Source organism: Letharia columbiana, assembly GCF_014066305.1.
Source record: "Letharia columbiana isolate WasteWater2 chromosome Unknown xfSc0000004_s0, whole genome shotgun sequence".
Lineage (NCBI taxonomy): Eukaryota > Fungi > Ascomycota > Lecanoromycetes > Lecanorales > Parmeliaceae > Letharia > Letharia columbiana.
The window spans coordinates 97373-169461 of NW_023501149.1; the positions used below are offsets into that span (position 1 = coordinate 97373).

Genomic DNA, 72089 nt, shown 5'->3' on the forward strand with positions numbered 1-72089 from the left:
TTTATTTATAATCTTAATAAAAGATTAATATAAGTTAATAAAGTTTCGAACTTTTCTATATATTATATATTATATAACTTTATTACTAAGTTATAAAATTTTATAAATTAATTTAAAAAATTTAATAAAATAATAATTACTATTAATTTTAAATTTCTATTTTATTTTAGAGAATTAATTATTTTAAATAGAATTAATATTATCGATAAATAGAGATAAATTTAAAATTTTAATTAATTTTTCTTTTAAATATCTAGATATATATTTCTTCTTAATTAAGAATAATTATAAGTCTTTTATAAACTATAGATTAGAATTATTAACTTTTCGCTATAAAAAGATTATATTCTTCTAAAAATCTTAAACTAGTTAATTTATCTTCTTAATTATTCTATTAATTTAAAATAAATTATTTATAACTAAATTCTTTTTTATTATAACGATATAATATTAAATAATAATCTTTTAAAAATTATCTCGCTTTTAATAAATTTTATTTAATATAATTATAAATTTATTAAGTTAATACTTAATCTAATATTATAATTATAAATTATTAATAATATTTTAAAGCGTATTTATTAAATTAAATTCGTTGACTATATTATTTAATAGAATTAATATTTATTAAAATTTAATTTACTTTAATAAGATTTTAATTTAATTTATTCTTTTAATATTAAACTTTATTATAAAAAGAAAAAAAAAGATTTAAAACAAAATAAAAAGAAATTTAAATATTTTAAAAGAATAGATATTAAGAATATTAGATATACTAGAGAGTAGTAGAGTTTCTAAAAAGTATATTAAAATTATTTAATATTAAGAATAAAAATTTCCACTATAAAGTTTAAAATAAGATTATTTCTTTATAAAGATTTAATATATTTATTTCTTAATTATTTAAGATATTAAGAAGATTATAAATACTTTAAATAGTAGCTTTTCGAGTATACTTACTTCATCTAAAGAGTTTCTTATTTTATAAAGAAGTTATATATAAAAAAGTTTCGAAGAATAATATCTTTAATTAGTTATAATTTAATCGTTTTTTATCTAATTAAGATCTTATTAAAACTTTAAATATTATAATATATAAAGTTATAAGTAATACTATTAATATATATTTTAAATATAAAAATATAAAATAATATTAGCTACTTCTTTTAATTCGCTAATTATATAAATAATCTAATATATTCTTTACTTTTTAACTACTATTTATTAATATCGTTTCGCTATCTTATTTAAGCTCTTTAAAATTAATTTATCTATTTAATAAACTTATTTAGAAATATAATAGCTTAATTTAATTTCTTACTAAAGCCTCTATTAGCGCGTTTCTTTAAATTCGTTTATTAATATAAATAAAATAAATAGATTAATCTTAGTTATAGTATTAGAATTAATATAAATATAATATTAATATAGATATAGATATATTAAATAAGATAATTAAGATATCTAATTATATAGATAGAAAGAAGATATAATATAATAGAGAATATCTCCGTTAAGGCTCGCTAGCTATAGAACTAAGAGATATATTAAGAATACGCTTATAATAAGCTTAGCTCTTTAAGATTCCACGTTATATATTCTCTATAATTCTATATTAAATTATTACTTAAAAAGCGAAGAATACTATTATAATTATATAGAGAATACTAGAAAGAATACTATAAAGAATATTACGGAGAAATTAAGTAATAATAAGACTATTATCATTAAGAATACGACTTAGCTCTTTAAGCTTCTATATTATATACTCTCTACGATTTTATATTAAATTATTACTTAGTAAGCGAAGAATATTACTATAATTTAATTTATTATCTCTACTATATTAAGAAGTAAGAGAAGAAATTATAATAAATAAATATAAAGAATACTACGAAGAATACTATAGAGAATACTTTAAAGAAATTAAGTAATAATAAGATTATTATTATTAAGAATACGACTTAACTCTTTAAGATTTCATATTATATACTCTCTATAATTCTATATTAAATTATTACTTAGTAAGCGAAGAATACTATTATAACTTAATTTATTATCTCTATTATATTAATATAATATATTACTATAAGTAAAGATCTATAAATTAAATTTATAATTATTTTTTTAATTAGGGCTATCGAGTAAATAGGTGAGCGAACTTTGATGAGCGGGCTATTCGGCTATCGAGCGAACTTTAGTGAGCGATATTTGAATTCCTTGCGCTTTAATAATTATAAGATTAAATTTCAAAATTTAAATTTTATCTAAAAGCCCGCATTTTATTCTATAACTAAAAAAAAAAATCTCAAAATTTCAATAACAAATAAAAAAGTTATTCTAAAATTAAATAATATATACTTATTTCTTAATTAGGGCTATCCAGCTACATTTTTTTAATAATTATAAATACTAATATATTTACTAGCGATAATTTAGTCGATCTAATTAAAGAGCGTAGTAACTCTAAATTTATAATTAATTATATATATAAATTCAAGGTTTTTAAGCTTAGCCCTATCTTATTCTTTTATATATACTAATAATAACGTTATAAGAGAAGAATCTACTACGATAATTATAATTAATTAAATCTTTATAGAAGAAATATTATAAGAGAAGAAACTATAATAAATAAATACGAAGAAGACTACGAAGAATATTATAAAGAATATTACGAAGAAATTAAGCGATAATAAAACTATTGTTATTAAAAATACGACTTAGCTCTTTAAGATTCCATATTATATACTCTCTATAATTCTATATTAAATTATTACTTAGTAAGCGAAGAATACTATTATAACTTAATCTATTATTTCTATTATATTAATATAATATATTACTATAATAACGTTATAAGAGAAGAATTTACTACGATAATTATAGTTAATTAAGTCTCTATAAAAGAAATATTAAACGATATATATTTAGACGAATTAAAATTATTCGATATCTATAGCTATTTTATTATTCGAAAGATTTCACTGCGGTAGAAGATATTATGGGATTCACACTACTAATTAATAGATTATCTTTATTTCTTTTCGATATTTTAATACTTCTTATTATAAGAATATAGCTATTTTTATTATTTATAAATACTTATTATAAATTAATTCTTTATACTCGATATATCTTTCTAATTAAATCTTAGCGCGTCTCTCTTCGCATATATATATCTATATATTATTTAGATTAAATTAATTTTATAATAGTAAAAGTAGATTAAAAACGTATAATAAGCGATTAGAGTTTAATTTAACTTAGAGCTAGGGCTAAAATTCGATTTAACTTAAAAAAATTCAACTTTATAAATTTAATTCATAAGCCTTTACTTAAATATATATAATATTTATAAATAAGAGCTTTTTTAAAATTAAAAAGCGTAATTATATATTTATAACTCGACGATTTAATAAATATTACTATTTAAATTACTACTAAAACTTTAAATATTTAAAATATTAATCTCTTATAATTTAAAGCGAATTTTATAATAATTAGATAAGCGAATTATATTAGCTTTTAAAGAGTATTAAGTTTATAAAACGTAATATTAATAAGAGTAATTTAAAGAAGTTTATTATTAATATAAATTATATTAATTAAATGTTAAAAATTCTATATTCTACTCTAATATCGCGAACTTTAAAAATAAAATTATTAATTAATATTTTTATAAGATAACATAGAAATTTATAATTCTAAAGAGATATTATTATAATTAAGATAATATAATATTAAGATATTAATATAATCTTTATTAAGCTTTAATTTAAATCTTAATAAGTATATATAAGAATGATTTGGCTATTACTAGATCATAGATTAAAAGAATCGAGAGTATCGCGCTTTATAGTCGATACGCCCTATTTGACTCTATAAGAGCTTACTATACTCTTACTATAGACTATTAAAATAATTACGCCCTTATAACTATTCCCTCTCTTAAGACTATATTCTCGCGATTTTAAAAAGAATTAATTTAAAGGCTTTACTCTAATTAGCGATTTTCGTAAAGCCGACTTAAGGCGTAATACGCTATTTCTTAATTATTCGAAACTTCTTATCTTAGAGATCTCTATAAGATATAAGATATATTATAAAAATTCTTTCGAGGTATATACCTCGATACTTATATATCGAGATTACTTATCTTAGAGATTCTTATAAGATATAAGATATATTATAGAAATCCTTTTAAGATATATATCTCGATACTTATATATCGAGGTTCGATTATTAAATATTAGTCCTACTCGAATAAAAGCCTTAGAATACGAAATTATATCGCTTCTAAGAGTCGATACCCGATAAATCTAGAACTTTTTATTCTTCGAAAAATGTTTTTCGGCCTATATATAACGGGCTCGAATTCTTAGAAAATTAGCGGATATATCCTATAGTAGCTAGCCTTTCTAAGATTAATTAAATCTCAAAATTTCAGCGCGATATAGTTATAAGAATAATTCGACTATTATTAAGTTATAAGATTAAAAGAATTAGAGATATCGCGCTTTATAGTCGATACGCTTTATTTAATTCTATAAGAGTCTACTATACCCTTACTATAAACTATTAAGACGATTACGCCCTTATAACTAGTTATAAGAATAATTCGATTATTACTAGACTATAGACTAAAAGAATCGAGGGTATCGCGCTTTATAATTAATACGCTCTATTTGACTCTATAAGAGTCTACTATACTCTCGCTATAGATTATTAAGATAATTACGTCCTTATAACTATCCTTCTTCTTAAGACTATATTCTCGCAATTTTAAAAAGAATTAATTTAAAAGCTTTATTCTAATTAGCGATCTTTATAGAGTCGACTTAAGACGCAATATATCACCCTTACTCGATTATTTAAAACTTCTTATCTTAGAGATCTTTATAGAATATAAGATACGTTATAAAAACTCTTTCGAAGTATATATCTCGATATATATATACCGAGATTACTTATCTTAAAGATTTTTATAAAATATAAAATACGTTATAGAGACTCTTTTAAAGTATATATCTTAATACTTATATATCGAGGTTTAATTATCAAATACTAGCTCTATTTAAATAAAAGTCTTAGAATATAAAATCGTATTGCTTTTAAAAGCCGATACTCGATAAATCTAAAACTTTTACTCTCTAAAAAATATTTTTCGATTTATATATAATAGGTTTAAACTCTCGAAATTAGAAAATTAGCGAATATATCTTATAGTAGCTAGTCTTCTCGAGATTAGTTAAGTCTCGAAATTTTAACGCGATATAGTTATAAGAATAGTTCGACTATTACTAGGCTATAGGCTAAAAGAATCGAGAATATCGCGCTTTATGATTGATACGCCCTATTTAGCTCTATAAGAGTCTACTATACTCTCGCTATAGACTATTAAGATAATTACGCTCTTATATATATATAAAAATATTATAATAGAAAATTTAAGCGTATAAAAGAATAATTACTATATTAAAAGCTATATAGTTAATAGCGATCGTTATATAAAATTAATTAGTAGAAAAAGAGATTTATATTAACTAAGTATATTAGTATATATAATAGAATAAGATAGAACTAAGCTTAAAAATCTTAAATTTATATATATAGTTAATTATAAATTTAGAATTACTACGCTCTTTAATTAGATTAACTAAATTATCGCGAATAAATAAATTAGCGTTTATAATTATAAAAAGATAATCGAATAGCTCTAATAGAAAAATAAGTATATATTATTTAATTTTAGAATAACTTTTTTATTTTCCATTAAGATTCTATATTTTATTCTTTAAATTATAAAATGAAATATTAACTTTTAGATAAAAAAAGGAATTTTTAAATTTAGTATTATATAATTATTAAATCGTAAGAACTTTAAATATCGCTTATTAAATATCGCTTATTTAAGTTCGCTCAATAGCCGAATAGCCCTAATTAAAAAATAGAAATATATTATTTAATTTTAGAATAACTCTTTTATTTTCTATTAAAATTTTAGAATTATCTTTTTAAATTATAGAATAAAATATAAGCTTTTAAAAAAAAGAATCTAAATTTAATCTTATAATTATTAAAGCGTAAGGAATTCAAATATCGCTTATTAAAGTTCGCTTATTAAAGATCGCTTACCTATTTACTCGATAGCTCTAATTTAAAAAAAAACTATAAATTTAATTTATAGGCCTTTACTCGTAGGATATTAAAAAGATATCGAGATATTATTATAAATAAAGATTTTTTAACGAAGTAATAATTCTATAGACGTAATTTTTTAAGATAAGATAGCTATTATATATAGCTTTAATTTTAACTACTTTAGAAGATAATAGCTATGTAATTTATAAAGTGATGTTAAAGAAAGAGAGTGAAGTAAATAGTCGTAAAATAGCGTCTCGCTTAAATCCGTTACTTATTTTAATTACTTCGAGTACTTAATCGAATATATAGTTTTAAAAACTCTTTAATCTAGCTTATTAATATACTTTTATTTAATAATAACTTTTATTTAATTTTAGCGAATTATTATTTCTATAAGAGTTATAATATTTTTAAATTAAATTTAAAAGATAATCTTATAAGAGTTTAAGAGTTTATAAACTCTAAAACTTTAAAAACTTTAAAAAAATCTAGTTTAAATATTATTATATTTAGAAAACTATCTCTCTAATATAACTATACGACTATACTAGTTATATAATAACTTTACTTAATAAAAGAATTTAATCTCTTTTATTAATATAATATATTAAAAAAAAATTAATTTATTTCTTTAAAGTTTAACTCTATTATATATTATTAAGTTATCTATATTAATACTTCGTTATAGAACGACTTATTAAGTTATAGAATTAAAATTAAATATTTAATTTAATATATTTTAATTATAGCTAAGAGTATTATAAATTTCATTTATAAATTTATATTTATTAAATATTAAAAAAGAATAAAATAAAGCTAAGTTAACTTTAATTTTTTTTTCTATATATATAGCTTAAAATAGATTTTAAATTATTACGCGCTTTAATAAAACTCGCTAACTTAACTCGCTAGCGCTTTTATCGCTTTCTTATTAAAATTTTACTTTAATAAAATTAATATTTATTATTCTTTAAAAATATCTATAATACTTTCTAAATCTATAAAGATATCTTTAAATTCTATTATAATAAAGCTAAAAGTATAATAAATCTCGTTCTTATTATAGATAATTATATCGTTTAAAAGTATATACTCGAGATTAAGATCTATTATAGTAGTATAATTTATATTCATAAAATTATTTATAATTATAATAACGATAGCTATCTTCGATTAATTTAAAGTATATTATTTATAAGCTATTAAGCTAACTAACTTATAAGAAATTTAATAATATTTATTTATAATATACTCTATTATAGTATCTAGCCTCGTATTTCTAGAATATAAGATTAATACTTTTATAGAATTTCTTATTTTATAAAAGTTATAATAAAATTTATAACGTAAATAAAGATATCGCTTTCTTTTTCGAGAAAAGTTAAGAATTCGAGCTTAAATAAATAATTACGATTATTAGAGAGCGTGTTATAATAGCTAATTAAGATATTTATTATAAATTTGAATAATAATATAAATATAGACTTTATTTTTATAAATCGCTTAATTTAAGAGTAAGACTTCGTTATAGAATAAATAGAAATCTTAATATTCTAATAATTACTTATAATAGCGAATTATAATATATAGTTTAATAGAAACTTATATAATATAAGAATATTCGTTCTAATTAATGTATTAGTCTTAAGATTATCTATTAAGTAAATCTTAATCTATATCTTAGTAAAAATAGCTTCTTTTATATTTTTTAGGCTTTCTAGAAAGTATAAATCTATAAAAATATACTTCGTAATATTCATAATTCTATTACTATAGCCTCGAACCCATATAAAAAATATTTATTTCTAAATTTATTTCTCGAAATTAGATAAAAAAGCTAGTAAAGCTTAATCTTCGAGGATAATCGAGTATTCGAGATTTAGATAAACTTTTATATTGAAAGAATTCGAATTTAGGCGAGTATCTATTTTAATATACTAGAAACTATAAAAAGCGATTTCTTATTTATATTTAAGCGATATTACGATAGTAGACTAATAATTTTAAATATAAAATTTATCTTAATAGTATAAGTATCTACTTCGATAGTATACTTAGAATTCTTAAAATTCTTAAAATTCTTAAAATTCTTAAAATTCTCGAGATTTTTATAATTCTAATATTATTATCTAAGGTGATAAAATAGCTTATTTCTAGATTTAAACTTTTTATTATATTATTAATAAGAGTATTTTAATAACAGCGAGTCGATAAAATTAACTTTTAACTTTATACTTTTATAAGATTCGTAGAAGCTAAAATAATTATTTTCTTATTTCTTAATATTCTTCTTATTATAATCGTTATAAAAGCTATTAAAATCCTTTAGATAATTTACATTATATTAAAAATCCTCGAATTCCTTTACTTTATTAATTAAAATTTAATAAGCTCGCTATTTTTATAATTAAAAAGACTAAGTAATAACGTTTTAGTAAGCTTTTTTAAATCGATATAAAGTATAACTAAGCTAAAAATTCTTTCTTATATTTATAGTTATAAGAAATTAATTAAGTATAATTTAAATAATAGATAAATCTATATTAGACTAGAATTCGATATTAAAGTCGTTTTAGATAATATTAAATTAATTATATTTATTATCGAGCTTTATTATTTTAATAGCTTTAATAATAATTATAGTATACTTCTATAACTTATAATATCTCGTTATATCGTTAATTATATATCGTTTCTTAACGATAATAGCTATTTCTAATACTTTAATAAGCTTAAATTTCTTAAATAAAGTAGCGCTTTATTTATTAACGTTATTATTATAAATTAATAAACGCTTATTATTATTAATAAGCTAATATATATATTATTTAAGTACCTTATCTTAAAGATAAATTTATAGATTATTTTATAATAGCTTTATATTCTTTACTCTCGTAATATTCTTAATTATATCGATAAAGATAATAATATCTTAAAAATAGATTTCTTTTTTAATATACTTTATATCTATTATTATATTAAAAGATTTATTATCGTAGAATAAATCGAAAAATCCGATATCGCTATTAAAAAAGCGAGGTTTATTACTTTTATTAATAGTATTTTATTTTAATATTTCTAAATTTTCTAAATTTTCTAGCGGATCTAGCGGGCTAGAAGATCTTAAATTTAAATAATTTCTTATATAGCGATTAATAGTATTAGTAATAATTACTTCTATATTAATAGCTTAAAAATCTACTCTAAATCCTCTATCTACTATTCTACTATTATTATAATAATAAATAATCTTATTAGTAAAAGTATTTAAGATTTCTAATAAACGATATTATAAATTATCGAACTTAGTAATAAGTTAAGAATTACTATTTAAAGATCTAATAGATAAGATATCTACTTAATCGAAAAAAATATATCTTTCTACTTTTAAAGTATTATTAATAGATAAGAGATTAAAGAGATAGTATTTCTAAGTCGTAGATTTTTAAAAGAAACGAAGTATTATTCTTAGAGAAGTATAATCGATAGTCTAATTTTTTAATTAAGTTTACTAAAAAAAGAATTAAATAAAAAAGAATAAAATTATACTTATTATTTTTTAATAATAATAATATTAATCTAATAGATTTAAAGATATTCTTAATAAAATATTAGATAATCCTTCGAGTAATTTTATTAATAAGAGTACTTATTTAATAATCGAAGATAATAAAATCTTATAACTATTAGATTTAAATAATTATATTATGAAAAGCTAGCTTAGCGAGTATATAAAAGCGAAAAATAAAAAAGTATAAAGATTCTTTACTTCTAATATTAAAAAAGTATAAAAATTCTTAACTTTAAATTAATCTAATATTAATAAAAAACTCTATTAAATTCTAGTAATAAGTTATTATATAGTAACTACTACTATATATATATTATTATTATTAATATAATAATATAAGATTTTTAAAAATCTTATTTCTAATAAAGATATTTCTTAAGTAATAATAAAGATATCTCTTCTTCTACGAAATCTAATTATCTAAATATATCTTAATATTAAGCTATATTAAGATATTAGCTATTAGCTTTTATTAAGTTTATCTCTTAAATATAATTTATAATATAATTTTTATAATTTTTATAATTTTTAAACTTTTTAGCGAGAGAGATTTACGAATTCGAACCGAGGACGAAGTAGAATAGTTTCGAAATTTATTAAAATTATTATTACTCGACTATCTAAGTTTATATTAAAGAATATTCTTAATAGAGTAGATAAGTTTTTAATAAGCGATATTTAAGTTCTTTATCTTAAAATATTTAGAATATTAAATGTTATATATTTTTTTATTTTAAAAGCTCATATTACGTTTTATAATTTAAAAAAAAATTAAAAATTTTTAATAGAAAATTAAAATTTTAATAGAAAATTAAAATGTTAATTCTAAAATTAAATAATATATATATATTTTTTAATTAAGACTATCGAGCGAATTTTAAAGAGCGATATTTAAATTCTTTATCTTTAAATATTTATAAGATTAAAAATAAATATTTTTTATTTATTTAAAAGCTTATATTATATTCTATAAGTCTATAGAAATTTATAAAGATTTAATAGAAAAAAAAAGTTATCTTAAAATTAAATAATATATATCTATTTTTTAATTAAGGCTATTTAATAAACTTTAATAAGCGAACTTTAATAAGCGATCTTTAATAAGAAAACTTTAATAAGCGAACTTTAAAATTCTTACTCTTTAATAATTATTAGATTAAATTTTATAATTTCTTTAATATTAAAAAGCGTAAGCTGCGGGCTATAATTTAAAAAAAAAAAAAAAAATTTAATAGGAAATAGTAAAGTTATTAAGACATTAAATATAGAATAAGAAAATTTTTAATAATTATAAACGCTAATTTATTTATTCGCGATAAATTAATTAATCTTTTTAAAGAGCGTAGATCTAACGAATTTATAATTAACTATATATATACATTTAAGATTTTATAACTTAGATGTAGCTTATTTTTTTATTTATACTAATTCGCTCTTAATATCTTCTATCTATATATTACTAAATATTTAAATAATAATATTCTCTTCTACTTCTCTCTTAGAGCTTGAAATAACGCTTTTAAACTATATTTAGACGAATCTCTCTTTTTTATTAACTAAGATAATCGATTAGCTATAATAATCTTTAATCGAGATAGAAGATTTTTAAGAGAAGATCGAAAGAATTTATAGTCGTCGAGTTTATCTATAAGCTTCTTATAAATTAATTACTAAGCTTTAAATATATAATTTATACTACTATTCTTATAGTTTAAATTTATATCTCTTCGAGATACGTTAGAAATTATCTTAGTTCTCTTTATATTATATTATTATAAACTTAATTCGAGCTTAAATATATACTTCTTTTATCTAAAACTCTTATTAACGCGTTACTCTATATATTAAAAAAACGTCTCTTTTTATTTATCTTATCTATATAAACTTAAAAAGAGATAAAATTATAAATTATATCTTATTGCTATATACTTATCTTCTTTTTATATATCTTATTATTATATTTTACTCGCGTATTAAAATTTATTAATAAAGTATATAATAATATATTTCTAATATAATCTTATAAATTTATTACGTTATATATAATAAGTATAATTATAAAGTATTAAAATAAATAATATAATCTTATAATTAGAGATTCTATTAAAAATTAAATATTTTAAATATTCTAGATATTTTAACTACTACGATTATAAGATTTTAAGATTCTTATATAATTTAACTTTATTATTAGAAAATTTTCGTTTTTATAATTAATTTAACTATTAATATATATACTAGAATAAGAGAGAGCTATATTAGAAAATTTTAAATTTATATATATAGCTAATTATAAATTTAAGTTTTCTACGCTTTTTAACTAGACTATCTAAATTAGCTCGCTAGACCTTTCGAGCTTTCTTATTAAAAATTTATATATAGAAATTTCATAATCTAAAATAACTAGCTTTCTATAAATACTATTTCTTTATAATTTCGTAAATTATAGAATTTAGTATACGCTTTCTAACGATATAAAAATAATAAAGTTTAATCTACTATTAATAAGTTAAATTAATATTTAAATATTATAATTATATTAAACGCGTTCGAGATTAAATAATAATCCTTCTATCTATTTATATAATTATATTTCTTCTATAATTCTACTAATCTATTAATTATAAATATATTTACTCTCGATACCCCTTATCTAAATATTACTAAGTATCTCTTTCGCCTATCTTTTAAACCCCTTATTAATACTCTTAGATTAATTCTTAATAAATTTATTATTATTAATAATCGAGGCCGTAAGCGAGTTTAATAGCTATTTATTACTACTTATAAACGTATTAAAAAACTTCTAAAAGAAGCTCGAATAGATTTATAATTATTATTCTCTTTTATATACTTTTTTTAAGCTAGTAATACTTAACTAGCTACTTTATTAATACTATCTATTCTATTAACTTAATAATTTACTTAATTAAATCGTTAATTATTTACTTAATTATTTACTTAGTTAATTACTTAGCTAGTTACTTAATCTAATACTTTATAAAAGAAGAAATAAGAGAAGAAATTATAATAAGTAAATATAAAGAATACTATAAAGAAATTAAGTAGTAATAAAGCTATTATCGTTAAGAATACGGCTTAGCTCTTTAAGATTTTATATTATATTAATTTTTTTTTTAATTAATTAATTACTTAGCTAGCTACTTAATCTAATACTCTATAAAAAGAAAAAAAAAAGAACTATAATAGGTAATTACGAAGAATATTATAAAGAAATTAAGCGGTAATAAGACTATTATCGTTAAAAACATAGCTTAGCTCTTTAAAATCTCGTATTATATACTCTCTATAATTCTATATTAAATTATTACTTAGTAAGCGAAGAATACTACTATAACTTAGTCTATTATTCTTACTACATTAATATAGTATATTACTACGACCTCTATAGAAGAAATATCGAACGATATATATTTAAATGAATTGAAATCGTTCGATGTTTACAGCTATTTTATTATTTAAAAGATTTTACTATAATAGAAGATATTATAAGATTTATACTACTAACTAATACGTTATCTTTATTTCTTTTTAATATTTCGATACTTCTTACTATAAGAATATTATCTTTCTCTATTTTCTATAGATAATTATTATAGATTAATTCTTTACACTTAATATACCTTTCTAATTAAACCTTAGCGCGAATACGTTTTTAAGAAATTTTATTACTCTCTAGTATATCTAATATTCTTAATATCTATTCTTTCGCTATCTAATCTTCTCTTCACTTAATTCTAAATCTTCTTTTTTTCTTTTTTATAATAAAGTCTAATATTAAAAAAATAGATTAAATTAAAACTTTATTTAAGTAAATTAAAATTTAATAAATATTAATTCTATTAAAAAATATAATTAATAAATTTAATTTAATAGAAATATTTTAGAATATTAGTAATATTCTATAATTATAATATTAAATTAAGTATTAACTCGATAAATTTATAATTATATTAAATAAAATTTATTAAAAGCGAGATAATTTTTAGAAGATTACTACTCGATATTATATCGTTATAATAAAAAAGAATCTAGCTATAAATAATATTTATTAAATTTATAAAATAATCGAGAAGATAAATTAACTAGTTTAAGATTTTTAGAAGAATTTAATTTCTTTATAGCGAAAAGTTAATAGTTTTAATATATAATTTATAAAAGACTTATAATTATTCTTAATCGAGAAAAACTATATATATAAACGATTAAAAGAATAATTAAATAAGATTCTAGATCTATCTTTATTTATTAATAATATTAATTCTATTTAAAACGATTAATTCTCTAAAATAAATTAAAAATTTAAAATTAATAGCGATTATTATTTTATTACAATTTTTAAAATAATCTATATAGTCTTATAACTGGGCGATAAAACTATATAATATACGATATATAGAAGACTTCGAAATTTTATTAATTTATATTAATTTTTTATTAAGATTATAAACGAGTTAGTTAATATTTATAAGAATTTAAATTAATATAATAATATATAATATAATATATAATATATATACTCTATAATAAAAAATTCGATTCTTTATTAATTTCTATTTAATTTTTTTTTAATTAGATGTTATTTTTAATATTAATAAAACTCTTATATTAGAGAATTATCTTTCTAAGAAATTAAAAAAGATTTAAGAGAGTTATAATAGATTATTAAAGGTTTTACTATTTTAAAGACTATAAAAGAATATCTTCGAAAATTAAATAACGTATAATATATTAAATATAAGAATTTTTAAGTTTATAAAGATTACTATTAAGTTAATTATAATATAAATATTAATAATAATATCCGCGACTAATATATATCTTATATCTATTATCGAGTCTAATTTAAGTATAATTACTATATCTCTAAATATTATAATTAATTTAAAATTAAGAGAATTAATATATTATAATTACGATAAAAAAGATTACTACTAAAAGAATTATATAATAACTATTAAAATCGAGATTAATAAAAAGATCTTTAAAAAAGTATAATTTTATATAATAGAAATAAATAAAGAATTTGAAATCGATAACGTTAATATTACGAATAGCGACGATTTTTCTTCGAATTTAAGAAACGAATAGCCTCTTCTAAAGTTATAATAAGAGATACTTATAAAGTATACTTAATAGATACCTCTAATAACGCTTTAGTACGTTATTACTTTTATATATAAATTATACTTTTCTTATAAGAGAGAATCTATCTACTTAAGAACTCTCTTATAAATAATAAATATATTAATATTTATATAGTTATAAACGAGTTTTTAATCTTAGCGATATATAAAGTCTTATATTTAAAATTACTCTTACTATTATAATTCAAATTACTAAGAAATTATAACGATTAAATCGTAAAATAATTAATTATATATTACTTACTTCTAACGATAATAGTAAAAAATTATTAAGAAGAAATATATTTAATATTAATTATACTATTAAAATACGATATAATAATTAAAAAGCTATAGATAAATAAATATAAGATAATTTTTAATATATTATAAAATAAGATACTCTTTCTACTCGATTAATATAATTATAATAATAATTAGATATTAATAATAAATAAACCCTTTTTTCTATTAACTTCAAAGCTCTAATTATTTATATTACTTATTTTTTTATCTATTATATTAAAATAATAAAATTCTTCTTTATCTATTTATAATAATAAGATTAATTTAAATATTTTCTTATTAAATAATAATAAGAATAGTAAGAAATCTAAGTTTATTAATATCGTTAAGATTAATATAGCGATTTACTATTAACTAGCCCGTAAAAAAGATAATAAATTATTTATATTAATAATAAATAAGATCTATAATAACTCGTTAATATTATATATATCTCTTATTAATCGAATATCTCGCGATTTTTATATATTAATTAATAAATCCTATTTCTATAACTTAGAAAAGAAATATAAAAGATATTATAGTTCTAACTACCTTATTTAAATTAATAGTATTAATAAGATTAATTCTAAGAAGATAAAATATAAGCTATCTACGAAGTATTACGATTATCTTAATATTTTCGATAAAATTAAAGCGAATATATTTTTTTTATATTATTCTTATAATTATAAACTAAAATTTAACGATAACTTTAATAAAATGAAACTTTCGAAAAGTAGAATCTATCTAATATTAAAATATAAATTAAAATAAATAAAGAAGTATTTAAATGAATATCTAAAGAAGGGATTTATAATATTAAGCTATATATTATTCGCTTTACTTATCTTATTCGCGAAAAAACTAGATAAAAAATTATATTTTTATATAGATTATTAAAAGCTAAACGCTATTATTAAAAGAAATTAATACTTAATTTTACTAATAAATAAGATTTTAATAAGAATCTAGAGATATAAATATCTTACTCGATTAGATATTATAGCTATATTTAATAAACTATATATATATCTTAATAGCGAGAGTTTTATTACTTTTATTATCTCTCTTAAAGTATATAAATATTAAATTCTCTTCTTCGATCTAATTAATAAATTAATTATATATTAATAATATATAAATAATATTCTATTTAAATATCTAAACGACTTTTATTAGATTTATCTTAATAATATATTAATTTATAATAAAATAAAAAAGGAATACGTCTAATATATTAGATAAGTTCTCTAGAAATTAAGAAATATTAGTCTTTAGATAAATATCTTTAAATATAAATTCTACGTTTAGAAAACTAAGTTTCTAGATTTACTAATATCTATAAACGAGTTATAAATAAATTCTATTAAAATCTAGATTATTATTAAGTAAACTATATCTATTAATCTTAAAGAGATATAGACCTTTATCGAATTTTATAATTTTTATTAACAATTTATTAGAGATTTCTCTAAAATAGTTAAATCTATAATAAAACTTATAATAAAAGAAATTATATTTAATTAATTTCTAATATATTAAGAGATCTTTTATTCTCTAAAAGTCGCTATTATAAAAGTTTTAGTTCTATATTATTTCGATAGAATAAAGAATATTATTCTAAAGATTAACTCTTTCGATTACGTTAATAAAAGTATTTTTTTTAATATAATAATAAGAAAGTACTTTACTCGATAGTCTTCTATAGTAAGAATCTTACTTTAATTAAGTATAACTATTAAATCTATAATAAGAAATTGCTAGCTATTATTCGCTATTTAAAATATTAATATCTTAAATTAAAATATATTAATATCTCTATTAAGATCTTTATAAATTATAAAGACTTAATATACTTTATTAAAGAAAGAGATTTAAGTTATCGCTAGGCCCGCTATTTAAATATACTATTCGAATTTAATATAAAGATTATTTATCGATTTAAACCTTAGAATATTAAGATTAATATACTTATATAAATAGTTAGATATAAATTAATTAATTTTAAAAACGAATAATTATATTAATAGTATTAAATAATTCTTATTTTTAATTAATTGAAATTAAATAGCGAATATATTAATATATATATAATTAATAATTCTATCTATTATAAAGTAGTAGAGATTAATAAAAAAACGATTATTATATAAAAATCTATAACGCTATTATCGAAGGTAAAAATAAATTTTAAAAGATTATTTTTAATAAATACTTCGTATAAAATAAAATATTTTACTATAAGAATTATTTATAAATATTCGATAATATATATATCGATATTATCTAAGAGATATATAATTAATTATTCTATAACTATTTAAAAGTAATATATATCTATAAACTACTTAAAAGAGAATATTATTAACGAGATATAAGAGTTATTATAATTATCTATATTAAGAATTATTATATCTATTAAAGAGCTAAAACGTTTTATAATCGAGAGTATAATTTACTATAATCTCTATTAATCTTATAAAAATAATAATAAGATATATTAATTAACTTTATTATAGATTTATCTATATTTAATAATTATAACGCTATTTAAATAATAATTAATTTATTTATTAAGAAATATTACTACGTAGTCTATTTTAATATTAATAAAGATATTATTATTAAAAAGATAATTAACTTATTACTTAAGAAAGTATTTTATTTATATAATTTATCGATTTTAATAATATCGAATTAAGACTCTTAATTTATAACTATTATATAAAAGTTTTTTTATAAAAAACTAAGTATTATAATTAAGCTATTAATAATCTTTTATTTTAAAATTAATAAATAGATTAAGCGAGAAAATTAAAATATAAAACGTTATTTTTAAATATATTATAATTATATATAGAATAACTATATAAAATAATTATCTATTATTAAGTTCGTCGATAATAATATTATTTTATTAATTATTAATATTTTATCTTTTTTTATAAATAAGAGATTTTATTCTTAAATAACTTTTAATTTAAATACTATTAACTACGAGATTATATATAAACGTCTTAATATTACTTAAATAAAGAATATTATAAATTATATAAAATAAGTTTTTAAATATATTTAAAGTAATATAAATCGTATTTAGAAGACTATAATTATATAAGCTAATAAATATTAATAAAAGATTACTTTTTAAATAAGCGATAAGATCTTTCTAAATAATAAAAATATTATCTTTAATTATCTTTTTTATAAATTAAATTATAAAAGACTTAATTTATTCGAGATTATAGATCTTATAGAAATCTTATATCATCTAGAACTTTCATTAATTATAAGAATCTATAATATTTTTTATCTTAATCTCTTAAGTCTTATAATAAATAATCTCTTATTAAAATAAATAAACTTTTTATTAAAATATATCACTATTAATAATTAAATTAAATAGATTATTAAAGAAATATTTAGCTTTAAATTAATCTATAGTCGTTTTAAATATAAAGTTAAATAAAAAAATCTCGATAATAATCTTATTTAATATAATATAAATAGCGATAAATTCGAAAATTACTAAAATCTAATAGACGACTTCTATAAGCGATATTTCGAAGAGCCTTATCTATAAAGAATTAATTAATAAGATTTTAAAACTATCTCGAATACCCTATTTTTAATTAAATTAAAATCGTTCGATATCTTTATAATAGCCTTATTTTTTTAAAGTTAAAAATCGATCCCTTAGATTTATATCGATTACAAATTATACTATATAGAGTCTTTCGCGTAGAATTTTCTTACTAATAGATATTTATTTATATTTTAAAGTTATAATATATTATCTATAAATCTTACTATCGTCGTTAATAATCTTTATTAATATCGATTATATAATATTCTATAAAGAAACTTACTTAATATTAAATTAGAGTTTTTAATATTTATAGCTTAATTCGATTTAAGAGCTCTCGACTAATTACGTCGTATTATTTTATCGATATTTTATTCGCTTAGATATAGATTCGAAAATTATTATTATTTATCTCTATATCTATAAATATTATTTTCGCTATATTATATTAATTTTCTTCTAATTAAACTCTCTATATATATCTATATCTTAATTAATAATATCGCTATAATATAATTAAAAAGAGCTATTATTATTATTAATATCGCGTTTAAAAAAAGATATTACATTAGAAGATTCTAGATACTATTATTTCTTTACTACTTTTATTATTTTTTAGATATTAAGCGTATATATATACTTATTTTTCTATCTTTTTACTTACTAATTATAAAATATAATTTAATAAAGAGAGGGAATAATATTATAAGCGTATTTTTAATATATCTCTTAGCTCTATAACTAGCGAGCCTTAACGAAGATATTCTCTATTATATTATATCTTCTTTTCATCTATATAGTTCGATATCTTAGTTATCTTATTTAATATATCTATATTAATATTATATCTATATCGATTCTAATAAATATAATATATATTAAATAAAGAATTAAAATAATAATATAAATATCTATTATATTATTTATATTATTATATTAAATAATCTATATAACTATAATTCTCTTATAAGAATTATAATTTAAATTAGATTAATCTTTATAAATAAATTAAGATTTATATATATAATTATAAATATATCTTATTTAATATTATAACTTTAAATTATTATATTATAAATAGTTAAAAAAGATAATCTATAGATTTTAAATATATCTTTATATTTTTTAATTTAAATGTTTTAAATAAAAACTTTATTATATTATAATACTCGATTATAGATTTATATAATATAGATTTTATATTTATTAATTTATAGAAAATAAAATATATTAATTTTAATTATTATTTTAAGATACTTTTTAATTTAATAAGAGTAAAATAAATAAATATTTATTTATTAAAGATTATTAATATCTATAATTTTAATTTAATTATATATTTAATATAGAGTAATTATAATTTAATAAATATTATTATACTACGTAACGAAGTAAAGTAAAACGAGATTTTAGATACTTAATATTATTTCGCTTCGAGATAGAGTTTTAACGAGATAAGGTCGATTTAGATTACTCTCGTTAAGCGTTTAATTTAATTAACTCGAGATTATTATCTTAATAACGCCTTTATAATATCTTTATAGCGTCTTTATAACGTCTTAATCTTAAATATCTTATTCTCTTTCAAAATAACTATATCTTATACTCTTATTTAAACTAAGATATCGTATTTTATACTCTATTTTATTCTATTTTTAATATATTTTATTAAAATTTAGAGGAGTTATTTAGAGATACTTAGAGTTTATTAAAATAATAAAATATTTTTTAAAATCTTACTTCCGAGTTAAAACGAGGTTAGAGTTTCGAGAAATCTCGAAATCTCGACTCGAAACCTTATCCTAATCTCGATCTCTCTAAAAACTTCGTTAAGATCTCTTATTTCGTTACATAGCGTAAATATAATAATAATATTTACTTTTATTATATTTAAGTACTTACTTTTTTTAAATAATTAAATTTTATTAAATTTTAAAATAATTAATATATATCTAAATTAAATATAATAAAGTTTATTATTAATATATATTAATAAATTATCTCTTAAATACTCTTATAGTTTTCTCTATTAAATATCAATTTAATATTTATAAAATAAAGAATTTTAATTATACTTATTCTAGAATATTAATATATATAAAAGAATAATATAGAGCTAATTTAAAAAATCTTAAATTTATATATATAGTTAATTATAAATTTAGAGTTATTACGCTCTTTAATTAAATCGACTAAATTAGCTCGCTAGCTCTCTTAAAACCTCTTATTAAAAACTAGATATATATTATTTATAATAGAAATAACTTTTTTATTTTCTATTAGAATTTTAATTTTTTTTTTATAAATTTCGAAACGCTATTTACGCTTTTCGAATTTTAAAGAATTTTAAAATTTAATCTTATAAATATTAAAGCGTAAGAAATTTAAATATCGCTTATTAAAGTTCGCTTATTAAAGATTACTTATCTATTTACTCGATAGCTCTAATTAAAAAAAATAGTTATAAATTTATTTATAAATTTTTACTCGTTTAAATATAATAATATAATCTTAAATATAATAATATAATCTTAAATTTTTTTAATTATTACTTTACGCTAATTACTTTAATTAATAATAATATAAATCTTTATAACTATAGATTATATAATTAATATATATTAATATTATATACTATAGATTTATTATAGAAGTTAATTTTATAAAGAGTAAAATAATAAATAATAAATTCTTTACTTTTACGTTATCTTATTTATTATTACTTATATTACTAGTATTTAATAAAATTAATAAAATTACTTATTTATATATATAAATACTTTAATACTATCTAATTATTAGATATATTTTATTATAATAGTATTATAAATATATTAAATAAATATTTTAGATATTATAGCGTATACTAGATATTTATTTAAGAGTAAAATTTATAAATTTATAAATTAGTTATCTTACGCGAGCTAATATCGCTAAATTAAATTAAATTTTCTTTATCTTTAATAAGATATTAATATATACTAAGTATATTCTTTTTATCTCGAACGAGATATATATACTTAATATCTACTTACCTCTATCGAACTTTTTTTTACCTCTGTTAAGCTATAAATCCTAAATGTAATTCATCGGCCTATACTTATATACTCATAGTTAGTTATTAATCAAGCCTTGTGTGCCACTGTAGAACCTTAATCTTTACCTCACAACAAGCGCCCGTATCTACCTAGCCAGTCAGCATGCCGACGTGCAGGGCGGGGTAGTCGCATACAGCTCGAGGGACCGGGATTGGTTACAGCTGACCGAGGCCATGATCGGCGAGCCTTTTCCCGTACGTCGTGTTCTGCGCACCGGTATGTAGTGCGGTCCGTGAAGCCGTCTAGGCTGTGTAATTTAGTCTAATTGAGAAGACGTGTTCACTCTTTCCCCAACCTTCCAACATTGCGCAGCGAGTAAAGAAGAGCGAGAAAGAATTCTTGACCCGCTTCTCGCTGTCAAAAATCTTGATGATGCCTACATATGACACCGAGATTAATGAATGGGTTTATCCGCCACCCGAGAAGTTTGATTGCGCCAAACCATTATTGTTGACTTCAGGAGAGCAAACATCCGATACATGTCAAAACATTCAGAGTGATACAAAGCCTATCGAAATTCCTCAAATTGTTTACAAAGAAGAGGTGAGGAACATGTTACCGTTTTATGCCACCTAGTGAATAAAACCGACTAATTTGACAGAATGGCGCGTATACGAATTTTGCTCACTACAAAGACAAGCATCCCGACGTGACTTTGTTAGATATGCTGCAGCAGATATGCAGCGTAGCTCAAGTCAAGGCGTGCCGGAACGAAATCTGCTGCTCTATAAAACAAAAAATGGAAGATACTCCTGCCCCTGCTTGTGAATGGAAACACTTTCGCGATTGGGCCCTTGTTGTTGTCTCTTGCCAACTGAACGCAAGCCAAAAAGGACTAGAGGTCGAGACTTGGAACTTGGGATCGATTATACACACCTTATCGATGGAGGTATATTACCCAGGACATGAGAAGCCGGAGGCGTTTGTGATCTTGTTCGACCTCTGTGAGCTAATCAACTGGTTGAATACTATCAACTCCTTCATCCTACCTGAATTCGAGTGTAAACAACCATTGCGAACACACATATCTAGGCAAGAAATCGTCGAAGCTACTCAGACAGCGCATAAAAACGGTATTTGTATGAATCGGCTCTGGAACCTGGCGGTAGGGGGACATGAGAGGGAAGAGGTTGACTTACCTGTTCTCATGAGAATGCTACAAAGCCAAAATCGGACAGACTCGTCTGATGTCGAAACATCGCACCGGAGTTCAGGACATGATACCTGCACCGCAGAAGTCTGCTGTTTTAGCAGTATTGATAGCACCCGTGTTCAACAGCTTCACAAGTGCTCAGACAAAGCTTGCGATGATATACTATGGTTCCGAACCTCAGGGGTTCAGAGCGAATGTATCACATGGTGGCTTGACGACGGCGAGAAAAGTCCGTATATTGTCGACTCAAAAAAGAGCCATACATGGCAATCTCCCATGTATGGTCAGATGGCACAGGCGGAGGAGTACAAGGCGATGGCCACGTAAACCGGTGCTTATTCAATTACTTCAGAGATATAGCGATAAGCCTGGGGTGCAGAGCAATTTGGTGGGATACAATTTCTATCCCGTCGGAACGGGTAGCTCGACAAAAAGCTATCAGTCGGATGCACGAGAATTTCAGAGAAGCCTCTCACACGATTATACACGATCAGTCCATCGTTCAGTCTCCCTGGACTGACGGCGGTCGCTCATGTCTCGCTCTCGTGCTCTCACCATGGTTCACACGTGCCTGGACTGCTCTGGAGCTGAGGCTGACTCATAAAGGGAAAGTTTGGGTGATATATGATGATCCCAGCGGCTACAAATTAAAGAATCTTGATGAAAATATCCTAGCTCGTCATCCAGCTTATTCTTCCCGCGGTCATTGGATAGTATCGTCCTTGGTCGAGCAGCTACGTCAGCAACAATTCAACAATATTGGAGATATCTTGAAAGTCCTTCGGACAAGAAACACGTCGTGGCCACGAGATCTTATGGTAGTCGCTGGGCTTCTTACCGAACATAAGCCAGAGACAACCAAGTCTGACTTCATTGCGCTCATTACGCGCGCTGTTATTGCAGGTCTCGTAGTAATTGAAGAATCTTTCCTATACCATGGCCACGCTACTATGAGCCAAAAAGGGGGATGGTCTTGGTGCCCATTCAGCTTGTTGGATGTTCAGCTACGGACCAATGCGGATGAGTATGAGAGAGTCTATGTTGATGAACAGGGCGCGACAACTGGATACTGGAAGTACCGCGAGTTAGAAAAAGGGGATACAGACAAGCTGCAGCCCTATAGCTTTCACATATCAGTTCACTGGCAGATTCGGACCGCTCTGGATCAGTGGGAGAATTGCCTATTGTTGCAACATCGTTATACATCGCCGAAAGCTCTTCTAGTTATACCTTTAGGGTCTGGTATTTCGAACATAGGTGGCGAGGACTATCATGTTCTGGAGTGTCAATTCGTTGGCACTGTATACACATTGCTCGAGTGGGGCGAATCCTTCAGGATCACAGTCCGACTGGGAAAGCTTGAGAGTGAACCAATCATGAATGCAAAAGATTGCATCGACGAGTATAGGGGTATCAAGGGTCCAAGAATGGTTATGCCTCCTTCTGGGCATGATTTGATTTCTATAAGAGAAGCACGGAAAAAGGTTCTAGCCCCGAGCGAAAGAGCATGACTCCAAGCGTCTAACAACACCAAAAACAACAACAATCATCATCACCCTAAGAGCAGGAACCTTCCGTCCATAGCGTAGAGTGATATCGAACTTTGCGGCGAGAATGGCTGTGGCAGATTACTGAGTAAACCAATGCTGTGAGTTGCCCTGCCAGCACATGAACAGGAGAGGGCGTTGCCGAAACAACGGGCATGGAGGGAAGCCCGACGAGGATCGCAGTCCGCGCTCAAATGCGTGCTGAATTTTTTGCCATGTTTTAGTAGTTGCTAGTGCTGTCTCGCTTAACGTCCTATAAAAACTATACGCATAAATAAGTTCTAAATAATAATTAGCTAGGTTCTAAGGCCTAGTAGTATATAAATAGTAATTTATTATATAGTTTAACTCTAAAAAAAACTCTCTCTATATAAGATAGAATATTTAAAGTTTAAATATAAGAAAATATTAAAAAAATAAGATATAAGTAAGTGAGAAAAGTATAAAAACCTTTTTTTATAACGAGAGAAATAAGAATAAAAAGTAAAAAATAGAAGGAATACGATTTATTTAAGACTCTTTTAATATAATAATCTTAGTTATTCTATTATAAATATATTATATCTCTTTCTTATTAGTTTTTAATTAAGCTATAACGATTAATATTATATTACTTAATATTCTATAGAATCTATATATATAATTAGTATATATAATAGAATAAGATAGAGCTAAGCTTGAAAATCTTAAATTTATATATATAGTTAATTATAAATTTAGAGTTACTACGCTCTTTAATTAGATCGACTAAATTATCGCGAGTAAATAAATTAGCGTTCGTAATTATTAAAAAAATATCGCTTATTAGATAATGCTAATTAAAAAACAGATATATGTTATTTAATTTTAGAATAACTTTTTTATTTTCTATTAAAATTTTCATATTTTTTTAAATTATAAAACGAAATGTAAACTATTAAAGAAATAAAAAAATTCTAAATTTAGTCTTATAATTATTAAAGCGTAAGAGATTCAAATATCGCTTATCTAAGTTCGCTTATTAAAGATCGCTTATCTATTTACTCGATAGCTCTAATTTAAAAAAAAATATTATAAATTTAATTCATAGGCCTTTACTCGTTAGACTTTAAATAATATTTAATTATTTTTTAAGATTTAATAATATATAGATAGTAGTTTACTATATAACTTAGCTTTAAAAAAACTTTTAAAATAAATAATTTATATCTAATAAGAATTTATTTATTTTAAATTATATAAAAATATTAGAAGTAGTATAATATAGCGAGAATATAGATTAGATATATCTTAATATATAAGTAAAATAAATTAAACCTCTAACGATTAAATAGCTAGAATTTATTATTAATTAAGTCGATATTTCTCGTAAAAATAGCGATTTCTCTATAAAAGAAGTATTCTAAATAATAACTCGAATAATTAAATATATATAAACTACTATCTAATATAATTAATATATATAAAAGAATAAGATAGAGCTAAGCTTGAAAATCTTAAATCTATATATATAGTTAATTATAAATTTAAAGTTATTACGCTTTTTAACTAGATCGACTAACTTATCGCGGGTAAATAAATTAGCGTCTCTTATTAAAAAAATAGATATATCTTATTAATATATAGAATAACTTTTTTATTTTCTATTAAATTTTTAAGATTTTCTTTTAAATTTTAAAGCGCTGTTTATGCTTTTCGAATTTTTAAGAATTTTGAAATTTAGTCTTATAATTATTAAAGCGTAAGAAATTTAAATATCGCTTATTAAAGTTCGCTCGATAGTCGAATAGCTCTAATTAGATATATATTATTTGATTTTAGAATAACTTTTTTATTCTCTATTAAAATTTCAATATTCTTTTTTAAATTATAGAATAAAATAAAGTCTTTTAGTAAAAAAGAGTTATTAAACTTAGTTTTATAATTATTAAAGTATAAGCAATTCAAATATCGCTTATTAAAGTTCGCTTATTAAAGATCGCTTATCTACTTACTCGATAGCTCTAATTAAAAAATAAATAAATTTAATTTATAAATCTTTACTCGTAGAAATATATTATTTTATAAGATCTTATTCGAATTAAATAGCGATAATAATCTATTAATAGAGAAGCGAGTAAATAGATTTTATAAAAATAAATAAATTAGATATTATTATTTATAGCGATAATAAATAGCGTAATCTCTTTTCTAAATAAATTTATTTTTAAGAATAGTAGAAATAGCTTTAGATAATCGTTATAAAGCGTAATTAAATATCTAATAATATATTATCATTTAAAATCGCTATTCTCGAATTTAGTTTAAAACTATATAATTTTAATAAAGAAATATAGTAAATATAAGATAAAAGAAAGTATATAAGAATAATAATAATATAATTCTCGTTAGTAAAGTTTTATCGAATTAAATAAGAATATAGAGTAATAGATTTAGTATAATTAAATTATAATTTTTAATATTAGCCGTTTTACGTAATTTATAAATATTAATAATTATTTATTATAGTAGTAGATAATAGAATATCTCGAAAATCTTAAATTTTATATTTATATAGACTAATTAAATATTTATATTTAAATCTTAGTAAATATAATTTAAATATAATAATTAATTAGATATAATACTTAGTTAATAAGTAATTAAATGATAATAAGAAATATAATAATTTTTAGTAGTATATAAAACTCGATATAGAAGATCTTCGTCGTTTAAAAGCTACGTCTTATCTTATTAATTAGATTTTAATAAAGTTATCTTATAGAATTATAATTTAAGTAAAATATAATTTAATAATTCTTACGTAAATTAAAAGCGTTTAATTATAAATCTAAGTTAATAATTCTATTAAATTTAAAGCGAGAGAATAAATTAATTAAAGTATTCTATTTAGTAGAAATTTAAACTATATTATAAATAATATTAAATTAAGTAAATAGTATAATTATTTATCTAAATAATATTATAGTTAACTTATATATAAAATTATTGTTATTACTTTTAATAATAATAATATTATTATAATAGAGTATAAGATATAATTAATTTAAGTTAGATAACTATTTATAAATAGCTATAAAGTAATAAATATCTCTTTAAATTAAATATTTCTCTTATAATAGTAAATAGCGAAGTATATATTAAATGTATTATCTAATTCAAAATAAATAACGATATTCTTAAGAATATACCCTCTTATTTTATACTTATTAAAAGTATTTATTTATATAATATAATAATAGTATATAATTATAAGACGAAGTAATTATATTATATTTTATTTAAATAGAAAAATATTTTATTAGCGAAGATCTACTACGATCGCGGCGAATCTATAATTATTTCAACTATCTATTTAAGTATATCTCTCTTAATACCCGATTTTTTAAGAATATTAAGAAGTCGTTCTAGTTATACTTTAAGATTTATTAGAATAATTATTACTCGATAAAGAATCCCGCTATTAATTTATTTTAATATACTAGAAAATTATAAGTAGACTTTATATAATAAGATAATAATTAATTTAATATAAAAGTAGTATTAGATTTATTCTTTAATAACGTAGCGAGTATATCTAAGGCCGTTAATATATATAATAAATAATTACTCGATAATCTACTTATAAATAAGATTTTATTAAAAGAAAGAAGAGAGTTAAATTAGAAGTTAGATGATATAAATAATAATAATAATATAGAAGATTTCTATTTAGATATATATAATAAATAGACGTTATTTTTAAATAAATAAGCTTTATCTAAAGTTTACTTCGAAGTTTATAAAATACGCTATAACCTTATTTTTTAACTATTAATATTTAATCGCTTAAATCTTTACTAATTAATAGTAATACTTTAAAAGATTTATTAAGTATATATCTCTTATTAATATATCTAAAAACTACTTTCAAAGCTATATTACGCTATTATTAAATCTTACTATCGCCGTTTAAACTCTCTAATAATTTCTTATATATAGTAATCTATAGAGAAAGATATTTAAAACTTATTAGAAGTCTTTACGATATCGATTTAGGATTTAATATTTATAACTTAAGAGTACTCGAACTAATCAAATTATATTATTTAACGATTTCTTCTTTATCTAGAAATATAATCTTAAGTAGTTATTAGATAATAAACTATCTATCTAATTATTATTTATTTAATTCTTTATCGATATTCTTTAAAATTAAAGCTCTATAATATTATAATATTATATTAATAATAAGAATTATAGCGTATCTAAAAAAGGTAATATCGCTATTATCGTCGCTATCGAAGAATCTCGCTAGAAGATTTCTTCTTCGCCCGTATTTAAAAATATAAATTATTAAATAACTTTATAATTACTTAATTAAAAGGGTAGCGAATTTTAATATACTTAAAAGAATAGTATTTAAAGTATTAATAGTCTTTATAATAGTTTAAATAATTAATAAATAAGTATAGTAGATCTTTATAAAGAAACGATATTAGGATTTCGCTATAGTTAAATTCTTATTTTCTATCTTTATATTAATATCCCCCTATATTAATTCTAATCTTAAAATATTATTATTCTAGCTATATTTAAGCTATTTATCTAACTTCTAAAGCTCTTAATATATAGCGCCCTTATCTTTTTTTTTATTAATTCTTTATTTATTTATTAAAATATTAATTAATAAAGATCTACTCCTTTTTTTTTAACAATTAATATAATTCTAATTAAAGAATCTTTTCTCTTTTAAAAAATATTTAGCTTCTTTATAGCTAAATTAATCTCGTTTAATCTATTCTCTTATTCTTTTATTTCTCTTATATATATCCTCTTATTTTCTTTTATAACCTTTATCTCCTTTCTTACTAAATTCGCTATCCTCTATTTATATTTATTCTCTCTATCTATAATTCTAATAGCGTATATCTTAATAATCTTAATTTACTCTCTTCTATTTATTATATTAATATTATATTTATTATTAATAATAATAATCCTCTTAGACTAATATCTAATTATTCTATATAATTTATATTTATATTAATCTTTTTAATAAGAATTCTATCTAATATATAAATTTATAAAATCTTTTATAGTAAAAATAAAGTTAGTTTTATTAGTTTATTTCTTTATAATCTTTTTATTTAGAAAGATATTCGCCTCGATAATATTATTAATATTAATTTTATAATATAATTTTATATATTTCGTCTAATTCTATATAAGTAATCTCTTTTATATATTATTTAATCTCGCGAGTAATATATAATAAATAACTCTTTCTTTAGATTATACGACTAAAGTTTTTATAAAAATAATATTTTTATAATAATTATAGTACTCGATAGAATAAATCGTTATTATTAATTTAATCTCGTCGAAATACTCTAAAAAGATCTCTCGAATATATTTAGATTAAGATTAATTAATAATAATATATTATTCTCTTAGTATTCTTATAAGTTATTTAATATTTATTTTTATTCGTTTATTAAAGAGGTAGCTAAGTCTATAAGTAGTAGATTAATTAAATCTTTATCGATAAATTAAATAAAATTATTATATATATTTAATATATAAGCTATATAGCTAGCTCGCTATTATATACTTAATAAAGAATAAATACTTTTAAATAATAATTATTATACGATAAGATATATATTTAAATTATTAATATTTATTTTAAAAGCGTTAATAATAATAAGGAATCGAACTCTAAAGATTAATATCTTAAATTTAATAGCTATAATTTTTAGTTTCTCTTTATTTATTTCGCTATTATAAATCTAAAAGAGTCTTTTTACCTCTCTTACTATTTAATCTATATTTATATACTATTAAATTAACTAATTAATAATCTTATAATTAAGATAAATAGTATTAGTATAAATAATAATCTTATTAAATATATAAATCGATCTTTATATTAAGAAACGAAGATTCTTAAAAGAATTCTTCGATTTTTATAGAGTCTTAATATTAAATATAATATTTTTATAATTAATAGAAGTCTTTATAATCTCGATAAATCTATTATTTTTAAAATTAATTAGATATCGATAGATATCTAATACTAATAAATATATATATAGAATTCTTTAGCGATATTATATAGATTATTTTTATTATTACTCTTATTATTTAGAATAAAAGCTTTAATATTAAATAGTATATTAATCTTTCTTTATTAATTCAGCTATAGTATATTAAGTAAATAAATAATTATCGCTATATTATTTAATTTTAATAGAGATAGAGAGTAAAAGATAAGACTCTTTTTAAAGTCTATTCTTATTATTAAAATAACGTTTTTATCGTTAAATAAATAGTAAATCGTTTATATCTATTTTAATTTAAGTCTATTTTTAACCTCGCTTAAATTTATATATTATTATTAATTCTATAACTTAATTAAAGTATAATATTATTAAATATTTATATTATCTAGATATTTCGAGATATCGATAATCTTATAACTAGTCGCTATCGTTATATTAGAAATAGAATATTAAATATTAAATTTAAAAGTAGTATAAAAGAAGATATTAATATTATTAATAGTATATAAAATACTATTAAAGTTACGATAATTACTCTACTTCTCTATACTTTCGCGATATCTAGAATATCGCCTTAATAAGAGCGAGAAAAAGCTTAACCCGCTATTCGTTTTTTAAAATTTTATAAAATCGCTAAAGTAATATCCGCCTTACTTTTATACGCGGGGAATTAAATATATAAATTTTTAAATTTCTTTCAATTCGAATTATTAAAAGTTTTTAGACTTCGCTATTATATAGAGAAAGAATATTATTATAAGATATAGAGAGATTAATATCTAAAGTTTAAAGATATTTTATTATTATTATTATAAAGAAAGTTAAGAATCTAAACATTTCTAATATATTTTATATTTATATAAGCTTATTCTAGATACGTTAATTATATTAATATTATTTAAAATATATATATTATAATTTCTTTAACTTCTAAATAAAGCGTATTTAAGTTAATATATATTTTTATAGAGAAAATATTTTAAATACTTAATTTTCTAATTAAGAATAATATAATAAATCTACTTAAGTAATTTCTTAATTTAATTTATTATATAATCTTTTAATAGTATTAAAGATAATATACTATTATTAAAAATTTTCTAATAAAGATTAATTAATTAAAAGTAAGTATTATAAGCGTTAGCGAAGATCGCGATTTTAAATTAATTTATATAATAATAAGCTATTTAATTATAATAAAAGACTTAAATACTTAATTAACGATCTCGATAAATCTATTCCCTCGCGATTAACTTTAAAGAATTATATAATAATTATAAAAAAATTATTAAAAGTCGCGAATTTCGTATTTCGATTAATTATTACGAGTATCTTATATAAAATAACGATTAATATAGCGATTTTATAGTTTTCTACTTAGACTCTAGAGAGAATATATATTATAATAAGCTTACGATATAATTAACTCTTAAAGTAAGAAACGAGTATAGAACTAATTATAGAATATCTCGCTAAGCGACTCTAAATTACTAAGACTAATTAATATAGTATATTACTATAATAACGTTATAAGAGAAGAATCTACTACGACGATCATACTCAATTAGATCTCTATAGAAGGAATATCGAACGATATATATTTAAACGAATTGAAACCGTCCGATGTCTTGCTCTGACAGCTATTTTATTATTCGAAAGATTTTACTGCGGTAGAAGATAATGTGGAATTTACACCACTAATTAGCATATTATCTTTATTTCTTTTTAGTATTTCGATACTTCTTACTATAAGAATATGATCTTTCTCTATTTTTTATAGATAATTATTATGAATTAATTCTTTACACTCGATATACCTTTCTAATTAAATCTTAGCGCGCCTCTCTTCGTATATATATATTTATATATAGGTCAAAAACGCATAGTAAGCGATTAGAGTTTGATTTGACTTAGGGCTAGGGCTAAAATTCGATTTAACTTAGAAAAATTCAACTTCATGAATTTAATTCATAGGCCTTTACTTGTACGTTATTAATATATAAAATAACTTTTTTATTTTCTATTAAATTTTAAAGATTTTTTTTTAAAATTATAGAACGAAATATAAGCTTTTAGATAAAAAAAGAATTTCTAAATTTAGTCTTATAATTATTAAAGCGCAAGGAATTCAAATATCGCTTATTAAAGTTCGCTTATTAAAGATCGCTTATTAAATTTACTCGATAGCCTTAATTTAAAAAAAATTATAAATATAATTTATAAGCCTTTACTCGTATATTATAATACTATAATTATTTATTAAATTAGAAGATAAGAGAGTATATAAAAATATATAGATTAGATATTAATATAAAATATTAAATCTCTTATTACTTCGAGACTCTATTAAGATATCTTTAATTTTAAATTCATTTATTAAGTTATTTATATTATTCTTCTAAGCGATAATAATTTTATCTAAAATAGAATATTTATGAATATATGAATTATAATATCGTAGATTCTTATAAAATAATTTATAATTTTATATATTTAAATTAGTCTTTAGTTTTTTAAATATCGATTTAAGAATAATTATATATAAATTAATACTTTTAAGAATTATAGCTATTTTATAATAAAGCGTTTAATTAATATAATTATAATAGTTATATCTAATAAAATCAATTTAGAATATATAATAAAGAGAAAGTTATATCGTATTATAAACTAATTTTAAATATTATTTATAATATAAATTTAATTAAATATCGATTTTTTACTCTCTAGAGACGTTAAAGTAAATATATAAATAATAATTACTCTCTAGATTTTATATATATATAAAATAATTAAATAATTAATACTAATTTATTATATTAAACGCTATAGCGACGAAATTCTTTATAATTATTAATAAGATTTAAGATCTCTAGCGTTAAAGAGTAGAGAATTTAATTAATAATATACTCTTTAAGATTAATTAAATTATTTATACTTATTTTAATATCTTTATAATCTTATTTTATATTATTTATATTATTTATTTTAAATATATTAATTTTAGTCTTTTCGCTATCGTAGTACTATTTAATTATTTTATCTTTTTATAATATTATATTATAGCGATTATAATTTAATTTATAAGATTTAAATTTTATTATTTAAATTTTATTATTTAAATTTTATTATTTAATTTTATTATATAAATTTTATAATATATAAATAACGCGTAATATAACTAATAAGTTTTATTAAAGATTAAATAAAATTTATATAAGAGTTAAAAGAATATAAGTTATCGAAAGAATTATTATTAAAAAAGTCTATTAATAGATTTTATAATAGAGGATCTTCGATAACGTCTTTCTCTCGTTTAAAAGCTTCTTTTTAATGATATTTAAAATTTAATACGTGTTAAGAGACTTTATAATAGAGTAATAGAGAATAGATAAAGAAGAAAAATGCGTTTTAAAAGATAGTATCGCTAAAATAAAAGATAATATCGTTAGTTTAAGAGAAGTATATAAAAAAAAAGCTAGAAATTTATTTAAGCTCTTTTTAAGAGTTTTTTAATAAATTTATAAATAATAGTAAATAATTATTAAACTCGCTTACGATCTCGATTACTAATAATAATAAATTCGTTTAGAAATAATTTAAGAGCGTTAATAGAGATTATAAAAGGCGAGTAAAAGAAATAAATATATCTAAAGAATTTAATAATATTTCTATAAGAAATATTAAATATATATATATTTATATTAATAAATTAATAGAGTAATAGAAGAAGAATAATTATATAAATAGATAAAAGAGTTATTATTTAATTTTAAATATATTTAATATAACTACGATATTTAAATATTAATTTAATTTATTAATAGTAAACTAATTTTTATAATTTTTATATCGTTAAAAAGTGTAAATTAAGTTTTATAATTTACGAAATTATATAGTAATAATATTTATAGAAAGATAGTTATTTTAGAATATAAAACTTTTATATATAAATTATTAATAATAAAGCTTAAGAGAACTAGCGAGCTAATTTAGTCGATTTAATTAAAGAGCGTAATAACTTTAAATTTATAATTAATTATATATAGAAATTTAAGATTTTATAGCTTAGCTCTATCTTATTCTATTATATATATTAATATTCTTAATAAAGTTAATAAGTCTTTAATACGCGATATTTAAATTTGTTATCTTTAAATATTTATAAGTTAAATTTAATAATTCTTTTCTTATTTAAAAGCGTAAATTATATTTTATAATCTCTTAAAATAAATTATAAAAAATAAAAAATATCTTTAAATAAATTAGTATATATCTATTTTTTAATTAAAGCTATCGAGTAAACTTTAATAATAATATTTAAATTTCTTATTTATTAATAATTATAAGATTTAATTTTAAAATCTTTAAATCGTTAAAAAGTGTAAAATACGTATTATAATTTAAAGAAATTTAATTTTAAATAGAAATATAAAACTTATTCTATTAATAAATAATATATGTTAATTTTTTAATAAGAGATTTTAAAAGAATTAGTAAGCTAACTTAGTTAATTTAATTAAAAAGTAAAATAATCTTTAATTTATAATTAATTATATATATAAATTTAATTTTTTTTAACTTAATTCTATTTTATTTTTTTATATATATTAATTAATAACTGTTTTAAACTATAAGAAATCTCTTATTATTCTTATCTTTTTAAATAATAAATATCTTATATAATGTAAATCTTCTAGCTAACCATTCTTTTAAATTAAGATTTAATTTCTAAAACTTAGATTAATTCTTAATATCTAGATACGCTATATAATAAAGCGAGATAAGACGAGATTTTAAACACTTAATATTATTTCGCTTCGAGATAAGATTTTAACGAAGTAGAGTTAGATCTAGATAATATTCTTTTATTAAATAATAAAGATATTCTATTATTCTTATTAAGCGTTTAATTATATTAGCTTAAAGCTATTACTCTTATAATATTTTTATAATATTTCTATAGCGCTTTTATAACGTTTCTTTAAATCTAATCTAATATATCTTATTATATTACTAAATATCTATATCTTAGACTTTAATTTAAACTATAATATTATATTATATACTCGATTTTATTATAGTTCTTAATATATAATATTAAAATTTAGAGAAGTCGCTTATAAATACTAAGAACTAGTTAAGATAGCGAGATATATCTTAAAATCTCGTCGAGATTTTCTTCTTTATTACGTAGCGGGTTAAGATTTATAGCGTGAAATTTTTAGAAATTCGATAAAGCTATAAAGGTTTTATAGTAATTAAGAAATTACTTTTAAATAAGATCGATCTAGCGTCTAACTTATCGATATTAATATTATAATTAATAGTTTATTTTATATTCGATATAATATTATTCTCGATATAAGAATATTTATAATTTTTAATAGATTTAAATTTTAAAAAAGATTTTCTTACTTATTAACGTTTTTTTCTCTACTTTTATTCTTAGATTATAGTCTTTTAATTCTTTTTAAAAATAGTTCTAGTTCTTTAATAATTTCGATAACTATCTCTCTTCTTATATTTATCTCTCTCTTTTTTTAAAGAATAAATATACTTAGATAGATTCGATAATATTACTTATATCGTATATATTATATATAGCGATTAAGAAGATATAAAAAATTTAAACTTAGAATTTTATAACTTTTACTTCTTTTCTTTAAAAATCTATATCTTAATAATCGATTTATAGAATCTTATAATTCTTAAAGCTCTATAACGAGGCTAGTCTATTTTATACGAGATTACTTTAAAATACGATAATTTATATATAAAATATCGAGTGAGATTAGAGATATCTTATATCTTTTAAGATAATATCTCGAAAATTACTTAAATTCCATATTAAATATTATATCTTTTTGACTATTAACTATATATATCTAAAAATCTAATATAAAATACGCTCTACTATATTCGCTTATCTATCTTTAAATAAATTTACTTCGAGTTATAATAATCGTAGAGATTATTATTATTATAGTATTAGATATACTTAAATATAATTTAAATATAAGATTATAGATTACTTTTTATAACGTATATTTAATAGTCTTTACTATTTATTTCTATTTAAAATATTCTATAATAAATAAAATACTAGTACTTATATTTATAGATTACGTTAAATATCTTATCGCTTTCGAGATTTATAATATAAAATAGAGTAGACTTTAACGTATAATTACGCGTATTTACATTTATCTAATAATCTAAATATCTACTTCGATTAAACTTTTATAAATAAGTTATATAAAGAGAAAAATAATTATAAATAGATTTTATAATAAGAAAGATAATTATTTATAGAGGAGTTTATAGTTCTTTTAATATTAAGAACTTCGTTTTTACTAGTAATTAACTTTTTACTTATATTTTAATCTTAATTATAATCTATTTTAGTAAACGTAGAAGAGTTTTAATATAAATAATCTAATATTAACTATCTTATCTTCTTTTTCTCTTTTTTCTATTATTAATATTATTAAGTAACTTACTTATAAAAGAGATAGAGATCGATAAAAAAATTCATTTAATCGTTAAGATATTTTGAATATCTCTAAATTAGATATATTCTCTAAAATTAAGAAATCTCTTTACTTAACTATTTATAGATCGAATTATTTTCTCTCTAGCTTTATCGAATATAAAAAACTTTATAATTTTTAAATATATCTTTTATAATAGTCTTTTTAATATAGTAGTAAAAGTTTATACTAATAATAATATTTTATCTATTATACTTATTCTATTTATCTTTAATATAATAATCTCTAAATTTAAAATCTAGTTAAGAAGCTCTATCTATATTTAACACTTCGCTTAAAATAATTTTCTAATAACTTTTTAGATATAACTATTATTACGATATTATATTATTTATAAATTTCTTTATCTTAGCGAAGATATACTATTAAGCTACTTCGATTAATATAATTATTTTACTATTTTACTTTATTAACTACTTATATTTCTAGAGATTAATATTAATTATATCTTTATAGCTTTTTAATTATATACTAAGTAAGAGTTTAAAAAACTCGAGATAAAAGATAATATAAAAGAAGCTTAATATTTATATTATTACGCGATAAGTTTTAATATAAATAAAGATCGAGATTTACTTAGATAATTCGTATTCTTATTATAAATAAATACTATAATCTCGGATTTTAGACGATATTAAGCTTCTTTAAAACTTCGAAAAGATAAATATAATAAAGGTATTAAAAGATATCGTAATATAGAGTAGATTTTCAAGCATATATCTCTTCTAATATTTAAAGATTATAAGATTAACGGCGAATAATATAGAGATTATATTCTATTAAATCGTCTATATATATACGTCGAGAAAGTTATAAAAAGAAATTCTAGTAAAAATATATAAGTAATTAAGAATAATACTTCTATTTATATTAAAGTAGCTAGACTATATTAAGAAGAACGAGAACGACGTAATATTAAGAAGGTGAATTAAACTTCTAACTTATCGAATCTATACTAGATTAAGTTATTATAGAACCTCTTAAAGAACGATTTATAGTTACGATAGCGGAAAATTAAGAATATAAGTAAGGCTTTTAAAGATAAGATTAGAGAGGAGCTGGAATAAGAGTAAAACTTCTCTATAAATCGACGTTATAATAAGTAAGTTATAGCCCGCTAACGAGGTAAATTAAAGCTCTACTATAAGCTAAAAGATAGTAATAAGTTTAGAGAATAAATATCTCTCTTCTAAAGTATCTTTTACTAGTATTCTTCTATTTAAAATTCTTTATAGTTATAATACGCCTAGTTATAATAGTCTTCTTATACTCTAGACGACGTTCTAGTAAATTCTTCTCTTATTCACGATTTATCTAGTTTAGAAAGACTATTCTATTAAGTATTATAATATCGAAAAGGGAGATTTAAGAGATATCGATCTAACGAAGAGTAAATATAATATTATTATCTATTTAAGAGCGGCGATAATTAATTAAGAAGTTATTTAAGATCTCTAACTAATTAATTAGATAGTAGTAAAGCTAATATAGTTACTTATATATAAATATAACTATTTCTATTACTATTATCTCGATATTCGAATATTTAATAAGAGAAAGTAGCTTTCTTCTTTATTATTTTAGTATAATTTTACGAGAAATTAGATAGTTTAATTAGTGGGTTCTCCCGCCGCTACTAAGCGAGAGAACTTACTTCTAAAATCCACGAGTACGTTCGAGTGCTAATATTTCGTATTCGTATTTTTTTCGAAATCTCTTCAAACGTACTTGATGTACGTTCGGGTACTGATATTTCGTATTCGTATTTTTCTTCGAAATCTCTTCAAACGTACTTGATGTACGTTCGGGGTGCTGATATTTCGTATTCGTATTTTTATTCGAAATCTCTTCAAACGTACTTGATGTACGTTCGGGTGGTGATATTTCGTATTCGTATTTTTCTTAGATTTTTTTGAATCCTCTTCAAACGTACTTGATGTACGTTCGGATGGTGATATTTCGTATTCGTATTTTTCTTCGAAATCTCTTCAAACGTACTTGATGTACGTTCGGGTACTGATATTTCGTATTCGTATTTTTCTTCGAAATCTCTTTAAACGTACTTAATGTACGTTCGAATTCTAATATTTTATATTCGTATTATTAATAATTTTTTTTTTCGAAATCTCTTTAATCGTATTTAATATATATTCTAATTCTAATATACGTATTATTAATAATTTTCTTCTTTCGAAATCTCTTTAAATATACTTAATATACGTTCTAGTTCTAATATTCATATTATTAACAATTTTTTTCTTAAATTATAGACCGTAACTTACGCTTTCTAAATATAAAAAAATCTTAAAATTTAATCTTATAATTATCTAAAGATAAGATATTTAAATATCGCTTATTAAAGATTATTTATTAAATTTACTCGATAGCTCTAATTAAAAAAATAGATTATAAATTTAATTTATAGATTTACTCGTTATAGAATAAAAGAGTTAAAAGAGTAGCGAAGAGAGAGTTAATTAATTAGATATTTAGCGTTTATTTATAAGATTAAGATTTTAATAATAGTAGAATTCTAGAATAATTAAAAAATAATAAAATAATAAATAGATAATTACGCTTCGTAATTATTAATAAAAAAATTATTTAAAAAGAAAGAATATAGAAGAAGCGACGAGCTATATATTTCTTTAAGTACTACTTATTTTTAATATTACGATACTAAGTATTAATTAACTAAGTCGTTTTTTCGAATCTCGAATTTTATTTAAATAGACTTAGATTTAATTAGTATTTAAATATATAATCTTTAAGTTAATTTCGCTTTAGTTAGAGAGCTTATAAGCGTTAATTAAAAAGCTTACTTTCTTATTACTTAAAAGTATAAATTATAAATTATAAATTAAAAAGAAAATTAAAATATTTTAATAGAAAAAAGAGAATTTATACTAATAATAAGTTTTTTAAAAAGTTAATTAACTTTAAATTAATTTAAATCTAATTAATTAAAATTATTTTAAATTATTTATTTTTATTTTTATTTTTAAAATTTATAGAGTTTTAATTAATTTTATAATTTTTTAGCGAGAGAGATTAATATTTTTAAATTAAGAATAAAATACGCTATATAATAAGATAAGAAATCTTAATAAGATTTTAGAAAGGGGTTAAGGTAGAGATAAGATTTTAAATCGAGATTTCGAGTTTTCTTAAAATCTCGACCTCGTCTCGATCTAGAATTACGATTTTAAGATATATTTTAATAATTTTAGTAAATTTTATATATCTTAAAATAGAATATAGAATATAATATTATAATTTAAATTAGAGTATAAGATAAAGATAATTAAAAAGATAATTAGAAGATATATAAGATTATATTTATAAGAGTATTATAGAAAATTTATAAAGATAATAGTTTTAAGCTAATTTAATTAATAGATTTAATAAAAATAATAATCTTAAACTAATCTAATTAATAGACTTAACGAAAATTTTAGAAATATTTTATTATCTCGATAAAATAACTTTATCTTAATCTTATCTTATTTTATTAAAATCTCGACTTAAAGCGAAGTAATATTAAATATTTAAAATCTCGCTTTATTTTATCTCGTTAAAAAGCGTAGAATAAAGCGAAATAGTTTTAAAATTTATTATAATTATTATTACTTAATTATTTAAATTTATATTAAAAGATATTCTTAATAAAGTAGATAAGTTTTTAATAAGTAATATTTAAATTTCTTATCTTTAAATACTTATAAGACTAAATTTAAAAAGTTTACTTTTTATTTAAAAGCTTAAATTACGCTCTATATTTTTAAAAAAAAAATTAAAAACTTTAATAGAAAAAGAGAAAGTTATATTTATAACTAGTTTTTAAGAAGTTAATTAATTTTAAATTAATTTAGATTTAATTAATAAGAGTTTAATTTTATTATCTATTATATTTTTTTTATATTACTTTATTTAATTTTTATTAACTTTACGATTCTTACGATTTTATAATAAAAGAGATTTATAAATTCGAACTTAGAACGAAGTGAGATAATTTTAAATTTTATTAAATTTATTATTACTCGACTATCTCTATTTATATTAAAGAATATTCTTAATAGAGTAGATAAGCTTTCAATTAGTTATATTTAAACTCTTTATCTTAAAATATTTATAAAACTAAATTTACTATTTTATATTTTATTTAGAAGCCTAAATAATATTCTATAATTTAGAAAAATAATATTAAAACCTTAATAAATAATAAAAGAGTTATTTTAAAATTAAATAATATATATCTACTCTTTAATTAAGACTATTAACTATCGAGTAAATTTAACTAGCGAACTTTAATAAGTAATATTTAAATTCTATATTTTTAAAAACTTATATAATTAAGTTTTATAGTTTTTTTAATATTAAAAACTATAAACTATAAGTTATAATTTAAAAAATAAATTTAAAAAATTTAATAGAGATAAATAAAGTTATTAAAGAGTTAAAAGTAGAGTAAAAGATTTTAATAATTATAAATATTAATTTATTAACTCGAGATATATTTTTAAAAAGCGTAAACTTAATAAATTTATAATTAATTATATATATAAATTTAAGATTTAATAGCTTAGCTTTATTTTATTTTTTTATATATTTTAATAACTTAATTATAAAGCTTTATTTAAATCTTTACTATTAATTAATTAATATTTAGATTATATTAACTAAGCTAGATAAGCTTCTTATATTTATAATACGCTTAGAGAATAATAAGAAAAAGTAATATTCTTCTAGATAATATAAAGTAAATAATATTTCTACTTTATAAAAAGGTTAAGATTAAGAAAATTAAAATTCTAAATATAACGAATTATAGTTATTACGAAGATAAAATAATTTTAATTTAAAAAATAGATAGACTTAAGATTATAAATTTAAGAATAAATTTATAAATAATAAATTTTATTTAAATACTATAAACTATTATAATTATAGAGAAAAAGCTTATTATATTAATATCTATATTAAATTAAAAAAATAGAAAATAAATAGAATTAATAGAATATTAATTAATTTAATTAATAATTATAAGCTTTATATAATTACCTCGATAAGAGAAAAAAAGTTTCTATTAATAACTTTATAACGACGAGAATAAAAATAAAAATAGTATTTATTTTATCGTTAATCTATAGAAATAAAGTACTTTTAAATATTTAAGCTAATTTATAAATTTCTATCGAAACTTATTTTAATAATAGTATAGAGGTAAATCTATTAAGTTAATATTTTATAATTAAGTAAAATCTAATTAAAATTAATAATTTCTTATTAAAATCTATATAAGTAAATAGAATATAAATTTATTACTATAATATCTATTTAATTATCTATCGCTTATAAAATAGTTAAGAATATTTTTTCTATACTATTAATAAGAAAGATCTCTTAATAATTTAAAATCTTTCTATTTTAATTAATAAGCTAATAAAGATAAATATAAAAGATAAAACTAATACTTTAATATCGAAAAATAATTACTTAAGATTCTAGCGCTTTAATAATTTATAAATATTTTTAAAGAGTATAAGACTATTTAAATATTAGTTATAGTCGAAATAAAGGTTATAAATAAGAAATATAAAATTAATATAATTAAAATATAAAGTATTTATATAAATAGCGTAAATGTTAATTTTAAATTTTCTAAAAAGTTATAAGAATATAAAAATATATTCTTAACTTAGAAAGTAGATTAATTATTATTATATAAAGATTATAATTATATTATCGAAATTATAGCGAACTTATTATTTAATTTATTATATAATTTATTTAATATAAAGTTATAATATTAAGAATAGATTTTAATAAAGTCTTAGCGAAGAGTTAAATTTAATAATTTACGAGTCTAATATAAGCTCTAATTCTATTTATTTACTAAAAAAATTTATATTTATATATTAATTATCGTAAACTAAATATAATTATTATTAATAATCGATATCTATTAATTATTTATTCGTAATTAGCGAGATACTTAATCGTTTAAATCTCTTTAAATAATATATAAAATTCGATTTAAAGAATACTTATTATTATTTATAATTTTATAAATATAATAAGTAAAAGATAGTATTTTCTATATAATATAAGTACTTTAAATATCTAATAATATTTTTTAACTTAATTAATATCTTTATAATCTTTTAAGCTTATATTTACTAGTCGAAAAGATATAATATAATATAGAATATTAATCTATTATACTATACTCTAATATAATAAAGATTATTAAGATTTATATAATCTTATATCTAATATAATATGAAATCTTAATGAAATATCTTACGATATAGTATATCTATAATATTATATTATAAAATAATATATATATAAGATATTCTTACTAAGATTTCTATATTTAGAAGTATAAGTAGCTATTCTAATTATTATTCTAGCTAATTATAGCTATTACTATTATCTACTATAACTATTATTATTATAACTACTATTATTATAACTACTATTATTCTAACTATTATTATTATAGCTATTACTACTATAACTATCTCTATTATAACTATCTCTATTATAACTATCTCTATTATAATTACTTCTATTATAGCTATTACTACTATAGCTATTACTATTATAACTATTACTATTATAGCTATTATATAATAGTAAGCTATTTTAATAATAAATAGTAATAACTATAATAGTAGTAGCTATAATAGTAATAGCTATTAGAATATTAGATATATAATATATAAAATAAATAAATTAATTCTCTAGAACCTCTTCGAGACTAGGTTCTAAATATAGTATAAAATTAGATAGCTAGAAAATATAATAACTGAAATACGCGAGGGCTATATTTTAATAGTAGATATAATAGTAATAGATATAATAGTAGTAGATATAATAGTAATAGGTATAATAGTAATAGATATTATAGTAATAGATATAATAGTAATAGATATAATAGTAATAGATATTAGTAGTAATAGATATAATAGTAGTAGTTATTAATAGTAATAGCTATAATAGAGATAGAGGTAAATTTTATAAATTTATACTCTATATTATATTTTCATATTTCTTATTAAAAAAATAGAATATAAATTTGTAAGTTATTAGTCTTTAGGTTATGAATTTATAAGTTATTATTTCTTAGAGTATAAAAATATAAGATATTATTAACATATTAGTAGCAGCCCTTACGAGGGCCCTACGGCGTCCCTACGAGGGCTCTATAAGATCTTATTTAGATTCAAATAGAAGTATCTAGCTATTAAGCGTAGATACTCTCGAGATTAAGCTTTTTTAGCTAAGTTGCTAATATAGTATCTCTATACCTATAAATTATTTAGAAGAGTATTTTAAATTATTTTAAATTATCTAGATACTCTAATTATTAATAACTCGAGTTACCGCTAAAGAATTAAATAGAGATATTTATACTTTACGCTGTAGATATCTCTAAAAAGCTTCGTAAAGCCTCTCGAAGAAATAATTTCTAATATTATCCTATTCTATAGATGATAACTTATAAAATTATACCCCTATAAGTAATATCTTATAAAATCATATCTCTATTAATAATATCTTATAAATTTATATCTTATTAAGATATGAAAATATGAGATAGGATATAAATTTATAAGAATTTCATAGTTTAAGATATAAAAATATAATTCGTTTATAGAGATAGTTATAGTAGATAGCTATAGTAGTAGTAGATATAATAGTAGTAGATATAGTAATAGTAGATATTAATAATAGTAGTTATAATAGAGATAGCTATAATAGATAGTTATAATAGTAATAGCTATAGTAGTAATAGCTATTATATCGAATTTATCGAATAAATATATCTAAATATAGAAATTCTAGTCGAGATATTTCATATATATATTATTTCATAGTATAATATTACAGATATACCATATCGTAAGATATCCCGTTAAGATTTCGAATTCATATTAGAAAAATAATATAGTATCCGATTCTATTTATACTATACTCGAGTACGATATAATATTACTTAATATAAAATATTCTATAAAATATTTTATATCTTTTCGACTAGTAAATTTAACTATAGAATATAAATATATTATTTTTATTATTTTTAGATATAGATAATATTATAATAAATAAATATATTATAATATTATTATATATAAAAGACTAAGATAGCGTTAAGCTTAAAAATTCTAAATTTATATATATAATTAATTATAAATTTAAGATTATTACGTCTTTTAATTAGACTATCTAAGTTAGCTCGCTAATTCTCTTAAGCTCTCTTATTAAAAAAATAGATATACGTTATTAACATATAGAATAACTTTTTTATTTTCTATTAAAATTTTAAATTTTTTTTAGATTATAGAACGAAATATGAAGTTTTAGATAAAAAAAGAATTCTTAAATTTAATCTTATAATTATAAGAGCGTAAGTAATTTAAATATCGTTTATTAAAGTTCGCTTAATAGTCTTAATTAAAAAATATATATATATTATTTAATTTTAGAATAACTTTTTTATTTTCTATTAAAATTTTAAGATTTTTTTTTAACTATAGAATAAAATATAGATTTTTAGAAAAAAAAGATTGTAAATTAAATTCTATAATTATTAAAGCGTAAGGAATTCTAATATTACTTAGTAAAGATTACTTATCTATTTAGTCGATAGCTCTAATAAATAAAATAGAATTTTAATTTATAGACCTTTACTAGTAAATATTATAATAATAAAAAGAATTTTTAATAAAAAAAAGGGTAAATAAGAAAAGTATCTAAATGTAATAATATATTATTTAAATATAAACTAAGTTTAAATATTAATTAAAAAGCTAATTAGAAAAAGAGATTAATTTCTTTTTTATTAATATATGTTATAGAGCTATATATAAGCGCTTCTTTTTATATTTTAAATATACTTTAAATATCTATAGCTATATATATATATCTTCTCTTATATTTTATATATTTTAATATTCTTTATATACGCGATATATCTATTAAAGATAATCTTATTAATCTAATTAATTTCTATTTAATCTTATATTTATTAATTATATAAAAAAGTACTTCATTTTAATATTAAAACTTTATTAATTTTTTATTCTTAGATATTAAAATATTTATAGCCTATAAATCATTTACTTACTTTCCTCTCTTCTTTTATTAAAAAGATAAAAAATATTATTTCTTTTTCGAGTTCGTCTCTAACTAACTCGTTATTCTTTTTATAAAATTAAAAATATTAACTTTTAACTAAAAGCGGAGTATATAATATTTTTATAATTTAATACTCGAGTAAAAGATATTATAATATTATTTAAATAAGAGAAAGACGTATTAATAAAAAAGATCTTAAAGTTTAAAAATAATCTTAATATTATAAAAGATATATTTTTTATATTTATATATATAATAGAATAAAATAGAGCTAAGCTTGAAAATCTTAAATTTATATATATAGTTAATTATAAATTTAAATTTACTACGCTCTTTAATTAGATCGACTAACTTATCGCGAATAAATAAATTAATATTCGTAATTATTAAAAAAATAGATATATATTATTAATATATAGAAATAACTTTTTTTAATTTTTTTTTAATTTTTTAAGATTCTTTTTTAAATGATAGAACGAAAAATAAGATTTTAGATAAAAAAAGAATTTCTAAATTTAATCTTATAATTATTAAAACGTAAGGAATTCAAGTATCGATTATCGAAGTTAATTCGTAATTATTAAAAATATAAATATATCTTATTAATATATATAGTCTATCTAAGCTATAACGATATATCGTTTTATAAAAATAATATCGATATAATTAAATTATCGTTAAGTCTAGATTTATATTAATTACTATTAAAATACGTTTAAATCGATATCTACTTTTACGTAAAAGTCTTACGAGCTTTAATCTCTCTCTTATATTAATTTAAATATATAATTAATATAATAGCGCCGTCGTTTTATTATTTCTTATATAATTATAGATATTTTAATAGCTTTAAAGTCTTTAAATTCTTAATATAAGATATCGAAATATTCTCTTTATTAGTCTCGTAAACTCGTTCTTTATAACTATAGATAGCTATAATTAAATTTATAATATTCTTATCTTTATTAACTATATTCTTATTAATAGAATTTAGAAAACGAGCTATATATATTATCGATTTAATCTTTTTCTAAGAAGCTAAGATTTAGATTCGCTTATTTATTTAAGATAATATATTATTATAAATCTTAATATTCTATATAACTTTTTTAATCTAATCTATAGCTCTTATAGTATACTTAATTATAAAATCATATTTAGAATTAAGAACTCGCGCTTTTACTTAGTAATTATATATTATAGTAAATATTATATCTTCTTTCTAGATAACGATCTTTTATTATATAGCTTATAGAATATTTATTAAGATAATTAAGTCTTTATTTATATTATATTTCGAGTATATATAATTTAACTATTTCTTTTTATAATATACTTTCTAGATATAAATAATATCTTAATTTAAAGACTAGTAAATAAATATTATATTAATAAAGAGAAAAATAATAGTAATATTTTATAAACTAGTAGAACGTATCTTAAATAGAAGATTTAGACCTATTTTATAAATTAAAAATCTATCGATAAGTAGAATAATCTTTCTATTCTCGATCTAGTTATCGAATTATAATATATACTTCTTAAAGATTATCTTAGTTATTTATACTATTCTATTAAATCTTTAAATTATAATAAGATTCTTAGCTTTTATATTAGCGTTACTAATAATTATAATATCTTTATCTTTTTAATAAATTACGAGTAAAAGACTATAAATTAAAGTTATAACCATTTTTCTTAATTAGAGCTATCGAGTAAATTTTAATAAGCGATCTTTAATAAGCGATCTTTAATAAGCGATATCTGAATTCTTTATTTTTAAATATCTATAAGACTAAATTTAGTAATTCTTTTTTTATCTAAAAGCGTAAATTACGTTCTATAATTTAAATAAAAAAAATTAAATTTTAATAGAAAATAAAAAAGTTATTCTAAAATTAAATAATGTATACCTATTTTTTAATTAGAGCTGTGGAGCGAACTTTGATAAGCGATATTTGAATTCCTTGCGCTTTAATAATTATAAGACCAAATTTGAAAAAACTTTTATTATTGAAAAGCGCAAATTTAATCTTAAAGTTTTAATAGAAAATAGTAAAGTTATTAAAGGGTGAAAAATAGAGAAATAGATTTTTAATAGTTACGAACGCTAATTTATTTACTCGCGATATCTAATTAAAAAGCGTAGATCTAACGAATTTATAATTAACTATATATATAAATTTAAGATTTTCTAACTTAGCTCTATCTTATTCTATTATATATATTAATATACTAATAACTTTAACTTTCTATATTATTAGACTCGAAGAGTCTTAGAGTTATATAGTAATGTAAAATTAGAGAGATAGATATATTCGTATATCGATTTAGTAGTAAAACTAATTCTTAAAAATAAAAATAAAAACTAAAGAGAAATCGCTTATTTAAGCTTATTCGCTAAGACTTTATTAAGTATATATTAGATATATATAAGCTAAGTAATCTAAAGTTCTCTTATTTAAAATCTATAAGCCTCTTTTCTAATAATTATCTTCTCTCTTTAAAGATTTATTCTCGAATCTAAATATAGAAAGAATATTTTCTTATTATTCAAATATTTATTAAAAGATTTATACTTTATAGAGAAAGAAGAGAAAGAATTTCTTATAATAGTATAGCGTAAATATAATATATTATATATATATAATAAAAATACATAACGTTAATAGATAATACTAGATATACTTTTATAGATTAGTTATAGTTATAATAATATATAAAGTAATTATTAATAATATAATTTAGATATATAAAATATATAATTAATATATAATTATAATAATATTTACTTTTTTTTAAAAGAGTTTCTATTTTATTAATACTTCTTTATTAACTTTTAATAATTTATACTTTTTATAACTAATATATATTTAATAAATATTTAATAAATATATTTTATAATTATTTAATTTATAATTATAGCTATTATTAAAAATCTTCTAAATATTTTATAATTATATATATATTTTTTACGCGTTAATACTTATAATTTATTATAATAACTCTTAAAAGCGTTAAGCCTTTATTAACTTTTAATAAAAAAATCTATTTTCGCTATACTTAATAAGTTTTTTAATATACTTCTTATATATATAATATTATATTTAATAATAATAATATTATTATTATTAAATATTATTATTATACTCGTCTACGCGATAATTATATTATAATAAATTTTTATATAAATAATATATAATAGATATATCTATAGCGTTTATTAATTTTTTTTAAGATTTTAATTAATAAATATATTATTATCGACGTTAACGCTATAATTCGCGTTTACTTATAATATATCTATATTACTTACTATCTTCTTACTCTTAATATTCTTAAATTTATATCTATTACGCGATTTTATATTACTTATAAATACTTTAATATAATTTTAATAACTATTTAATATATTCTTAAAAATCGCTTAAAAATAAAAAAGAAGTTAGATAATAAAGCGGCTTTACTTAATAAAGCGAACACCTTTTAAAGAATTCTAGATATTCTTATAAATATTTATAATACTATACACTTTATTATATATATCTTTAATTTTTATATATTTTTCTTTTCTCTTATACTTATATTAAATATATTTTAAACGAATCTTTTTTTAATAAATATATCTTTCTTAATATTTAAGTTAAATTTAAATTTTAAAAGTAATAATAATAAATAATAGTAGAGATAAAGAGAAAAAGGAAAGTAAAGAAGAGGAGGAGAAGAAAGAAGAGGAGGATAAAAAGAAGAATAATAAGATAAAATTTATTTATAAGAGTAGTTTAGGGGTTAATCTCGATAGTAATAACGCTAATAATAATATCTTCGATAAAGACTTTAAGAAATTTAATTAATTCGTTATTTTATATATATATATAATATATCTCATATTATTATACTTATTACTTTAGATAATATAGTCTTTTTTATTATTTTTAGACGTTAATACTTTTTATTAGCTTTTCTAATACTATTTTTTATTATAATATTCGAGATTTAACTCTTTATAGCTAGATTCTTTATTTTTAGATATTTTTTAAAATTATTAAGCTTTAAGCTCTTTTTCGATATTTATATTCTACGCTTTTTATATCTATAAGCTCTACTTATTAAACTTATTAATTAAATTTATATATTATTTATAACTTCTTTATTAAGCTATTTATTATATTTCTTAAAATAATATATTTATTAAATAAAATATTCTATCTTATTTTTTCTTATACGCTTCTTATATATAAATTTTATTAGATATTTTTTATTATCTTTTATTAGTTTAAAAATAAAATACTTAGAGATATCTAAATCTTTTAGTCTTTATTTATATAAGTCTAATAATAATATATAGAAAATAGAATAGATTCGATAGATAGAGGATAGCTATAGTCGATACGCTTATATTTTAATATATTTTTAAATATAAAATAAACTAATTAGCTTATTAGAAAGCTTTTTACTTAATCTTTTTTATTTTAAATTCTTTATAAAAAATATAATAAAATTATCGCGATTAAATCTTTACGATTTATATTTCTTATTATAAAACTTCGACTACGTTTTTATACGCTTTATTAATATCTTATAAGCTCTTATTAAATTATATTAATTTCTTTAATATATTTTTTCGCTATAAATACTATTTTTTTAGTAGCGTTATTCTTAATAATTAATTTAAGTTTTAATTAATATTTATATATAACGAAGAATAGATTATAACTAATTATATTATACTCGCTTTAATAATATATAAATTTCGTAATTAGTAGACGCTCTATCTAATCGTCTTATCGCTTTAAATAATATATTTTTAAATAATATTCTAGAGTTTAATTTTATCGCTTTATTTATTTATCGATTTATAAATAAAAAATAATATTTTATCTATATTTAATCTATAATTAATAATAGATTTCTAATTAAAATATACTTATAAAGATAAATTCTTAATCTATAATAATATCTTCTAATATTTTTAATTAAAGAATAATTTTCTTTATAAATAACTCTTCTAGTTATATAATATTAATTATCTTTTTTTTAAATATATATCTTAATATCTTAATATATCGATTAATTATTATAAGAATTAAGTTATAAATCTAATCTTTATATTTACTAGAAGAAAGATTTATAATAAAGTTTATTATAGATTTCTTTTATAGTTTTATTAGTAAAAAAAGTATATCTAGTTTACTATAAAGATAATAATATTTTATCTTTATATATTAAAAGATATTATATATATTAATATACTTCTAAATATCTACGCGAATATTATTTTAATATTATTTTCTACTTATAAATTCGAATATCTTATTAATATTAAAATATTTAATTATAAAATTATTATAATAGTATTTTAATAGCTCTTCTTAAATTAAGATTTTTTTAAAAATATATAATTTTTTATTATATCTTAATAGCCTCTAGCTATCTCAAATTTATATATTAATACTTTATATTTACTTATTTAATACTTTACTAGTTTTATACTATTTAATAAATATATTCTCTTATTAAAATATCTTTATATGTTTATAAATAGATTTATTATTTATATTATATATCGTTTCGCTAATTATTAATATTTCGATAATTAAATATAAAATAAGCTATTTTTAATTAATAGTTTTAATAATAAAGTTAAATTACTTATCGATTACGTTATAAGTATATTAAATAAATATCTTACTTAAACTCTCTTTTATTAGAAATTAAGATTCTCTAAATTCTAAAGAATATATTACGTTTAAGTAGGTTTTTATATATTAAAATAGTTATTAAATTCTTAAATATTTTCTTTTTTAAAATTAGCTTCTCTTAAGAATTCATATCTAAAAGACTCTTATTTATACTTGAACTATTTAATACGATAGAGTACTTATTATTAAGATTATATTTTTTCTATATATAATCTATACTTTCTTTATAAACTATCTTAATAATAATTAAAATAGAATTTAAAAGTCTTTTAAATTTAGCTAGTTTCTATTATAACGTAGAGAGAAGTCTATTAATTCGTTTATTTTCGTTTTTATAATTAAGACGTCTTAATAGCGCATTAATAAAATTTATTTTATTTAAAGTATACGAAATTAAGAAATTATATAGAGAGAATTTTATTATTTAGCGAGCTTATCTACTATTTAATATTACTTATTTTATAAAATATTTTAAATTATTATAATTAATAAGAATCTTAATAGAATAAAAAGTTATTTTTAAATAATAACGCTAATATTTAAATATTATAATAATTATAAAAAACTCTTAATTATATATTTTATAATTATACTTCGTATTATTTATTTATCTTAAATAAAAAGTAATTAAATATTACTATTTATTTATATATACTTAAATTAATATATCTACTATTATAAATAATAAAGTGTTAATCTTAATTCGAATTAGAAGCTAAAGATCGAAATATTTTAGAAGAAATATAGTTATAAAGGCGTCCTTTAGTTTCTTAAATATATATTTCGTAATTTTAAACTCTTTAAATAATCTCGATTTAACGCCTTTTTCGCTTTTTTTAAATAGTTCTATTAAAGAGTTTATAATTTAATAATAATAAGAATAATAATAAGTAAATCTTTATTAGAAATTTATAAACTCTAGAAAAACTTATATATTATAATAGCTTTTTATTTTTAGCTATTCTTAAATTATAACTATCTTATATTTATTTTTAACGATAGTAATAATAAATATTATAAAGTCGAGAAACTTTACTTTAATAATAAAAATTTTATATTTTTTTAGTATAAAGGCTATATCGTTTAGGTTAATTAAGTATTTATTTTTTTATAATTTAAATACTTCTTCTTCGTATTAAAGTAGATAAGAATATTCTTTAAATATATTATATAAAACTAGTTAACTAGTCTAATTAAAGCTTTATTAATATAAATTTAAAAGGTTATTAAGGCGTTAATTAAGCTAAATAATATTATTAGATATTTAAAATACTTATAATATATATAAAACGCTATCTTTTACTTATCGTCTTTATAAATTTATATATAATAATAAATATTCTTTAAATTTAATTTAATATATCGCTTAAAATTATTTAAATAATCAAGCGTCTCGCTAATTAAGAGTAATAAATATCGATTTTTAATAATTATCTTATTTAATCTACGATAGTTAATATATAAATATAAATCTTTATTCTTTTTAAAATAAATAGAATTAAAGCTTTTATTAAACTCGTAAAGTATTTAATTTAACTCTTCGCTAAAGCTTTATTAAAATAGATTCTTAATATTATTAATTTTATATTAAATAAATTATATAGCGAGCTAAATAATAACTTCGTCGTAATTTTAATAATATAATTATAACTCTTATATAATAATAATTGACTTACTTCTTTTTACTAGCCGGAAAGATATAATATATTCTATAAGATATTTTATATTAAGTAATATTATATCGTACCCGAGATTAATATAGATAGAGTCGAATATTATATTATTTTTCTAATATAGATTCGAGATCTTAGCGATATATTCTACGATATTATAACTATTACTATTATCTATTATAACTACTTCTATTATAACTACTACTATTATAACTATTATATAATAATAAACTATTTACTATAATAGTAATAGCTATTAAAATTTTAGATATATAATATATAGAATAAACGAATTAATTCTCCAGAACCTCTTCGGAGCTAGATTCTATTTATAGTATAAAATTAGATGGCTAGAAAACATAATGGCTGAAATACGCGGAGGTTATATTTCGATAATAGATATGATAATAATAGATATAATAGTGGTAGACATAATAGTAACAGTTATAATAGATGATAGTAGTAGCCATAATTAGCTAGAATAATGATTAGAATAGCTACTTATACTTCTAAATATAGAAATCTCAGTAGGAATATCTCATATATATATTATTTCATAATATGATATTACAGATATATCATACCGTAGAATATACCGTTAAGATTTTATACTATATTAGGTATAGGATTATATAAATCTTAATAACCTATACTATATTAGAGTATAATATGGCAGATTAATATTTTATACTATATCATACCTTTCCGACTAGTACTTCTTTTAATAAAAATATATCTTTATATTCTTTTAACTTATCGAGAAATTTAAAAATAACCTCTAGACTATCTATATAAATACTTTATCTTTTAATTATATTAATTATATATTTTCTATTTATAATTACTATTTTAATTATAATTAATATATAAATAGTCTTTTACTCTTTTAAGGCCTTTATAAATTATTAAGATATTAAGATTTTAAGCAATTACTTATTAACATCGAAACGCTAGATTTAATTTTTTATATTTATTTTAATTCGCTTATTAATTAAAATTAAAAGATCTAAAACTATTAAGAAACTTTTCTTATTAATAGTATAGAAAATATTTATAGCGCTTAATACGCTTTTAACTATCTTATAGATAATAAATAATCAAATAAATATTATAATAATAAGTTAATTTTTAATTTATTTATATAGATTTTAATAAGAGATTATTAATTTTAATTAGATTCTATTTAATCGTAAAAGGCTAGTTTATTATATTTACCTCTATATTATTATTAAAATAAATTTTAATAAAAGTCTATAACTCGCTTTAATTATTTAAAAATACTCTATCTTCGTAAATTAATAATAAAATAAATATTACTTTTATTTTTATTCTCGTTATTACGAAGTCTTTAATAAGAGTTTCTCTTTTTTATCGAGTCGACTATATAAAGCTTATAATTATTAATTAAATTAATAGATATATTATTAAAATTATTCGTTTTCTATTTTTTCGATTTAATATAGATATTAATATAATTTTTCTTTATAATTATAATATTTTATACTATTTAAATAAGATTTATTATTTTTAAATTTATTCTTAAATTTATAATCTTAAAGTCGTTTATCTCTTAAATTAAAATCGTTTTATATTTATAATAACTACGATCTATTATATTAAAGATTTTAATTTTCTTAATATAAATTCTTTAACGAGATAAGAATACTATCTACTTTATATTCTCTAAAGAAATCTTACTTTTTTTTTAAATATATTATAAGTATTAGAAGCTCGTCTTATTTAATTAATATAATTTAAATATTAATTAATTAATAACGAAGATTTATATAAAGCTTTATAAATAAGTAATATACTTATTAATTCTTAATATAAAAATTTATTTAAGCTTTTAATAATTAAAGATAGTTATTAAATTAATATATTATTTAATTTTATCTTTAACTAGCGTTTATATATATTTAGATATTATTAAATCCGCGATTAATTAAATTTTTAATTTAATTTAATAAAAAATTAATAAACTTCTATTATATATAATTATAATTCGAAAATCTATTCTTCTTATTAATCTATAATTCTTTTTAATCGTTATTAAAAGATTAATAAATCTAAAAAAATCTTATTTTTTTCGATAAAAAGATTTTTCGAGATTAGACGAAATATCTTATTTATCTTTTATATTAAAGCTTAATACTCTTAAATACTCTTTTTATAATAATTTATTAATTTCTCTAATTAAATTATTTTTCTAGATCGCTAGATAATATTATTATATTCGAAATTAATATTATTTATAACTTTCTTTATTTCTAAAGTCGTTAATAATCTTAATATATTATCGTCGCTATTACGATTATAATCTATAAATGTTTTATCTTATTTAAATAAAATTATCTCCGCTTCTAGAGATTAAAAACGATATTCTTATATAAATATATCTTAATAACGAGTAATATACTCTACTTTATCGTTTAAAATACGAGTAAATTTATTAATCTATTTATTAATATCTCGCTTTTTATTAAAGATACTTTCTTAATAATAAATAGTATTATCGTTATTATTACTATTACTTAATTTCTTTATTAAATTATTATCTATAATTAATAAAGAGATATTTTAATTAAAATCTATAATATAATTTAATATCTCTAACTATATTATAATTATATTTTAGTTTAATATTATATTAATCGATAACGACTTATTTTATAGATATTAAGATTACGCTTTAGTTATAATTATTATATTAACTCTAAATCGCTATCTCTTAGAAGAGTAAAAGAATTAAAATTATTAAATTTAAAGAGCTTTAGAGTTATATAATAATATAAAATTAGAGAAATAAATATATTTATATATCGATTTAATAATAAAATTAATTCTTAAAAAAAAGAAAACTCGAGAAAGATCGCTTACTTAAGATTATTCGCTAAGACTTCGCTAGATATATATTAGATATATATAAAATAAGTAATTTAAAATTCTCTTACTTCGAATCTATAAGCTTCTTTTCTAATAAGTTCTTGTTATATTATAATAAAAATTCGCTATAATTCGAGTCTTCTTATACTTATCGCTAATAGTCTACTTAGTTATTAATATATTATTAAGACTTATTTTCTAGAAGAGATCTATCTCATTTATATTAAAGACATTCTTAAGCTTTATATCTTTTAAATTTTTATATAGCTTTATAAGCTCTTCTTTAATAATTACGCGATCTATCGCTCTAGATTCGCTATAACGACGAAATTTCTTAATCTTATATCTAGTCTTAAATATATTTAATTAATTAATAGAAAAGCGAGATTACGATTCGTCGTTATATTAGAAAAGCTTATTTTAGAATATTAAGATTATCTTCTTTTAAAAATCTCCTTAGTAATTATAGTCTTCTTTTTCTACTATCGCTATTATTAATTAAATAATATATTTTCTAAATCTAATTACTCGTATATACGCGCTATTTCTTTTAATTAGAATAAGAGACTTTATTATTTAATCGTTAAAATTTAGCTAATAGACTCTTAGAGATCGTAGATTAATTTAATTAATAATTATATTTCTCTAAGAATTAGACTTAAAGCGTTTATATCTTACGCTTATTATCTAATTTAATCGTATTATATAGTTATAGATCTCGTTATTTAGCGTTAATAACTACTTAATATTATTTTCGAGTAAAATTAAGAGGTGAAGAGAAGATAGATATCTTGAAATTACTGAAATTCTATCTTAATAGCGACGACGATAGCGAGGATATATTATTTAGAGTTATTAGATATAACGATATTACTATTCTTATTAGATAAGTATTAATAATATCGTAGTAAATAAGTTATCGTTATTCTATATTAAAAATAAATATTATATAATTATATAATCGTTATAATTAGAATATCGTTATATAATAAATCGTTATAGTCTAGATAAACTATAGAATAATCTTATTATTTTCTATTAAAATTTTAAGATTTTTTTTTTAAATAATAAAATAAAATATGAGCTTTCAGATAAAAAAAGAAATTTTAAATTTAGTCTTATAAATGTTTAAAAGTAGAGGATTTAAATATCGCTAATTAAAAATTTACTATTTTAATTAAGAATACTCTTTTATATGAGTTTAAATAGTCGAGTAATAATAATTTTAATAATTTTCGAAACTATTTCGCTTCGTTCTCGATTCAAATCCATTAATCTCTCTAATTATAAAAATCGTAAAATTGTAAAATCGTAAAAATCGTAAAAATCGTAAAAATTATAATAAAATTATAAATTATAAGAATAATAATAATAGTAATTAAATTTAAAAGACTATAATAAATATTAAAGTTAACTTCTTATTAATTAAATTTAAATCAATTTAAACTTAATTAACTTTCTAGAAATCTATTATCAATATAACTTTTCTTTTTTCTATTAAATTTTACTACTTTTTTTTAAATTATAGAACTTAATCTACGCTTTCTAATAATTTTAATTTTTTAAAATTTAATCTTATAATTCTAAGTAAATCTTAAATTAAAATATTTTTACTTTTCGAAGTTCAGAATTGAATTTAATCTCGAAATTAGATTTAAAATAAATTACTTTCTATAACTTTAATTTATAGATTTAAACTTATATAAAAGACTAAAGTAATAATTAATCTAATTAATTAAATTAATAAAGCGCTTAAATTAACTTTTTATTTTATATTAACGTTTAATAAAATTAGTTTAATAATTTTAGAATATTAAAATATACTTTTATTAATATAATTAATAATTAGAATATTAATTATAAAAATTTAATCTTTAATTTTAATATTTAAAATAGCGTAATAGCGAATAAGTAATATTAAAGTAAATTAAATATATATTATTTTAGTATATATAAAAGAATAAGATAGCGCTAACTTAAAAAATATTAAATTTATATATATAGTTAATTATAAATTAGAAGTTATTATACTCTTTAATTAGATCGACTTAATTAGCTCGATAGCTCTTTTAAAACTTCTTATTAAAAAAAAATATATATATTATTTATAATAGAAATAACCTTTTTATTTTCTATTAAATTTCTTTTTGAAAGTTTTAAAACGCTATTTACGCTTTTCGAATTTCTAAGAATTTTAAAATTTAATCTTATAATTATTAAAGCGTAAGGAATTTAAATATCGCTTATTAGAGTTCGCTCGATAGCCGAATAGTCCTAATAAAAAAATAAATATATATTATTTATTTTTAAAATAATTTTTTTATTTTCTATTTAAAATTTAATATTTCTTTTTAAATTATAAAACGAAGTATAGAGATCGATATTAAAAGTTCTAGATAGCGCTAAAATACTTAATACTCTTAATATTCTTATTACTTTCTATATAATTACATTTATTTAATAATAATACTTTATATAGTTACGTATATACTTATTAGCTCGCTCGGCGGAGTCGTATAATTATATATTATCTCTTTTACGATCTTTTCTATATTCGTTATTATCTTTAAGATATATTACCTTTATAATATATCTCGATATTTACTCAATTTACTTCTAAATTCTCTTTTAAATAAATTTATACTTTTAATAATATAGTTATTATCTTTCGACTCTCTTATAAATTCTTAATATATCTTTTTAAATAATATAATATTTTATTTATAGTTAATAAAACTTAATAAATATTTAAATTCGAGTTTTATTATTATAATTAATACTTTACGTATTAAATATATTAATAAAAATAAATTAAGATAAAGAATAATAAGAAGATTTTTATTTATTATATTATATAAATAAGACTTATATATTAGAAGTCTTTATACTCTTTCTCTATTTTTTTATACTATAATTAATAGTTTAATATTATCGCTATTATATATTCTATTAATATTACTATTATATATATATTTCATATATTTATACTTCTTATATATATACTTTATATATATATACTATATCGTTATTATATAGAGTATTAATACTTATTAAAATAAAGAATAATAATATTATCTATGAAATTTGAAAGTATATTAAGCACTTAGCTCTATCTAGACTCTTATCTTAATATATCTAAAAATTTTAATATCGACCTCCGTATAGACTTTAAAATAAAAAAAAGAATTCTTAGATATATCTTATAATTATTAAAGCGTAAGAAATTCAGATATCGCTTATTAAAGATTACTTATCTATTTACTTAATAGTTCTAATTAAAAAAAGACTATAAATTTAATCTATAGATCTTTACTCGTTATGTAGATAAGCGTTAATAGCTAGACTAATTAAAGTATTAAATTTCTTAAATTAAATACTAATTCTATATTAGCGTTATTATATATTTTTAAATATATAATCGCTAATTATAATATTAATTTTAAAAATTAATTTCTAATTTAGATGTTAAGAATAATATAGCGATATATTATTAAAATAATATAAGTTTCTATTATAATAAGAAGATAGAGTTTATATATTATTTTTATTTTTATTTTATTTCTAATTTTTATTTTAATTATATATTTCTTATAATTTCTCTTTAAATATCTTAATTTTAAAATATTATCTAAAATATTATTTAGCGTAAATTGAATATTCTTAATTAATAATACTTAGTATTAGATATTAATAAATATATTTTAATATAAAGATAGTAAAAAAATTTTACTTTTTTTAATATAAATAAGAAAAAGAAATAAATATAGTAATAAATAAAGATAGTATAAGCTATATAAAATTAAATTAAATTAAATAATAATTATTAACTTATTTATTAAAAGTATAGTAATTAGAAAATCTTAAAAATAAATATAATATAATTAATATATACTTATTTATTTAAGAGATTATATATAATTTATTATTATTATAATAAAATTCTAATTTATTTATTTATTTATAGATAATAGAATAAGTAATATAATAATATATATTAAAAAATCTAATTTAAATATTTTATAACATATAAGCTTTATTAATTATTATTAAAATTATATATATTTTTAAACTAGATAGTATAAATATTAATAAATAAAATAAAAATTTAAAAATTTAATTTATTATTTACTCTAAAAAAGATAATATTAAAATTCTTTTATAATAGTAAAAAATGGAAAGTTTATACGCGATCTTTTTTTATTATAATATTATCGCTAGATTATAAATATCGATATTTTATTTATAACTACTAATAGTTCTAAGATATTAATACTTTTATATTATCTCTATTTTAATATATAATTAACGAGTAAAGACTTATAAAATAAATTTATAATTTTTTTTTTAATTAGAGCTATCGAGTAAGTAGATAAGCGATCTTTAGTGAGCGAACTTTGGTAAACGAACTTTAATAAGCGATATTTGAATTCCTTGCGCTTTAATAATTATAAGATTAAATTTTAAAATTTTTAAAACTTCGCAAAGTATAAGTATCGTAAAAAGATTTTAAAAAAAAAATTTAAAATTTTAATAGAAAATAAAGAAGTAATTCTATATATTAATAATATATATCTATTTTTTTAATAAGAGAGGCGTAAGAGAGCGAGATTTTAATAATTGCGGACGCTAATTTATTTATCCGCGATAACTTAGCCGATTTAATTAAAGAGCGTAGCGAATCTAAATTAATAATTAGCTATATATATAAATTTAAGATTTTTAAGCTTAGCTCTATCTTATTCTTTTATATATATTAACGAGTAAAGATCTATAAATTAAATTTATAATTTTTTTTTTAAATTAAAGCTATCGAGTAAATAGATAAGCGATATTTAAATTTCTTACGCTTTAATAATAAAAATTCGAAAAGCGCAAATAGGGCTTTAAAATTAAAAAAAGAAAATTAAAAATTTTAATGGAAAATAATAAAGTTATTATTATTATAAATAACGTATATCTATAATTTAATAATAGAGGCGCGAAAGGACGAGATTTTAATAATTGCTAACGCTAATTTATTTACTTACGATAATTTAGCTAGTCTAATTAAAGAGCGTAATAATTTTAAATTAATAACTAATTACATATATAAATTTTAGATTTTTAAGTTTAATTCTATCTTATACTTTTATATATTAATATTAATATTTATTATAGAGAAATATTTAATAAAGAAAGCTATAGAGTTAGAGTTATAATTATTAAATATTTTATAATTATTAATTATTTATAATAATCTTAATCTTTTTAATTAATATTAATTAATAGTAATATAAGACTTTAATAGACTTTAAATATATCGAAGATAAATATATTAGTTATAAACTTATAAATATTATTAATCTAATTCTTATAGAAAATTATATTAAAACTTATATATTTACTTTTATAATTAATTACGATAATAATAATAATATACTCTTCGAAGATTTAATTACTTATCTTTTTATTTTCTTAATAAATAATTTACTTAATATTAAAAATGCTATTAATCGAAAAGATATGAAATTTTATAGACTTAGAAATTTTCAACTTTTTCTCCTTTTTTAAAAGCTTATATCTCTTACTCTATTTATAGAATCTTATAATTCTTAAAGCCCTATAACGAAGCTAGATTATTTTATATGAGACGATTTCAAAATATTGTAATTTCTATATAAAATATCGAGTGCGATTAGAAATATCTTATATCTTTTAGAATAATATCTCGAAAATTACTTAAATCTTATATTAAATATTCTATATTTCCGATCTCTATAAAAAGCTTAAGTCTTCGAATAGATTATAATATATTCTTTATATAGCGTATATTATTTAATTAATTTTTAAAAAACGTTCTAAATATTATTAAGATTATCTTTATAAATAAGAATCTTTAAAGAAGTTAGAGTAATAAATAAGATAATAATAAAGTTTAAATAAATATAATTAATCTATTAATAATCTAAATAAAAATATAATATTTCTTATTATTATTCTAATTATTATATTATTAATTACGAGTAAAGATCTATAAATTAAATTTATAATCGTTTTTTTTAATTAAGACTATCGAGTAAATTTAATAAGCGATCTTTAATAAGCGATCTTTAATAAGCGATATTTGAATTCCTTACCTTTAAATATCTATAAGACTAAATTTAGTAATTCTTTTTTTATCTAAAAGTTCACATTACGTTTTATAATTTAAATGAAAAATCTAAAAATATTAATAGAAAAAAAAAGTTATTCTAAAATCAAATAATGTATACCTATTTTTTGATTAGGGCTGTCGAGCGAACTTTAGTAAGCGATATTTAAATTTCTTACGCTTTAATAATTATAAGACTAAATTTGAAATTTCTTTTTATCTAAAAGTTTATACTTCGTTCTATAATTTAAAAAAAAAATCTTAAAATTTTAATAGAAAATAAAAAAGTTATTCTATATATTAATAATATATATCTATTTTTTTAATAAGAAAGACGCGAACGGTGTTACGAGCGTACCCTTGACACACCACTCAGCCCTATGGCTAGCGGGCCTTGGCGGAGGCATCCCCTACTATATCATGTCTTCTTCCACATATATAGTTCGGTAGCCTTATTATCCTAGTTCTACCTCACCCATACTGGTATCGTACCTATGCTGGTCCTGACATTATAATAAGGCTCCTTCGTACACCCCCGGCGAAGAGAATTGACGGGTTTTTCACTTTCTGCTCGGAGCAAGCGACCGAGCCTGATAAAGAAAACGCTGGGTATTTCTACCATACAGAAGCCCCTACAAACAACCAACCTACATCAATTCAAAGAATACACTTCACAGTACCTACATTTTTCACCGCACCTCGAACGAACAAGAACTCGTCTTGCTACGTCCTCGCAAAGATATCCTTCTCCGCTCCGTTCCCCGCAAAAATCCATAACAAATAACAAACCACCGGCGGACTTCCTACCATTCGAAAGGACACTATTCAGAGTACTCATAGTCTTTACGGCGACTTAATTGATCAAGAAACGAGTGTTGCAGACCCCCGCGAAGAAACAACACATTTCGACTCTCAACACAGAGATCTACCACCTTTCTCAACTCGCATACGCCTTCACAGCACCAGAATTCCAGAGATCTCTCCATAACACTTGACGGGGAAGCCCAGCCAAAATCGCCGTCTTCACGCCTATCTTCTCCGCTCCGTTCTTACCTACATTCAAAACATCATGAATTCTTCAAATCCACCTACATCATCACCAAGATACCTCGCTCCGCATCGCCGATCACCTACACACCGCGGCCAGCCCTACCTTACATACGACGACCCTATCTACCACAAAGTAGTAGGGGCCAACAAGGAAGACGAATATTGTACGGAAATCCGTGACGCTATCACCGAAGGCAAGGACAAGTTTCGAGGGATCACTCTCAATAAGTGCTCCGTACAAGACGGGGTGCTTTACCGCAAGGACCGTTTGTGGGTATCCGATGACATATACACCGATGTTATCCGAGAGGTGCATAATCAACCGTCCTACGGCCATCCCGGGGTAGCACGTTTCTATAAACTACTTAAAAGGAAATACTACTGGCGAGAAATAAGAACGACAGTAGCCACCTACATTCAGAATTACTACACCTATCAGAGAACTAAGACACCTCGCGATCGGGAATATAATTTACTCCAGCCTATATCAAATCCACCTACATCAACACCAAGATATCGCCCTCCACACCGTCGACATGAGAATACTCCCTCTAGACCACGATCTCCTACACGCCGTAGCCAGCCTTATCTTACTTACGAAGACCTACATACGAGATATTCGCCTCCAAATTCGCCACGACTTCACATACCACGTATGCAGCGATCTCTATCTGCTAAGGACCTATACCAGCGATATCACGGAGCACCGGAGACACAGGGCCAAAACTCGCCTGGCATCTCTGCCCTTCCACCCCCGTCCCCACCACCACCCATACCACGAGATTTCGAGGCACTCAGAGCAAACCGACATCGACCAATGTCACCACAGCCAGTCAGACAGCCACTCAGCCCAAGGCTACCAGATCCACCTGTCTTCACGGGCACTAATTCAATACCATTCGATGACTGGAAAATGAGAATCCAAGACAAGCTTACCCACAATAGTGATTATTTCCTTACTAATACCTTCAAAATTACTTACGTTATAGCGAGACTTAAAGGGAAAGCCAGTTAGCACGTATCTATCAGACGACGATATCGCTTATACTCTACAATCGACGATCTTCTGGATTATTTAAGCAACGTGTATAAGATACCCTTATCCATTCTTAGGGAAACCTATTAATATACTTACAACAAAATAAGCCAAGGAAGTTAATCATTTCTCAAATTCTACGATAATCTTATTAAGTATACTAAATATAATTTTAGAAATAATAGTCTTAACGATCTTAGGAATGAGAGTCTAATAAACGATATATGGAAGAAATCGGAACTTCGTTTCTGTGACTTAGTTCGTCTAATAGTAAGGGATTAGATTACGCTTTAGTTAAAGAAACGTATTATGAAAATATAGCTTTAATATTAATAATCTATTAAGGGATTTATCGAAAAGAAGACTAAAAGATTCGCGAAGTAATATGTAAAAGTAAAGGTCGAGGTTAACGTAAAGAAGAGTAAATATTTAATTATAACTCGCCTTACTTTTAATATAGAGGGTTTAAATTTTACTAAGATAGAGGATCTTACGAATAAGAATTAGGCTTATATATAAAAGTATAATAAATACTTCGAACTCGGTATAGATTTCGACGAAGCATACGAGCTTAGTTGCCAGGGCTTTCTATAAGCGACCCGGCAATATCTCGGACATCGCGTTTTCAGTCGAATTAAAACCGTCCGATGTCTTCGCCATAGCCTCATTTTTTACATTCGCGAATCGATTCCTCGGGCCCATGTTGCTCAACAATAACTTCATGTTAAGCCCACCAAGTAGGCTTCCCTTATTGACGGATACCCAAGCATCCTCCGAAGCCATAGTGCGTTATCTATAGACCTCGCTGTCCACGTCGATAGACCCCATCGATATCGGTTATGTGGCACCCCATGGAGAAACTCCACCAGAATTATTTGATATTGATTTAGAGTTTTAGCGCTTACGGCTCGGTTCGGTTCGAGAGGCCTTAATTAATCAAATTGCATTATTTTATCGATTTCTTCTCTATTATAAATATGAAATTAGATGGCCATCGCATAGTAAATCATTTTCCGATTATTATCTATTTAATTCTTTATGAATCCTCGTTAAATTGGAAGCCCCTTAACGCTATAATAAAGTGCTATCGATGACGCGCTAGCGGAATCTCCGAGACGCGATATCGCTATCGTTGTCGCCGCCGGAGAAAGGTACTAATTTAGTCTAGTATACTAATATTAAAAGTTCTTTGTTTTTATGGATTTTCAGCGAGCATAAAACATATGTATGTGATGAAATTATTTACTTCTTTCGAAGGCCTACGATAGGCAGGCTGACGGAATCATCTCCAGCCAAGGCCTACACCGACTACGGATGTGTGGAGATACAAGGCAAGCAATGGGCCTACATCTCCGGTCTACCGCCATGGGGGCCATGGCTATTTGAGAGGGGGGTAGTGTTACGAGCGTCCCTTGCCACCACTTAGCCCTATGGCTGCGGGCCTTGGCGGAGGCTCCCCTCCATATCATGCCTCCTTCCCACATACATAGTTCGGTAGCCTTATTATCCTAGTTCTACCTCACCCTACTGGTATCGCACCTATGCTGGTCCTGACATTATAATAAGGCCAGGATCTCTGAAGGACATGGCAGGCATGGCAGGCATGGCAGGCATGGAACAGTCAAGACCAGCATGCGATCCGGCAAAACCTCGGACATGGTGTTTTTGAACGAATTGAAACCATCCGATGTTTGACTGCTACCCTTGGCAAATCCTCTCCGGTCGAGGTCTGCGGGGACTATGGATGTTTGGAGATACAAGGCAAGCAATGGGCCTGCATCTCCGGTCTACCAGCCATGGGGGCCATGGCTATTTGAGAGGGGGGTAGTGTTACGAGCGTCCCTTGACACACCACTCGCCCTATGGCTGCGGGCCTTGGCGAGGCATCCCCTCTATATCATGCCTCCTTCCCCTATATAGTTCGGTAGCCTTATTATTCTAGTTCTATCTCCCTATACTAATATCCCCTTACTTTCTAATAAACGGGTGAGATTTTAAAAGTTATAAATGTAAATTTATTTACTTATAATAACTTAGCCGATCTAATTAAAAAGCGTAGAGAATTTAAATTTATAATTAATTATATATATAAATTTAAGATTTTTAAGCTTAGCTCTATCTTATTCTATTATATATATTAATATTAAAATTTTAAACTTTTTATATATATATTAATATTAGTAATTAACGTAAAAAGATTTTTTTTATATTATAAATTAAATAAGTTTAAAATAAGAATATTTTAATATTAGATAAATATTAATCTTCTAATAAAAAGTAATAATATTAAATATATTTTTTAAGCTCTTTTAAAATATTAAGTCTTTTTAAAATTAAACTTATTAGATATTAATTTTCATTTTATCTCTTTATATTAATATTAATAAAGATTTATAAATTAAATTCATAATCATTTTTTTTTAATCGAGGCTGTCGAGTAAATTTTAGTAAGCGATCTTTAATAAGCGATATCTGAATTTCTTATCTTTAAATATCTATAAGACTAAATTTAATAATTATTTTTTTATCTGAAAGCTCATATTATACTCTATAGTTTAAATTTAAAATTCTAAAATTTAAATAGAAAATAGAAAAGTTATTCTAAAATTAAATAATATATATCTATTTTTTTTTAATTAGGGCTATTCGGCTATCGAGCGAACTCTAATAAGCGATATTTGAATTTCTTACGCTTTAATAATTATAAGATTAAATTTCAAAATTCTTAAAAATTTGAAAAGCGCAGACTGCGTTTCAAAAAAATTTCAAAATTTAAAATCTTAAAAAGTTAATAGAAAATAAAAAGGTTTTTCTATATATTAATAATATATATCTATTTTTTTAATAATTACTATTAAAATCGATATAGATATAATATTAATATAGGTATATTAAATAAGATAACTAAGATATCGAACTATATAGATAAAAAGAAGATATAATATAGTAGAGAATATCTTCGCTAAGGCTCGCTAGCTATAGAGCTAAGAGATATATTAAGAATATACTTATAATACTATTCTCTCTCTTTATTAAATTATATTTTATAATTAGTAAGTGAAAAGATAGAAAAATAGATATATATATACGCTTAACGTCTGAAAAATAATAAAAGTAGTAAAGAAATAATTATATCTAGAATCTCTTAGTATAATATCTTTCTTTAAAGGCGATATTAATAATAATAGTAGCTCTTCTTAGTTATTCGATAATCGCCTAGATCGAGATAATAAATTAATCGAGAATTCTCCGTATATCAATAACGCGTCTCTTTTCTATTCTTCTTAATAACTTTATTATATTACGTCTATTATAGCTAAAATTACTATCTTATTTACTTCTAATAAGATTAAAATAGCTTAAGTCTTAAAGCGTTAGAAAAAAGAAGCTTAAAATAAGATAAGAAAGGAAAAGCTCGAGAAATGTAATAAGCTTCTCGAAGATATATCTAAATTATTAAAGTATTAATTAATAGAAATTCTATATTATAAGATCGTTAATTATCTTTCGAAAGGTCTAAAAGTTATTTTATATTTAATATTTTCTCTTATATAGACTACTACTATATAAGAAATACTTTATAATAATATTAATTTATATATCTCTTAATAGAGTACTCTTAGTTTTATTTAATAACCTCTTAAGATTTTAAAGCTAAAAATCTTTATCGCTATTACTATCTATATAAGAATCTATTACTTTTCTACCATTTATAATTACTAAAGAAATAATAATATTATTTTAATAGCTTTAATTATTATTAGATAAATAACTCGAAATCGCTATATTCTTCTTTATAAATATATATATTACTTAAATTTCGATATAGAGAATAACTTTACTATTAAAAAGAGTAGATATAAAAAGCTTATATAATATAAAAAGCTTCTTTTATTCGCTAATAAGATATAAAGTAATTAAAAGAAATTACGTATCTTAAGTTTTTATTATATAATCGACGAATATATAATTAAGAAGATAGAGTATATTTATTATTTTATTATAGCTTTAGATAAGTTAATTAAGAAGGAATATAAGCTTTTCGTAATTAATAATAAAGATTATCTCTATAATTACGTATAGTATTTATTTATAAAAAATCTTAAAAATAGATTAAAAGTTAAAGATCTCGAAGAAATATTAATTATAGTATTTAAATTAGCTATTAATATACTATTCTCTAACTTTATTCTCTTTATAAATAACTATTTTATCGAATTAAAGCTTATTAAAAAGCTAAAGACTTTAAGAATTATTATATATAAGACTATAAAGTTAAATTAAATAGATCTTTCGAAATTACTTATAGAGATGAAATAGATTTTTATTAAGAATATTTTATATAAAGTTCTTACTATAGTAATTTAAAATGATATTCTTATAATAGCTTAATAAAATAATAACCTTATTTTAACTCTTATTATTATCTATAATATTAAAGAGATAAATAATATTATTACTAAAAAGAGAAAGCGTCTTAATAGAATAAGTATTAATAATTATATTATTTTATCTACTTTTAAGAAGAATAAAAATAATATTTAATAAAAAGATTTCGATATTTCGAGATTATTCTTTTATTATAATTTATATATAGAGGAGATTAATTAATTTAATATATTAATAGCTATATATACTTCTTAGCGAGCTTATAATTAAATTTAAATATCTCTATTTACTTAGTATCTTAATAAAAATCTCTTTAATACTTTTAAACTTTATAAATCTATAAAAAAGAAGTATTAAGAGTATTAGAGTTTTCTAGAATAAGTAATAATAGATTTAATAAAGAATAAAGTATTTAATCGAAAGATTTTATCTTTATTTATAATTATTATACTCTCTAAACTATTATAAAATAATTATAATTAATAAAATATAAAAAATAATAGAATATATATATAATATCGTGTAATTATTAAGAATAGAGATTTTAATAAAAAAATAAATAAAAATAAATAAAGTTTTTTTAGAATTAAAGGTAGCTATACTATATATAATATCTTTCTATATTATAAAGAAAACTATATAAAATAATTTTATAATAGAGAGATTATAATAAAGTTTAAAGAGTAGATATAGCGCTTTTTTAATATATTATAATAAAGTAATAGAGTATTATAATATATTATAATAATAAAAATTAAATATATTATAATTAAACGATTATCGAATTTTATAATAATATTATTAATCTTAATTTAAACGTATATAGAAAGTCTAATAAAAAAAAATCGATATAGTATAATAAAAATAATATTTATAAATATAAAAGTAATTAGTAATAATTTTCGAATCTATATCTAAGTAAATAAAATATTAATAAAATAATACGACGTAATTAATTAAGGGCTTTCTAATCGAATTAAGTTATAAATATTAAAAACTCTAATTTAATATTAAATAAGTTTCTTTATAGAATATTATATAATCGATATTAATAGAAGCTATTAACGATAATAATAAAGTTTATAAATAACGTATTATAATTTTAAAAGATACTTAGATATTAGTTAATAAGAGAACTCTACGCGAAAAACTATATATAATATAATTTTCGATTAATATAAATTTAGAGAATCGATTCTCGATTTTAAAAAAATAAGGCTATTATAAAGATATCGAATAATTTTAATTTAATTAAAAACGAGGTATCTAAGATAGTTTCGGAATTTTATTAATTAATTCTTTATAGATAAAGCTTTTTAAAATATCGCTTATAAAAATTATCTATTAGATTCTAATAATTTTCGAATTTATCGCTATTTATATTATATTAGATAAAGTTATTATTAAGATCTTTTTATTTAACTTTATACTTAAGATAACTATAGATTAATTTAAAATTAAATATTTCTTTAATAATTTATTTAATTCGATTATTAATAATAATATATTTTAATAAAGAATTTATTTATTTTAATAATAAGTTATTTATTATAAAACTTAAGAGATTAGAGTGAAAGATATTATAGATTCTTATACTTAGCGAAAGTTTTAGATAATATAAGATTCTTATAAGATCTAGAATCTCGAATAAATTAAGTCTCTTATAACTCTTATAATTTAGTTTATAAAAAGAGCGATTAAAGATAATATTCTTACTATTTAGAAAAATCTTATTATCTATTTAAAAAGTAATCTTTTATTAATATTTATTAACTTATATAACTATAACCTTCTAAACGCGATTTATATTACTTCGAATATATTTAAAAATTTATTTTATATAATTTATAATATTCTTCGCTTAAGTAATATTAAAATGCTTATATATAATCTTATAATCGATAATATTTAAATTAAAAATTATTTAAAAATAAAATCTCTTATTTATAAGAAAAGATAAGATATTAATAATTAATAAGATAATATTATTATTAGCGAACTCGATAATAAATAATTATCTTATTTAATTATTTTATATATAATTATAATATATTCGAAGATAACGCTCTATATTCTAATTCGCTTATTTAATTTATTTATTAATTTTAGAATAGAAAATTATTAATAGCTTAACTATAATATTTAATTTTTTATAATTTTTTTTTTATATAATAGCTATAAATTAAGAATCTCGATTTAATATTATTAAGATCGATAGATTACATAAGTAAAATACTTTCTTAAATAATAAGTTAACTATCTTTTTAGTAATAATATCTTTATTAATATCGAAATAAATTATATAATAATATTCTTTAATAAATTAATTAATTATTATTTAAATAATATTATAATTATTAGATATAAATAAGTCTATAACGAAATTAATTAATATATTTTATTATTATTTTTATAAAATTAATAGAGATTATAATAAATTATACTCTTAATTATAAAGCGCTTTAATTCTTTAATAGATATAATAATTCTTAATATAAATAATTACGATAGTTTTTATATCTCGTTAATAATATTCCCTTTTAAATAGTTTATAAATATATATTATCTCGAGATAGTCGTAGAATAATTAATTATATATCTCTCGAATAATATCGATATATATATTATTAAATATCTATAAACGATTCTTATAGTAAAGTACTTCGTTCTATATAAAGTACTTATTAAATATAATTTCTTAAAACTTATTCTTATCTTCGGCGATAGCGTTATAAGTTTTCATATAATAGTCGTTTTCTTTATTAGTCTCTACTTTCTTATAGTAGATAAGATTATTAATTATATATATATCGATATATTTATTATCTAATTCTAATTAATTAAGAATAAGAATTATTTAATACTATTAACGTAATTATTTATTCTTAAAATTAATTAGTTTATATTTAGCTATTTATATAAGTATATTTATCTTAATATTCTAAGATCTAAATTAATA

The 72089-nt window shown here is 19.6% G+C and overlaps 1 protein-coding gene across 1 annotated transcript; it reads left to right on the top strand.

Annotated features, from left to right (window-relative positions):
- Positions 1 to 23436: 23436 nt before the first annotated feature.
- HO173_012929 (uncharacterized protein) lies at positions 23437 to 24501 on the top strand (the record flags this gene model as incomplete). The annotated part of the gene is made up of 1 exon (XM_037314758.1): positions 23437 to 24501. One exon carries the CDS (start codon positions 23437 to 23439, stop codon positions 24499 to 24501), a length of 1065 nt encoding a protein of 354 aa, XP_037158354.1.
- Positions 24502 to 72089: the final 47588 nt, after the last annotated feature.